Raw genomic sequence first — 61,691 nt, 5'->3', positions numbered from 1 at the left:
AAACGCGTTCTCTGGCTGGCTGGATTGTTCGCTCGGTCTGCCGTACATACATGGCGGCGCAAGATGGCAACCTCTCTAAAGCAAGGCCCTTGCTACATATATATATATATAAAAGCATAATTATAAGGCTACAAAAACCAAATGAATTTTAGTTTATAGCGATTATACACTTATATAAACATATTAATGGGTAGAATATTCAGATTAAGATTCAGATTTGACAATAAACCATGCCAGATAATTGATTTAACAACCTTCCAGAATGTGCTTTGATCATGAGAGGAGCTGGTAAAAAGCGAGTAAAGAGTAGTCTGACTAGTCTGACTCAGCAGCAGTACAACGGGTCTGAAGTTGGTTGAACAAAAGTCAATAGGAGGGCTTTTAAGACCGCCTCGCTTGAGCCCGAGCTTTATTTTTGGATCAGCTACATCTGCAGTAAACCATGGACTTGACATAGCTTTTTTCCTGTATTTCTTAAAAGTAGCATGTTTATCAACAACTGAATGAAAAACACAACTCTGATGCAGGCAACAAGACAATGATCACTTATGCCAGGGTCAAATACACCACTGAAGATGTATTAGTCAGTTTTATTACAGAGAATAACATCAATTAGGCGTGATATCATGTGGGTTCAAAAATGAATTGTGTCAGACTCATACCATTAAAATATCTTTGATCTTGTTTGATACAGATGATAACCAATCAAGGTTGAGGTCACCCAAGATGACTTTCTCAGACTATAAAAAAGGTGACAGCAGATCGGCCAAATAAACCAAGGCCTCAGCTGGGTTTGATGGGTATCTGTAGACACCTACGACTATGAGGGTATTATTGTGACCAAGATCAACTTTCAGAGCAATAAAATCAATTAATAGTGAAATACCCTTTAAAACTGCAACTGGAAGTCACACCACCTCCTCTACCCACACTGTCAATTCAGAAAGTGAGACAAAGAAGAGTAATTAATGACCGGTATTTAGTACGAAGCTGTTGAGGAATGAGTGGCGGTCAGTCAGTGATGTGAGTAGTATTATTATTGGCTTTCACTTTCACTAGCGATACTGTTAACAAATAGAAACAATTCCTTCATAGTATACCTTTAAATCTAAAATCCCACATTGAGACGTGTATGACATCATAACTAGTTTGTAAGCCAATCACAATCCAATATGTGACCTACTGTGATGTAAAAACTTGCTCCATCCTCCAGTGCACATACACTGAGAATGGACTTTTCAGTAAAGTAGGAGACGCTTTTATCAATATTTAAATCTCTGAAATGGAAAGAATATTTGCAAAGATTAGAACATAGAAGGAGAAGATAAAGAAGTCATAACATTTTAATCCATTAAAAAAGTGCGCAACAAAGTGGAGTGACACAGGAAAAAAGTATTGAACATGTCAGCTGAAGTGTATTTAATAATTGGAGAAGCTTTTTTTTTTGGTGCAAAATTAACACAGTGTGTATGTATATGCTACAAGGGTAGATAGGTGATGTTAATAAATGGAGCCCAACATCTGTGACATGAATTAGTTTAGTTGTTTTTTTTAAAGCTATTTGTCTTTCTATTGAAATGTACTGAGAGAGTAGATAATGCCACTGGGATGTTGAAAGGTTGTTTCTGTCTTTCCAATTCAGTAAAATTGTCTTTTTAGCGATTGTTAGGGCAACCAGTACGGGTTGTTAATGTTTCAGTGGCAGTTAAACTGGTAAGAGATCACTTAGCAGACATACAGAGGGAGAGACTGGAATACTGTGGCAGATGGTTGAGGATGTTTTGTGTGTTGTGTTTGTCCAAAATATTTGAATGGGGGGCAAAGCCAGGCAGCATGAAAAGTAATCATCAGCGGTGTTTGATGTGTCACTGTCTGTAAGTCCCATTTTGTGTGGTTTATATTGTGTCAGGTATACTCTGTGTTGTATTGAATAAGTTGCAGTTTAGAGTTTTGGAGTTTCTCTTGTCATGGCACCAGCAGAATCCAAATTACCAATGTAAAGATGAAGCCATGTATCGGAAAATTCTTGCGAAGAATCTGTTGCCATCCACCAGGACAGTGAGGATAAGATGACAAAAGAGACTCTTAACTGGTTCCAGAGGATGCTAATAAAGGTGTTTGAATGACCCAGTCAATCACCAGACTTAAACCTGATGAGACGTTTGTGGAAGAAGCTGAAGATCAAGAATCAGTAGCGGGCCTCCCTAGAATCTTCTAGATTTAAAGACTGTGTGGAAGAAGGGACCAAAATCCCATCAGAACACGGTAAGATATACAGGAAGCATCTTAAAAGCTGGCATTGCAAACAAAAGCTTCTCCTTCAATTACTAAATACATTTTAATTAGAATGTTCAGTACATTTCCTGTCTCATTCCACTTAATTGCACATAACTTTTTAATGGATTAAGGTGTTGTGATTTTTTTTATCAGTGTAGTTTTATTGCACTAGTATCAATGTCTGGTATAAATTTAATGCCAGTAGCTGCATTGGAAATATGTTTACTGAAAGAAAAAAAAAATGTTGACGTGTTGAATACTTATATCCCCATTTGTATGGATCTTTATATGACGATGTATTTTAAATTGATCCTTTATAAACATTGCTTCCTTCCACTACTAATAAAAGTGGCATTTCACTTTGATAGAACATTTAATTTCTCCTTGATCCAATGAATGATAGTACTTTTTAACCAACTTTAAAGACCTACTTCGCAAATTGTGTTCCTACAGCGTCTACCAACAAAATAAATGCAGACTGAAGAAGCTAGTTTGTAAAAAGGCATGGCTCCTATTTGCTTGAGTCTGGCACTTAATGAACTTCACTCTGATAATAAAAAATATTAGGAAATATCACTTTATATCTTAACAAGGACCACATGTTCATTTTGCTTCCAAGTCCCACACAGGGAGCATCAAAATGGCCGATACACTCATATTTTCTTACTGATAATAATGATGAGCAGTGTGACACATTTTAACAAGCAGTACAGGTTCATTCTCTGTGAAATCAAATATTCCACATAAGATTTTCAGTGTCCACCAAGTGTCCAGGAATCATGCTCAGCTGTCAGTCTGGATGTTGTCCCATACTCGGACTACGTCTGGATAGTCATTGAGGGCTTCTATCAGCGTTGAAGCAGCATCTAGCTGATCCTGGTCCAGAGACAAGAGGGTGCGGGGAACATAGTCCAGCCCAGCAGATGTAATCTGCATCCCCAGCTCCTCCAGTGAGGCTCGCACTTTCCTCAAGTCTGTCATGTCACAAATAAACTGAGGACAGAGGAACATATCAAACTATTAGTTAAACTGTGGTGCAGCTACAATTATTATTTTCATGATTGTTTATTTTTAAAGGTGAGAAAATAGTGAAAAATTTGTGGATCCAATCACAAGTCCTAAACTCAAGATAGATATGTAATTTTAAATAAATAAATAAAATTAAATTAAAAAAATATATAAAAAAGAAAGATATAAAAATATTTTAAAAATCTTATTTTATCCGAAAATTTTATTAAAAAAAAATAATGTTTGGCATTTTTTCTGAATAAATGACTGAAACAATTTAACAGACATCTACAGCAGGGACACGTTCCCTCATGCGTCTGCACTGCTCTCCTTCATGTCTGACCTGCAGGACGGGCTGCTCCTCCTCATCCTTGGTCTCTTGGACATCTTCAGCTCCCGCCTCGATGGCCAGCTCCAAAGCTCGCTCCGTCAAGACGTTCTGACCCGGCACCACCACCACCCCCCTCCTGCTGAAGTTGTGATGGGCTCCGTCTGACAGCGCCGCTCTGTGGGTGAGTACAGAATTACGCCTCTGTGAGATCATCATACACTAAAAACCATGATGTGATAATTTCTGTTTGACATAAACCACAATTTTAATTTTAATATGTATTTTCTCATGTCTACAGTATTTTAGCTGTGCTTTTTGCTGCCTTTCATAAATTGTTTGCGTTTGAGCCAGCAGCTTCTTGGTCACAACGTAAGTGTTTGTACAGGGACATCTAGTGGCACCCAACCTCCATTATCAGTTACTACCAATTACTGCATTGTTCCCCAATATTGTCTGGCCTCTTGATCTTCAATGTCAAACAGATACAGTTAAAGGGACAGTTCACCCCCAAATCAAAAATACATATATGTCCTCAGACCTGTAGGGCTATTTATCTAGCTTGTTTTGGTGTGAGTTGCAGAATGTGTATTTTTCATTTTGGGGTGAACTGTCCCTTTAACTCTATGGTTTAACCATCAGTGGTGTGGTGGTGAAAGCACATGAATTATCTGTGTTTGAGTATTTCAGCGACACAGCAGAGTAAGATCATAGAAAGCCAGTCCTGACCTGTTCTTGATAAGCAGGCGTTTGATATCCTGGTGGCTGCGTGGGTGGTTGTCAGTCAGGACCTCAATGAGCAGCAGACATCCACCGGGCCCCCGAGCTCCAAATATGTGCTGGGATGCCGGTTTAGTCTTCTCCTGCAGAGCCGACAGAAAGGACACATTAAACCCATGGTTTCCATTTTTTATTATAACACTGGTAAAGTCATATGGTAATATATAGACCTGCTCCATGTACAGACAGATGACGCATGAGGGAATATTTGAGAGGAATGAGGTTAATCCCTCTATTAGCTTTTCAGAGAATCTATACTAATGAGCAATGACCTGCTGTCATTGTTGCTGTCCTGGGGGATCTCCTCCCAGACCTGGACCAGGGTATTAGTGAGCTCCTGGACGGTCTGCGGCTGTACTTGGCGGTGTCGGATGCACTGGTACACAACATCCCATAGGTGCTCAATTGGATTTGGGTCAAGGGAACAAGAGGGCCAGTCAATGGCATCAGTGCCTTCGTCATCCAGGAACTGCCTACACACTCTGGCCACATGACGCCGCGCACTGTCCTGCACCAGGAGGAACCCAGGGCCCACTGCGCCAGCGTGAGGACTGACAATCCCTCTGAGGATTTCATCCTGGTACCTAACGGCAGTAAGGGTACGGCTGGCTATGACATGGAGGTCTGTGTGACCCTCCAAGGATAGGCCTACCCAGACCACCACTGACCCACCACCAAACCAGTCATGCTGGATGATGTTGCAGGCAGCATAACAGTCACCATGGCGTCTCCAGACTCTTACATGCCTGTCACATAAGCTCAGTGTGAACCTGCTCTCATCTGTGAAGAGAACAGGGTGCCAGTGGTGGACCTGCCAGTTCTGGTGTTCTCTGGTGAATGCCAGTTGAGATACACAGTGCTGGGCTGTGAGCACAGGTCCCACTAGAGGACGTCAGGACCCTCATGCCACTGTTTCTGACAGTTTGGTCAGAAACATGCACACCTGTAGCCTGCTGGAGGTCATTTTGTAGGGCTCCGACAGTGCTCCTCCTGTTCCTGCTCACCCAAAGGAGCAGATACTGGACCTGTTGCTGGGTTGATGCCTTTCTATGGCCCTGTCCAGCTCTCCACATGTAACAGTCAGTCTGATTGGGCTGCAGGTACCGCCTCATGCTACCAGAACACAAAACTAGAGAAGAATCAGTCAGGAAGGATAAGGAGAGAGCAATTGTCTGTGGCCACCACATGCAAAACCATTCCCTTTTTGGGAGTTGTCTTGCTTTTGCCTCTCCAGTGCACCTGTTGTCACTGTCATTTGCACCAAAGCAAATACAATCACAATATCATGTTATCAACCTACCGCACTCTTTATAGCAGCATCTATGGAGGCTTTAGGCATGTTCTTACTCCTGCACTGCTCCAGTACGTGGGCTAAGTTTATATTCAGGTCTGGGTTGGATCCACCCTCTGCAAAAGAAACCACCATTGAAATTATGTGTAGCTGACGTGAAAACACTCCTTCATTTAAATAGTGTTATTGTCTTTCAGCCAGTTGTTTAATCTCACCTTTCACAGCTATTTTTATCATCATCGCAAACTTCATAAAGATCTTGCCCCTCGCCTCATCCTTGGGTCCCTTGATGTGCCTCACCTTTGACCACTTGTTGTGACCGGCACATAAGGCGGAGCACAGCTGCAGCGTCCTGACAGGAGCGGTCCTCCAAGGCGAGTACAACACGCACGAAGCCGGCGGGAGGACGCACTCCACCGGGGCCGGTAACCTGCCTGAGGTCGCGGCCAGTGTCCGGGGGCGCAGGGTCCGGAGAGCTCTAAGCACCGCCGCCCCCGTCATGCCCTTCACACACACACACACACACACACACAACCCGTGTTAATGAATGCAGTGTAACATGCTGTACATGAGGAGGAACGTGTTCAGCAGCCAAACTATGAGCCTCCGTCTGCAGATAAGGCCTTTAACTTTAGAAAACATTCATATTTTTATCGATAAATAAATTAAACAGCCTGAAACTTCCTAACTTACAGTTCTGACAAGTCAGGAGAACACGCAGCTTCAGCTGTCCTTGTTGTGGGACTAGCACTTCCTGATTGCGGCGTCAGAACGTGACGTCAGAAATTAGCCCTTCAAAATAAATGCAAAGCAACAAACGGCAGTTTTGTACATGGTAATGAAAACGTAATATAATCCTAAATGACACTCAATATTACATTATATTATATTATATTATATTATATTATATTATATTATATTATATTATATTATATTATATTATGGAAAAAAACAATTTGGGCTGTATAATAATTTCCATTGGTGTTTGCATATCAGTTTGATTTTATTAATTAATAAATAATATAAATGGATAAATTAAATGATTAAACAATAAATGAAATATATATTCTTCATATTATTATTATTGTTTTGTTGTTGTCTTTGTGATACCATTTAATATTATTTGAACTTTAATAATATACTTATTATTTATGCCTTATATTATTAAGTAATATAGCGGTATCTTGTGTTTGTATGTGCTAAATTAAATTAACAAAAAATTAAAGAATATATTATTATAATAATCATTATTATTATTATCATATTTCTTTATTATGTTGTTGTCTTTGTATTATTTAATGTTATTTGAACTTAATTAATAATATACTTATAAATGACTTAAATTAAAAAGTAATGTATTTAGAAGTAATATTTTAGTATGTGCTAAATTAAATAAACAATAGATAAATGTTTATTGTTATTATATTAGTATTATTATATTTTAGATTTGTATTGTGTTGATGTTATAAGTGTCATCTTTGTAATTTTTATTTAATATTTGAACTTTGATCATTAATGAATAATTATTTATGACTTAATTTAAAAAGTAATATAGTGGTATCTTGTGTTTAGTATGAGCTAACTAATAAAAGAGCTAAATATTTATTTTTCAATAAAAACAAAGTGAAAAAACATAATAAAAAAAACATAAATTACAATCAGTTTGAGCAATGGTTAAAGCATTAACAGACATTTTTAGGCACCAGTCATTCATGTAAACATTTCACAAACTGTGAGCCAGATCCATTAATATATTTCCCATGCAGTTTATAAACTAGCCATTTTTTTTATATGTGTATATTTATTCCGATACATGTCAAACACACCCCGTTCATTCTGAGCTGTACTGAATGAGGAAAATAAGTCATAAATCCTGAACCATGGGAACCTGAAACCTCTTAGAGGACCCCTGGGTGTTTCTGGTTGGGATTTGGAACCACTACACCATATCAGCACAAACGTTCAAGAAGTGATCCCAAAATATAACAGCAACATGAGCCAAAACGTAATTCATCTCTCTCATATGATTTATATATTCATGATATCAGCTAGTGTCAGGGAGGTTATCACTGGAGATTATAGGTTCCATCTAAATGGCACAAACAGCACATATGAGCCTGGTCTGTATCAGTGTCCTCTAAAATGTCCCAGCGTGAGAACTAGAAAAGAAATGTTGGTCTATTGCCATGGGACCAATTTATTAAATCGTACTGCTTCTATTTATGATAATAGGGCATCATAATAATAGGCTATGATCCAGTCCAGGATCTGAAAAACAGGGACATACTGAACTGGATTTCTTAACATGTGATGAATACGTGCGCAATTGGATGGTGAAAGCAAACTGTCTGACACACTAACAGGACGGCAGAGACAGATGGCCACAGCAGAGGAGCACAAAGAGTTAAGTGAGATGGAAAGCTCAGCCAATAAAGGCCAACCCATCTCTGTAGACAACAGTCCAAAGAAGTGTTAAAGGAGGAGATTTCATCCACAGTGCTCCCCTCTTCTCTCCCCTCATGACAGTCTGACTCCTACATGGTCCCTCCAACCTGACCAATGATGTCCACTGAGCCTCGAGGGGAAGCCTGGAGAGAGGAGACAGTTTTCAAGGATCATGTCTGGATGTCAGAATACCTCAAAGCTGAAGAAGATACTAAAAGGCAGTTCTTGAACAAAAGCACAAGGAGCACAGATTGGACACCAGAGAAGAGGAGTCCCTAACTTTGAGTTCCTGTAACGCAACCCGAGGAGGATGAGATGATCTGATATTGAGTAAAGTCCAGTTGAAAAGACGTCATGTTGTCTGCACAGGGAACTGGTGTGTTGGCTCTTTTCCACAGTGTCATAATAGTGACTGCACTGGTGAGTGTATTCTACTTATCCTGAGTGATTGAGTTATTGATTACCTCATTGGTTGAATGGCTTACACAACTCTTGTTTACCTTTCATAGATTTCGTTTCTTTGTGCTTTGCTTTTACTTTTATTCCCTCAAAATAAACACGAATATTAGCAATACTTGAACAATTTTTATTTTTAGAACTTGTGCAAACATAATTTTTAGTGGGCTCGTTCTCAAATTTAAAGGAAAGCACCACCTTAAATAAAATGAACACAGCATTAAGTTTAATTCTGAGTCTCTTTGTCCAGTGTAAACTCATCAACGGGTGGTTTGTACATTCTAAATTTATACTTTTCACACAGTAGCATCATATCTTACACTTTAACACAACGCTGAGTCAGAAATGATTCTCCCATACTGCTGCACTTTGGGCCAAATAAGGAAAATATCATGTATGTGTGACTGTCTTTGATCGTCTGGATTTTGGACATAGATTTATCTCGCACTTCGGGGAAACGTGCCAGCCATTCACCAGCAACACTGACCATACATTGATGAGTGGTTCTCCTTAAAAAAAATAAAAATAATAATGCTGAACAAACCCACCTCAAATGATAATTTAAAATAAAATAAAAAAATATGAATTAATTTTTTTTTTAAATAATTATGTTTAATTAAGAAAATGTGAAATAAAATAATAAAATTTTAAAAAGCAGCAGCTAAATAAAAACTATCAACTAATCATGAACAACAAAACAACTAATTAATTATAGGAGATATTGCAAATTTGCCTGCAAAATATTTTGCCCAAATAGGAAAAATACTACGGGATTGCAAAGGCAACACACACACAAACAAACACACTTACTTGCGCAAGGATTAAGTCCCTTTGGAAATATTAATCAAATCAAACCAAATCAAGTTGACTGTCAGTTTAACATACATTTCTATGGAGGGCAGAATGAGAGTGCGCGTCTCTGGGATCAAACAACAAACATTTAGAAAGCACAACACAGTCCCTTAGTCCACATACCTAAGACCTGTAGAGTGCAAGTTACAACAGCAAACACAATTAAACAAGAGTAGAATAAAATTGTAAAAAATATATTTGTGATTTTGCCTAAGGGACGCCAGTTTTTGGAGAAAGGAGCCACCAGATATCTCCCTGATTGAGACATAACCCTGTCAAAAAAAAAGTCATCAATCAAAACCATCAGTCATCCCAACAGCAGCAGTGAAACCACACAAACCAAGAGCCCTTAATCTCTACCATCACAAATCACCTGTGGTTCTGCTTTACCTCACAAACCCTCCATCAGCGCTGACCCCTTTAACCTTTCACCCACTGAAGCATGACCGGCGTCACCGCTGAGCCCCGTCCTCTTCATCTTCCCCGAGTCGATCCTGAATGTCGACCTCAAGCAGACTTACAACCTCCTGCTCAGTCAGCCCGAAAATCATTTTACATAAAGCACGTGAGGACTGAAATTCAATTATGGCACAAAGGCGAGGAGATGTCTGAGCCTGATTGTTTTGCTAACACTCCCCGTCCGTCAGCAGAAACCCCTCCTGTGCAAAGACAAGTGAATGACCTCTTCGTATTGACTTGCATGTGCTGAATTATTAAGATGTTTTGTTGAGGCACAGGTGGATAAAACTTTATCTAATTGTGTAATCGACATGGGTTTAAATGGGATAGCCAGCGCAGCCCCAGTGTGTCCACAGTCCGCTATACAACAACAACAAGTGGTTTGAGCTGCTCAATATGTCTGTATTGATTTTGGTTCAGAGTCCCCTCCCAAAACAAATGTAGGGAATGATAGCTGTTCAGCATTCTGAGCGCTACAATACTGAAAACACTTCTCACCCACTGGTGGTTTATTTTAATGACCTATGCCAAGAATGTTAGTTATCACATATCCATCAACATGAACAGTTCCAGTTGGGCTTCAGTCTGTTTAACAGGGGTGAGAAGTTTCTGTAGCCTGCCAGTAAATACTCAGATCTTTACTTAAGTAGAAGTACCAATACAGGAAAAAAAATACAAGAAAAGCTCCCATTTTTAAAATCCTTCTTAAGTAAGATGTATTAGTCTTTATATAGTATCAAAAGTTAATTGCACATTCCTCTGAAAAGTGGCCCCTGTCAGGGATCTAAATCACTATATCACCTCTTTACAGACTAGGTTGTTTATTTCTCTTTCTTTGTATCTCCCTCTGCCTAATCATCTCTCTCACCGTCCTCCTCTGTCAGTCAAACCATTCTCTTGTGAGTTCTCTCGTTGCCAGTTTTGCTGCTCTGTTGTGAAATGTACTCAGGAACACAAAGCCGCTTGTGTAGATGAGCTCTCATCAGCACGGCCGAGGTCCTGAGGACATGGCCCCCATATGGCCAGCGGCAGACAGAAAAAAAAAGGGGGTTGGCGAGGGATCATGACATACCGCACCCTCACACAACTATTTCACAACACCCGGAGGCAGCACATCAGATCCTTGGGAGGGTTTGTGTTTGGTAGATCGCCCTGGCTGGAAAGAGACTTCAGAGAGACTTCTGATATGAAACTTTTAACGTTTTTGGGTACCTTAAAAGATGGATAAATGCAAGACTTGTAGCTGCTCCTCAGGCTTGGATAAATACCGGATAACCCAATCAAACCCCTGTAATATATCACAACCAAGTTTTGCTGGAGAGAATGAGATCGTCATGCAAATTAAAGTAGCCTATTTTAGGTTTATTTCAAGTAGCAGTTTTATAACACAGTTTTAAAGGGACAGTTTACCCCCAAATCAAAATGACACATTTCTCTCTTACCTGTAGTGCTGTCAATTATGTGGATTATTTAGGTGTGAGAGTGCTGGAGATATCAGCTGTAGAGATGTCTGCCTTCTCTCCAATATAATGGAACTAGGTGGCACTGAGCTTGAGGTGCTCAAAGCGCCAAAAAATACATTTGAAAAACTCAACAGCAATGTTTCTTTCTAGATTTCATGACCCAGTTACTCAAGATAATCCACAGACTGTGTTGCGAGCAGTTTCATATAGGAACCATTTTCTTTCTACTGAACTACACCCACAAACAGTATCATTGCGCTGGAGGAAGTATGCATCTACTCATAGACGAGAGGCTCATGCTCATGATAGCACGAGATGTTTCCTTAACGGCGTCCTCCTCGGCTGAGCTGTAACATCAGTTAGCTCAGTAGTGCTGGGTCTGGGGAGCTGTGTTGGTTGGGACTAATAGCCCCTGGTAGGGTCTCCCGAGGTAAAGTGGTCCCAGGGGAGAGGCCAGTGAGCGACTGGTGGCTGGGCCTTTGGCGATGGGGCCTGGTTGGGCTCAGCCCGAATGAATGACATGGAGCTACCACCCTGTGGGCCCACCACCCGCAGGTGCATTGTACACTAGGCAGTAGCAGGGACGGGGACCCAGGCGTGCTGAACCTTGGTGTTGGTGTATTGTTCATACTTAACAATTAACAATTTTGTCTCTCTTTTATCTTCCGTCAACAGATAGATTCTGATGACGTCATCACCAGAGATGAGCAGATCTATGTCTTGATTGGTGCTCACGCCAAGTGTGAGAGGAACATCCAGGCACAAGTGTCCCTGCTTAAAGGTTTGTGTGCTGCTTTTAATCATTTTATACATTTTATTCCTTAATTATCCTATCGTCAAAATGTCACAAGTTCGATCCCAGTGGAGGTCACAGGTTTGTGTCAAAAGACTGAACCTCCTGATAATATTTAAAAATCTGTTTCTGTTTGGAAAACGTCAGCTAACCCCTAAAAGTGTGCAAAAAACTGTATAAAAACTATACACATCAGATTCTTTTGAAACTTTGATCACTGAATTGGTTCCGTGAATTGTTTGTTTCAGTCACAACATTTAATCCAGCTGTAAAATCACATTTAAACTGTCACTTCAGGTAAAAAAAACCCTCAACATTAGGAATACGCTGTGTATGCCACCTGGGTAGTAGAGTTATTTTTCCCTTTCAAAATATTCCAAACCTCTCCCTATCAGGAAAGTAAGGTCCTTTCACAAGCATATCCAGTGTTACTATAAAAAACACAAGAGGTCAGTGAGTGCATGTCCAAATATATAATCAGAAACTGTATTTATTACATCAATTATTTATTTAGGATCAGATATAACACCAGTCCAATATCCTGCTGAGCTGTATCGCTGTGATTACAGAGTTGAATTTAGCTGCGGACAATAGCGGGGCATTTTTCATTCATATCATGACGCAAAGGCTGATGATAAACTGCTTCAAAGATCTATTTGGAGAGGGATTATACAGTGGTGTGAAAAAGTGTTTGCCCCCTTCCTGATTTCTTACTTTTTTGCATGTTTTCCNTCATTCATATCATGACGCAAAGGCTGATGATAAACTGCTTCAAAGATCTATTTGGAGAGGGATTATATAAGATGGAGTCCCAGTGTGAGGACTAGTCATATAGAAGGAAGGCATCAGATCTACACTGACACTCAGATATCATACAAAACATTCTAATATAATACTGTATAGAAAAATAAACATCATATAGAATATAGGAAACCAGCAAACCTGGTGCAGGTTCTATTTTATTCAACTATTCAAACAGATTAATTGCTCTGCTGAAGTTAATGTAGGCTTGAGAGGTGGAAATAGCAATCAAGTATGTTTACTCAAGTACTGTACTTTGCTACGCTACTTTACACTTCATCTCTGCCACATGTAACATGCCACAGGGAAATACTGTACTTTTTACCGTGTTTGTCAAGCACAAACTGATGAAGGACTCATAAAGCAGACTCACAGACTCAGATAAAAGTTCGGGGTCTTCAATCAGGCTCAGGTGGGTACACAGGTAGTCAGTAAAACAGGTGAAAGTATCCAATTCAATAGGCAAAAAGGGTAGTCAAAAGGCAAAAACGGTCAAAACACACTCACAAGGAACACTAGGGAAACACTGGAACAATTTCTCAAAGTTGAAGGCGATCTAGCAACAAACAAGGGGAAGACAGGGACTTAAATAAACAAAGACAAGGGAGACAGTGAGACACAGGCAGATGACAAATAAACATGAATTTAGGTACCTTGATGGGTCACAACATGTTGCATTTAACTAGCTCCATGTCTCTCTTCAGATTAAAGTTTTAAAGCAGAATGTATGATGAGTTTATGAGACAATATATATATTTTTTAAGTAAAGGGGGGTGTGAGGAATGTAAAGAAATAGCCCTACCTTGACAATCAATTACTTGACCTGCAGCATTACAATGCTGCTTGCACATTAATGTGTCAGTACACATCAAACCTCATACATGATATAATAATAGGACACTCTGAAAGGGGTCAATACTGGACCGGCTGGGGCTGAACACCTCGCTGTGCAACTGGCTGCTGAACTTCCTGACCGGGAGACCACAGGCAGTCCGGGTCGGCAGCAACACATCCAGCACCATCATACTGAACACGGGGGCCCCCCAAGGATGTGTGCTGAGCCCCCTCCTCTTCACTCTGCTGACCCACAACTGCACACCGTTGCGCAGCTCAAACCTCGTCATCAAGTTTGCAGATGACACGACCATGGGGGGTCTCATCAGCAACAATGATGAGACAAACTACAGGAGTGAGGTGAACCATTTGGCCTTGTGGTGCTGACACAACAATCTCTCTCTGAACGTCGAGAAGACGAGTGCACACCCAACATGCTCCTCTGACCATCAACAGGGCTGCTGTGGAGAGGGTGAGCAGCACCAAGTTCCTGGGTGTGCATGTCACAGAGGACCTCTCCTGGTCCGACAACATCACATCACTGGCCAAGAATGCCCATCAACGCCTCTACTTCTTCCGGAAACTGAGAAGAGCCAGAGCCCCGGCCCCCATCATGCAGACCTTCTACAGAGGCGCCGTTGAGAGCATCCTGACCAGCTCCATCACGCCTCGTGCCTGCCCCACGTCCTGCCGTAAGACCCTCCAGCGCATTGTGAGAGCAGCTGAGAAGGTCGTCGGTGCCTCTCTCCCTTCCCTTCAGGACATATACTGTACCCGCCTCACCCGCAAAGCCCTCTGCATCGCTGGTGACCCCACCCACCTGTCACAAAGCCTCTTCAGTCTGCTGCCATCAGGAAGGAGACTGCGGAGTCTCCGGGCCAGGACCAGCAGACTGAAAGACAGCTTTTTCCACCAGCCAGGACCAGCAGACTGAAAGACAGCTTTTTCCACCAGGCTGTCAGGATGCTTAACTCTCTCCCTGATCTGCCCCCCCTCCCCTCTCTGCACCCTGCCCTCTCAATTGCTGGACGATGAACCCCCTCCCCCCATCAACACTGAACTCTGATCTATACATGCGCACATTCACTTTATCCAGCTCCACTTTCGAATTTGCACTACTGTTACTCGATTTGCACCACTGTCATTGCAACACATTGTTTGTGTCGCTACTACTGTGCCTTTATTTACTTTTAGAGTGTAACTCTTTTTAGCTTAGTTTTTATTTATATATGTTATATTTTGTAGTTTATTAAACGTGTCAAGTGTACCGTCTGCACCGAGGGTCCGAAGAGTAACGTTATTTCGATGCTCTGTATGTCTTGTACATATTGTAGAATTGACAATAAAGCTGACTTTGACTTTGACTTTGATACGTGTAACCAGTGGACTCTAGTGATGTCTGCATTGTGTTGATATTAAGAGGCCCAGACCGTGGATATCTTTGGAGGCGATCTCCTTTTATTTCTGACAATTTTGACAGCAGGGGTTAAAAACAAAATCCTCTGTCAACTAAGACCATATAACTCGAGACCCTCTCCCATTGAGTGCAACAGCAGAAGGGGAGAGGTAAGCATAAGTGTGCAGCATGCAGCTGTATTTCAGGAATATGCACAAAAGTATTATACAATATTAAAAAAATTACACAGGAGTCTATAGGAAAGCTCAAACTATAGCTTCAGTTAGCTAACAGCTCTGTCCCATTTATTTTTTGTGAAGAAGGCGACTGTATCCCAGAGTGGGACGGGATCATCTGCTGGCCGCGGAGCAGAGCGGGTCAGCTGGTGTCAGTGCTGTGTCCAGAGTACATCTACGACTTCAACCACAGAGGTAAGAGAGCTCAAGAGACACACACAGAAATAATACAGCAGCTTTGTCCCGGTGTGTGATCTGAGTGTGTAGTCTTCTAGAGGCTTTCTTTGAATACTGTATGTGAATTACATATTACACTACAGTTGTGCTAAATGTTATGCCTGCACTCCTGTGACCCAGGGCGAGCCTACCGTCACTGTGACGTGTCAGGGAACTGGGTGCAGGTGCCAAGTATCAACCGCACTTGGGCTAACTACACTGAGTGCACCACATACTTGACCTCCAACCACAGGAGCCAAGAGGAGGTGCGTACATTTGCGTGTGAGATATGTTGAGTTTCCGATGTTTGCAGAAAACTGCTGTGTTCAGTTTCCCCACACTGACCTTTTTCTGTTGACTGAAGCCCACTGCATCTGCACACAGGCACACTCTAAGCATGTTTTTGTTTGGCCTCAGAAGGTGTTTGAGAGACTCCACCTCATGTACACTGTGGGCTACTCCATTTCTCTAGCGTCGCTGCTGGTGGCCGTCTCCATCCTCTGCTATTTCAAGTGAGAAACTAAAGAAAATATTCACCTCAAATGCTTTAGTATTCACAGTGTCCATCTTCAGAGATATACAGCTGAAAGTAATTGTTTATAACCCTTCAGGCGTCTCCACTGCACACGCAACTACATCCACATTCACCTCTTCACCTCCTTCATATGTCGAGCAGTCAGCATTTTTGTGAAGGACGCTGTGCTCTACTCCATAACTGATGACAGAGAGGCTGAGCCTGAGTTCACTGCACAGAAGCCGCACATGGTAAACTACATGACTTTCATATTTATTACCATTTATACATAGTTTTATTTATATGTTTTTCCACAGTGTTTTAACATCAAGACAGTGTGGTGTCAACACAGTCATGGTGGTCCACATTAGGATGCAACACCAGCTCGTGTTCTTGTATGTGAAATGACATTTAGTATACATCTAATATGTCTTAGAGATGATACACTATGTGTGTTTGAAAGGAATAGTTTGATATTTTGGGAAATATGTTGACTATAAATGCTTTCTTGACGAGAATTATATGAGAAAATATGATACCGCTGTCATGTCTGTACGGTAAATATGAAACTGGGCTCAGCAGCCTGTTAGCTTAGCTTAGCATAAAGACTGGAAACAGAGGGAAACGGCGAGCCTGGTTCTGTTGAAAAGTAACAGTGGCAACTTAACACGTTATACAGTTAATTTGCTTTTAAAATTGCAAAGATGACAGGAAGCAGTGACTTCCTGGAGTATCTGCTGCAGTTGGAGGATCTTGACTTCACTGACGATCTCACTCTCCTTTCAACCAACCATCCCAATATGCAGGCTAAAACTGACAGGCTCAACAACTTTTCCAGACAGGTTGGACTCAAAATCAACAGCACCTAAACAAAAGTGATGTGTGTAAACACCACCCCCGCAGCACCCATTCTTGTGAATGGGGAACCACTTGAGTGACTACCTAGGCAGCCTCATCAGCAATGCTGGGAAAGGCTCAGGTTGCCTACTCCCAACTCCGGTCCATCTGGAGATCCAAGCAATACAGCCTTAAAATGAAGATGCTCTTGTACAACAGCAATGTCTGTTCTGCTGTGCGGTTCAGAGAGTTGGCAAGTGATCAAAACAGACATGATGAGAGTGGAAGCCTTTCACAATGCATGCCTCAAACAAATATGCTAGATCCTCTGGCCAAACAAAATCTCCAACTTTCAGCTGTACAAGAAAACAGGTAGCTGGAGCATCCATCCATTTTCATCCGCTTATCCGAGGCCGAGTCGCGGGGGCAGCAGGCCAAGCAAAGCACCCCAGACATCCCTCTCCTCAGCAACACTTTCCAGCTCCTCCTGGGGGACCCCAAGGTGTTCCCAGGTCAGATTAGATATGTAATCCCTCCAGTGTGTTCTGGGTCTGCCCCGGGGCCTCCTAGCAGTGGGACGTGCCTGAAACACCTCTAATAGGAGGCGCCCACCTCAACTGACTCCTTTCGACGTGAAAAAGCATAGGCTGTACTCCGAGCTCCCTCCAGATGTCTGTGCTCCTCACCTTACCTCTAAGGCTGAGCCCAGCCACCCCATGGAGGAAACTCATTTCAGTCGCTGGTATTCCGCAATCTCATTCTTTCTGTCACTACCCAGAGCTCATGACCATAGGTGAGGGTTGGAACGTAGATGGATCAGTAAATCGAAAGCTTCACCTCCCGACCCAGCTCCCTCTTCACAAGGATGGTCTGGCACAGCGCCCACATCACTGCAGACACCGCACCAAACCGCCGATCCATGTCACGCTCCATTCTACCCTCACTCGTGAACAAGACCCCGAGATACTTGAACTCCATCGCTTGAGGCAAAAACTCCCAACCTGGAGGGGGCAATCCATCGGTTTCAAGCAGAGAGCAATGGCCTCAGATTTAGAGGTGCTGCCTCTCATCCCAACCACTTCACACTCAGCTGCAAACCACCCCAGTGCCTGCTAGAGGTCACGGTGTGATGGAGTGAAGGATGGATGTAGCCGGAGCATCGCCAACGAAATCACGCACAGACGTTTGAGATGGCTAGACCATGTGCTAAGAATGGAACAGGGCTGGATCACGAGAGTCACCTTAAGATGGACACCACTGGGCAAAAGAAAACCCAGAAGGCCCAAAGCCACCTGATGCAGAACTGTGACACTGGAGTTGGAAAAGATGAGGCGACAAGGCGCAACATGCTGCCAAGGATCGAATGTAATGGAAAGAGCTCAGTGAAGCTTTATGTCCTAAAGGAGATGAAGAGGAGTAAATAAGTAAGTAGCTAATGCTACGCTCAAATGGGTTGTGTTTACCACATTTACAAGTAAAGTCCATGTGAGCGCACCCCTCTTGTGGTATTCACAACCTCATAAAGAAAGATTTTCTGAGAGCTCCGAGTTCACAACTTCGTGTGTATGACTTCCCATATCGTAAACACAAGCTCACAAGTTCCATTTGACTGCAGAATTACAGTTCAGTTTTGTAAACAAACAAGATATAATACGCTGTTGATTTTTAGAGGTGCTGGCAGTTGGATTTTGTTTTCTTTGGGCAGATCCAGGCTAGCTGTTTCCCCCTTGTTCCAGTCTTTATGCTAAGCAAAGCTAACCAGCCCGTGGATGTAGCTTCATATTTACGGCACAGACACGAGTGGTATCAATCTAACTCTCAGCAAGAAAGCAGATAAGCATATTACCCTAATGTCACACTATTGCTAAAAGAAAACAAACAATATGAGACAATGAATGTTTCCTTTCTGTGCTGCGTTGTGTCCTCAGGCCGGCTGTAAAGTTGCTGTTACTCTCTTCTTTTATTTCCTGGCCACCAATCACTACTGGATCCTTGTGGAGGGGTTGTACCTACACAGCCTCATCTTCATGGCCTTCCTCTCTGACAAAAACTACCTGTGGGCCCTCACCATCATCGGCTGGGGTAGGCTGCATCGGACCAGATACTCTGTTGTCACATACAGAGCTAACGATGAATTTAACAGTTAGATAATTTCCCTTTTTTTCCCCCTCTCCGCTCATCGTAGGTGTTCCAGCTGTGTTTGTGTCGGTCTGGGTCAGTGCTCGAGCATCGCTGGCAGACACACAGTGAGTCATGCGATGCGTTCATCTGTCTAATATTTACATAACACCTGTATCACAAATGCTCACTTTGACTCCTCTGTCTCAGGTGTTGGGACCTCAGTGCAGGAAACCTGAAGTGGATCTATCAAGTTCCCATTCTGGCAGCCATTGTTGTAAGATAAATGTACATTTTAACACTATTAATATATCAATGAATAAATACACAACCGTGGCCTTACTGTACCTCTTTGCCCCTGCAGGTGAACTTCCTCCTCTTCGTCAACATAATACGTGTACTGGCCTCCAAACTGTGGGAAACAAACACTGGTAAATTGGACCCTCGGCAGCAGTATCGGTAATATTATGTTCCTCTTACTTACTGTAAAATTCTCCTAAGAATCTTTCAAACAACGATGAGGCTACCATCTTTCAACAGGATAGAGTTTTTATATTAAATCATTACATGCATGTTTACACTTATTACCTGCAGGAAGCTGCTCAAGTCCACATTAGTGCTCATGCCCTTGTTTGGAGTTCACTACATGGTGTTCATGGCTCTTCCCTACACTGAGGTCACAGGGCTGCTGTGGCAGGTGCAAATGCATTATGAGATGTTCTTCAATTCGTCACAGGTCAGAAAACACTCTTATAAACTCTGCAAGGAATAATGTGAAGGAGGCGTTAACTCAAACTACTATGATTATTATTACTAATATTTACTTCTTATTTCATTTTATTATGAGTATATTTATTATGAAGTATATTTGGAGTTATTTATTAGTTTTATCATTATTTATACCAGTGGTTCCCAACCAGTCCAGCCACAGGGTCCAAAATTTCTCCTTAGACATTAGGTCAAAGTTCACACAGTTTAATATATTCAGCATCATACTTGCATTTGGCCATGTCGTTGAGCTAGTTTGTTGTCTCTGTCAAGAAGTCACTCACTCTACAGCAGGAAGTGGCACTTTAGAATAAAAGCTCTGTGCCGGAAAATCGCTGTACTTTAAAATAAATTGTGTTCTGTACAAACTTGACACATTACGAGTCACTTGTGGTCCATTCAGAACGGACTTGCGGCCCACTTTTGGACTACAACCCACCAGTTGGGAACCACTGATTTATACTATGTTTTTTTCCTCTTGTTATTATTTGCTCTGTCCTTCTCTCTCCTGTCTCTTGTTTAACAGCTATAATATACATGCACTCATAAACATACACACAAGTGACTTACGTAACCACTACAGTAACAACAAGCAGTTTGCAAATCTGTAAGAGCAAGAATACTATTATATTATATTGTTGTTTTGTTAAGCTTCGTCCTATTTTGTTCTTGTTTCTACCCCCATAAATGTGTTGTACATGGAGGTAGACTTTTGCAATGACACAAAAAATGCTTACAACAATCACCTGAACCTGAAAAAAAAAAAAAATCAGCTGATGACGATCATCACATCATCAGCTGGTTAGCCTTTCTTAGCATGCAGAATGTGCCACGGTGTGTCATTTTATATGTGTTTTCTTTTACAACAGAAATGAATGGGATATAATATATTAAGTAGTGGACTGTTTTAAAAAAACTTTGGAATGAGCCAGGCTAGCTGTTTCCCTCTGTTTACAGTCTTTATGCTAAGCTACACTAACCAACTACTGGCTGCTTAGATGTATAAAGATAACTAGATACTGGATGCCAGATTATGCCTGTTCAGTTAAAGGAAAGCTCAAGGAAAGTTTTACAAATATTATACCTTCATGGATCAAAAAGCCATCATGGGAGGGACCTTGTTTACAGTTCAGGGTGTCCTGTCAACAGTTTTACAGACGTTTCTTTTATAATAGAGGCCCCTGGGAAAAATGAAAGTGTTCCTGGGGGCCTGGTGAACTCATGTTTAGCATGCTGTAGCTTCATATTTAGCATGCTGTAGCTTTATATTTAGCATGCTGACAGTTTCATATTTAGAGTGCTGCAGCTTTATATTTAGCATGCTGTAGCTTCATGTTTAGCATGCCGTAGCTTCATATTTAGCATGCTGCAGCTTTATATTTAGCATGCTGTAGCTTCATGTTTAGCATGCCATAGCTTCATATTTAGAGGGCTGTAGCTTCATGTTCAGCATGCTGTAGCTTCATGTTTAGCGTGCTGTAGCTTCATATTTAGAGGGCTGCAGCTTTATATTTAGCATGCTGTAGCTTCATGTTTAACATGCTGTAGCTTCATATTTAGAGTGCTGCAGCTTTATATTTAGCATGCTGTAGCTCCATGTTTAGCAGTAGCTTCATGTTTAGCATGCTGTAGCTTCATGTTTAGCATGCTTTAGCTTCATGTTTAGAGTGCTGCAGCTTTATATTTAGCATGCTGTAGCTTCATGTTTAGCGTGCTGTAGCTTCATGTTTAGCATGCTGTAGCTCCAAGTTTAGCATGCTGTAGCTTCATATTTAGAGGGCTGCAGCTTTATATTTAGCATGCTGTAGCTTCACGTTTAGCATGCTGTAGCTTCATGTTTAGCATGCTGTAGCTTCATGTTTAGCGTGCTGTAGCTTCATATTTAGAGGGCTGCAGCTTTATATTTAGCGTGCTGTAGCTTCATGTTTAGCGTGCTGTAGCTTCATGTTTAGCATGCTGTAGCTTCATATTTAGCATGCAGAGATTGTTCAGAGTGTAAAAATGAGCAAATGAGCATATTGTCAGAATTTTTAAAGTATTACTTTAATCATTCTTTTAGGTAACAAAATTGTTACCTTTCCAGTAATACATTTACAAACATGTGGTGTGCTTCTTTTTAAACAAAATCTCAATTTCATGTTTCCAGGGCTTTTTTGTGGCATTTATCTACTGTTTCTGCAATGGAGAGGTAATAATCCTATCATTCAGTTTCAGTTTCTAACTCAGATTTACTCTCTGAATTTAAAAAATGACAAACACATTTCTGTTTCTCTCCCTCTTCTTGTTCTCAGGTGCAGGCAGAGCTAAAGAAGGCGTGGTTAAGACGCAGCCTTGCGCTGGACCTCAAACAAAAAGCCAGGATGACCAGCAGCGGCGGCGGAGGCAGCTGTTACTATGGCGGCATGATGTCACACACCACCACCCACAGCGTCAGCTTGTCTAGTGCCAATTCCAGAGCTCTTTCCCTCACTGGAGGTGTGGTGGGTTCTGGTGGTGCTGCCGGTGGAGGGTCAGGGGTCAGGCTGCCGCGCCACGGTTCTCTTCACTCGCAAACCAACCTGCCTGGATACGTGCCCGGTGACACTGAGACCTCCGGAGTTTTTGTCAGGCACACCAGAGCCAGCAAAGTAAATCATGAGACCAGAAGTCATGGAGCATCTCCAGCCCAAACCCCTGGAGAAGAAGACAGTCGCTTATCGCTGAAAGAGCTGGAGACTATCTTGTGATTGTTTCCGTGAATTGACAGATGAGCATATATGAGGTACTGGACTCAAGGCAGATGACAGTGAAGGATTTTTCCGACTACCCCCTAAATAGAGTGGTCGAGACTGAGGACCTTCAAAAGTAGACATTTCAAGGATTTACTGAGATTATTTTGTCAACTTTTTCCAGGGTCAGGACAAAACTTTAAGTCTCAACCGATGGATTTCTTGTGGATCTATTTAATTTTTAGCTGTGCACGTAAATTGTACATTAATTGTTATATGTTTTCATTCGATGTGAAAGATAGAGTTAAGTTAGATGATCTGTGAAGATGTGATGCTGCAGAGAATTTAGAGGAGTCAACGGACCGACCTGAATGTTTAAACAGTGAGACGTTTTCTGTGATTCATCTCCCTCTCCACATCTTTCCTGTGTTTGATTTTCCAGGCCAGTCTGGCTGACCCCAGTTCAAACTGCACTTACGCATGTGTCTGTGTGTGTCTGAGTGGCTGCTGTCTATGAATATGCTGCAGCAATCCTCCCTTTTCCAAATACTGACCTCCATACACATCAGCCACACCTTTATGATGTAGGATGCAGAAGCTGATAGTTTATCAAGCTAACTGTCCATATATGATTATTTTTAACAGTCAGTATTGTCCAGACAGCGTGTCTAGACAGGTCACGTCTCTTTGCAGCTTTGTCGTCCATGTTGTCTACACAGCCTTATTTATCAGTCTGACAGGACCCTGAGGGCTGATGCACAAACCTTTTGCCCCTCGCAGGCCAAACCCCAACCCCTGCCTCCGTGTAACCTCTGCCCCGATCGCCCTCACAACACCACCCAGAATTTCACACACACCCCTCAGGCCTCAGCTCAGAGCCGGAGGCACCTGAGCTGTTTGTAGACCTCGAGCATAAGTGACAAACCTGCAGCACAAGCCACCAGTATTCACAAGGTAAACAGACAGGAAGTTGTACCTGTAATTATTTTAGGACTGATAAGGTGTCCAGAGATGGAGACAACTGTTCTGTGTTTATAGGACTTGTACAGTGTAAGATAACTCTGATAATTTAATAAGTGTTTGGGAGTTTAAATAAAGGGAATTAAATTAAATTGAATTAAACTTTAAGGTTTTGTTATTTCAGGGCAAAACTAAAGTCGATGCACTCATACTGGTACGACTGGAATAAAAAAAAATCCCTCATTCTATCGAAAATACAAAAGCTATTTCCAAACACAAACGCACACTAACTTCCCAAGCAGTTATCTTCTTTTGTTATTTTTTTTTATTCCTTTATTTGATGTTTGTTTAACCAGGTAAGTCCCACTGACACTGGAAACCTCTTTCGCAGAGAAGACCTGGGTATGATAGTGGAATAAAACTTGCAAAGAGAGAATGGAGTCATTTATTATAGAGTTTACAATGGTCTCGACTTCTGCCAGAGATATCAGATTCATCAGTTTAATTTCCTTTTGCAGATTATTCCAAGTGGGTAGAGCAGAGGACATGACGGCTCTCTGTCCCTACAGTTTGAGCAGACTGACACTGATGGAAGCCAGCAGCAAGGAGCATAAAGTTCATGGTCCAACGTGACAGGTACCATCAAAATCTGAAATATTTTTAGATCATAACTTGAGGTTAGCAGAGTTGGGAAGGAGACGAAGAGATTGTTTTCTCCTGCCTATACAATGTACTGTATATTACCACTGGAAAAAAACACCATGATGTAGACATTATTATTGCACAATTCAAGTGAAGTTGAGAAAGTATTTTCTATTTGCCTCCTCTGCTGCAGTTCTCAAATTCTCTTGTGAGTCCCAAAACTTATGAAGGAGCAATAGTAAATCAGTGGACTGCTCCTGCGAGTGCTTAAAGAAGATACTAGATAAAGCCCTGCCCCCTGTTGCAAAAATGAAAACAGTGCAAGTTAAATTTCCTCACTGGTTTTTGTAACATCAAATGAAACGGAACACAAGATCGAGGAATAGTCTACATGTCTGTGACTTAACTTCCAGACCATAAAGACTAAAAAAAAACACGGAGAGAGAAGTGAGTAGCATTGAAAGAACGCATGCCCCTTTTAGACCCATAACACAATGTAGCCACTGTAAATTAAAATAATGTACAATAATTGTAGAACGCAGTTTGACTGTTACATTAGTTAGTTATCATGAATAAACAAGGTAAATGCCCACATGGACTTATAAGAAACCAATTGTTGCAGTAGTTAAAATTTTCTCAAACTTGAACATAACTTCTATATAACAGCACATTACTACCACTTGTTTGAATGACTGTTATCAGTGGTTATCAACCTCACAGATGTGGGTTAGATACTAGTAGGTGTAGCATGGCTGTGTTTATGGTTAGGCAGTGACATCTAGTAGTAAAGCAAAGAAGGAAGTCAAGGGATGTAAAACGTTTATTAGAAAGAGCAAAAAAGTCCACCTGCTGCGGAGGATGGGGTGGTTGATGGCTCATTGCACATGACATTCACTTAGGAGAGTGGGGTTTGTGTCCTGTGTGAAACCAAAAGTCGTTAGCTGTGTCTCAATTCAGGGGCTGCAGCCTTTGAAGGATGCAGCCTTTGCGGTCTACGTTGGCAGCGACCTTTGAAGATTGCATCAGCGAAACGGTCTCCGAAATGGGGCGGTCTGGTCTGCGGAAAATTTCCTGGTTGCGTCACGTTGTTCCCGCCCTGACCTGCTCCTGTCACCTAGCAACCAGTTGCGCTTGACATTAGTTAGATGTTAGTTAGCCATAAATCATGGATCCAGAGCTTGTAATCCTTTTTTTTAAAATCCTTGAGGAAATGATTCATCGTCTGAGACTCCGCCATCTGATATCTGATGGAGGACTGTTTTCAGGTAAACTTATCATATTAAGATTGTTCAAGCTATGCTGTGTTTTGTAACATTTTGAGTAAGTTAAAACCCAGTACATACATTTAAAAGTGTAATCTTCTGTTGCCACTGCTGCCGGTTGTGTGTCAGACACCATGATGAAGCATGCAGTGCATCTTGGGATAGGCTGGGCCACGAAGGATTCATCCGTTGGATCCTCCAAATTCTGGAGAAGAAGGCTGCATTTCTTGGAAGGAGCCTTTTAAATGGGACAGCCTTGGTTGCACCAATATGTTGCAATCGGTCTTCAAATGGAAGTTTAGCCCATGAATCATCTTATTAAAAGCAATAAAACCAAAATCACATTTTAAATATGAATATTTTCATGAGACACTGTTGTCTTCACATCTTGTTTACTCCTGAATCTCATTTTATATTACAGACTATAGTTGAAGATATTAGAGCTCAGCTTGTCAACATGAAGCATCCACACATATGGAGCACCACACACAGATATGCATGACTGATCGCTCCCCCCACCAGGACAAATAAATCCTACAACCCCCACCCAGCAACGTATGGCGGCAACCAGCTGTCAGTTCATTAGAGAGGAAAGGTTGGGGTTCAAAGCATCACACTTTACACTTGAATCAGTTCAGCCAGCTCCAGATATGTGACATCCACCTCTGTTGGCAGGAGGAGGAAAAAGAAGAGGAGGGAGGAGAGCGAAGGGGAGGCTGATCGGAAATTACAGCAGGAGGAAATGACCCAGCATGATGACTGTGGTGGTGCCGCTGGAGGTGATGATATCACTCTCATTGTACTGTAAACGGCTGTTATCGAGGAAGATATTAAACTTTGAGTCACAATGTGTGATCACAATGCTTACAAGTACAAGACGGTCTCTGACAGATTCACACAATGCTTGTATAATATAGGCGCATTGTCCATGAAAGATAAAGCCTATATTGAAATAGATAATTGTCAAACATAATGACAAGTTTAAAATAGTGCAATAAATGGAAGGTCTCTGCACTTCTTAGACTTCTTATATGAACTCATTGTCATGTTCAAGACACCAGTTGGAGATAGTTTGAGCTTTGTCACATGGTGCGTTATCCTGCTGGTGTTTAAACGATGCTCAGTTGGTACTCAGGGGCCCAAAGTGTGCCAAGAAAAAAATCAAAGTTATTATCAAAGTCACTTAAATCAATTTCTTCCCCATTCTTGGTTTGAACTTCAGCAGGTCCTCTTGACCATGTCTACAAGCCTAAATGCATTGAGTTGCTCCCACGTCATTGGCTGATTGGCTATTTGCTTGAATGAGCAGTTGAACAGGTGTACCTAATAAAGTGGCTGGTGAGTGTATATTTAATTGCATAATACTGGAGTCCTTACATGCACTATTAGAAATGTTAAAGCCGTGTTGTAACGCAGGAAGCTGCTGGGAAAGTGCACTCAGTCAAACCACTGACAGAGGGGATTCGTCATGTGCAGTGTGCATGATGAGAGCTGATCCAGTGACGTCATGATTGGGTCAGAAAAGTAGGCGGAGAGAGAGAAAGAGAGGTAGATAGAGGGAGCAGCTGTAATCCAGTCCTCTGTGTATCAGAGTAATAATAAAAACAACACACTGCATGTTCTCATGTCTTCATCTGTGTGTCCTCCGCTGTGACACCGAGTAGCGCCGCCGGGCTGTCAGCGGCTCTGATGCGGGCAGGCAGCATCTTCTGTGGCGTCCGGAGTGAATGAGGAGGGACGGTGGCCGACAGGGAGGGGTCCTTTGATTTCAGGGCTGCCTCCTCTCTGGATGGAGTCTGGCTGTGTGCAGGCAGCGATGGCCATGGGAGATGCGTCGAAAAAGGCGTCGTTTCGGAACGTGGCGGTGGAGCGAAAAAACCTCATCACCGTCTGCAGGTCAGTGTATTGCCAAAGAGTGTGTGTGTGTGTATATGTGTGTGTGTTTAAGTGCTTATACTCTGATATGAGTGGGGGTTTATTCAGCTGAATGGTGCATCTATTATAAGTGGTTATAATTGTCTGTTTTATATCAACAAATGGATTCTAGTGTATTTTTAATCACCACAGATATATTATGCACACAAGGCATATTTTGACATGCACGCTTACGTCATCCTCATAATAAGTCCTTATAATGAACCCTGTCCCGACAGTGGGCCTGAAGCCTGCCTCTGCTTTAACCTTCTATTACACATATTATTCTTTTAATATACAAAATCTGCCAACCCACAGACAGGCCGGCCTCTCTGTGTGACTTTAGCAGAGTCATCTTTGTCAGTGCGATTTATTATCTCCCCGCTGATGGCGTGGTTGCTATGACGACAACCTTCCTGGGGCAAGGACTAGCTGGCACCCCAGGGAGTCAGGGCAGGGAGGCAGTTAAAGGTCTGTACATTAAGTCCTGATTGGACCATGTCGGGTTTTTTTTTGCATAGAGGATTGCTTTGAAATGGCCTTTGCCAGAGATTAAACACATACAGACATAAACATGCTGCACATGCGCACATGCTGTAACCACACTGTGCAAAGAGCATACATAAACAGACTGTAATTAATGTGTTGACATGCATTTATTCTCTAATTTACAGAGGAGATCTTGAGATAGATTCAGTTTCTGTCTTATCCAGAGATGCTGGACAGTTACAGTTATTAGCAGTAAATTTAAAGCTGCTATAATCAATATTATTATAATAATAAAGCATCAGACAGCTATGTTTTGTTTGAAATGGGCCATTCATAGTGATGAACTGGAGCCAATAACTTCCCGTGACTAATGCAGAGTCATTTGTCCTGGGAGTGAATGCCCATTGTAACCTCTCCCATTAAATACGGAGACCAGATGTTTATTTATTACTGTAAAACTTCAATTGAAAGCCTAGTCCCTTTTACACAGCTACACATTTTGACAAATAAAGGCCTGTCTCAATTAGAGGCCTGGCCTGGTTGCCAGGCAGGAATGTATAGGGATGTATAAAAGCGGGTTGTTGGCTACCTCAAATAATCCTCGATTCCATACGTACCCTGGGTATAGACAATAAAAGTTAGTGGGCTTTTCGTCCAGTGGGAAAGGAGCCATAGTGTCATGGTAGCAGGAAGCTGTTTTCAGCAGACAGAGTTGTCGACAAGCTAGTGAATGTAGTGTAGCATTAGCAGCTAAAGAGCCAGATATTTCCCTCAGGTGTTGGTGAAAGCCAAAATAAATAAATGTTAAGGTATGTCACACTATTGGGGGCGCCATCTTGTGAGGTACACGCCCTGCTTCCTCCTAGATAGTTTACAATGTCCTACAATCCTACTTTGGGCTGCCGAATCATATGGAGCTATGTTGTTTATCAGGATTAGTTTGTCTAAATACGGTCAACTTTGACCATTGTAACGAGCACAGGTAACACAGTGCGTTCCTAACAAGATGGCACCCCTGTCCAAAACTTTCAACATCAGCTTGACATCAACTTCACATTGTTTTTTATTGCGCTTAATTTGTCAGTTGGCCCGAAACACGACTTGTAATTCATGATAATATTTTGTATCTGCTGGATGTGGAAATAGGCAACACAGCTTGTTTTTGCTGCCCCCAAGTGGCCAAAAATGTCAGTTATTGCAGGTTTAAATAAATGTAAATTGTGAATGTCTTATACATTTGTGGTTATTACTTTTCCAAATGATATTTAAAATACATTTACAATATATGCAGGTTTTAATTCATATAAAATAATGTATTGTCTTAGAAAGATTATCAATGTTAGCACTGAAACAATCCGTCTCTTTTCCCTCTCTTTACAAATATACACCAGACACGACAATAACTAATTAAAAAGCACAGTTAACGTCTAAACTCTGTCTCTGAATATACTGCTCGTTCTGCCAAGATTCAAGTCACTGATGTCAAAGTCAAAGTAAAGCTGCAGGATTAGTCATCAACTCATCTGTTTCATGGGTCTGTTCTCAGCCCAAGTCATGTGACCAGAGTGGACACCCTGGACATGTGGACTCCAGTCACATGTCCAGTCATACATCATGTTCTTGTATGTAGATGTATAAACACACACACTTTAACATCAGGTGCAGGTGAACGAGGCTGCACCTCTGCTGAGCCTCTGACAGGCGTATCTGGGTCATGTCACGTCCCGCTGTGTGTAATACAGTGAAAACACGAGGGATTGTGCTCGTTTGGAGGATAGTCAGCCAATTATTGTCCAGTATCTGGCCACAGTCAGAGCCGCTCAATGAGACATTGTTACCCCTGGAACAATGGAGAGTGAAATCACTTGCCTCAGTGGCTCGTGTTAGGATATGCATTGTCTTACACACACACACACACACACACACACACACACACACACACACAATGCAAAGTGATAGTGTGTGTACTGTAAAATGCTCAGCAAAATTAGACATTTCGACTGTGGAGGTCATGTCTGCCAGGGTTTCCTTGGTCCATATGGCACCTGTCACCCCACAGCATATCTTTTTGTCACTGAACAAATAACATTTGGCAGGTGTTCTTGCAGAAAAATAGACCTGCTGAATTATTTAGTGTCCAGGAAAATATTTGTGGTCATCTCAGCAGAAGGATACTGCTGCCTAAAATAAACAGCAAGGTGGTTTATAGGCCCTGTGGGCGTATATTATGGCAGGAGGTCACGGCAGTTGACTTTTAGTGATTTATTATGGAGACACAGGCGTAGATTTAGGTGGGGACACAGAGGACTCGTCCCCCTTAGTATTTAGAATAGTGGTTCCCAGCTGGTCCAGCCACAGGGTCCAGATTTCGCCTTAGTCATTAGTTCAGGGTCCACACAGCTCAGTACATTCAGCGTCATACTTGTGTTTTGCCATGTCCTCAAGCTAGTTTGCTGTCTCTGTTGAGTAGCTGTCTGTTAGTCACTCAGTCTACAGCAGGAAATGGCGCTTCAAAATAAAAGCTTGGTGCCAGAAATTCACTGTACTTCGAAATAAAGTGTGTTTCTTTTACAAACTTGACTCATTCACAAGTCATTTGCGGTCCATTCAGAATGGACTCACGACCCACTTTTGGACCGTGACCCACCAGTTGGGACCCACTGATTTAGAACACATGCATTTGTCACTGCCAATGAAAATATGAAAGGACTTTTATATGATGAACTGCTAAAACTTTGAGTCATAAGGCCAAACCAACATTAAAGAACTAGTGCCGATGAAGACAGACTGTTGTGTTGCCCCATGTTGCCTGTGTCTTGGCCAAAAAGTTGCCCTCGAATACACCAAAGACTACAGTCAACAGCCAACAAGCATGTACATTCTGTGCCTGCGTAAGAGGAAATAACTCTCCATACCAGCAGGTAGCGGTAGTCTGTATTCACCATTTAAAAGGAAAACCAAAGACCAACAGGATGGATTCGAGACATTAGTTAGCCAGTTGGCACATTAACAACACATCCTGATGTTGGAAGAACAAAGGATATTTACTGCACTAGTGGACAATAACACAAATAATTACGAACTGTTTCTGTTAAAGACCTCAGTGGCTACAAGAAATAATCTTACCTTATATAACAAGTTTGTTGTTTCCTCTTGACTTAAGCTGTTTGTTTGCTTTCCTTACTTCCATTTCTCTTCTGTGCACAGAGCTGAACAGAGTAATGTCATTGACCAACAGGCTCTGCCATCTCTGACACCAATTCAACAAGCTGAATTGGCCTGAAAAATAGCCAGTAAGGGCCAATAAGGGCCAATTGTGCCAAAGGTGTAGAACACTGTCTCAAACCTAGGGCGACATGCTCACTGACAGCCCGACATTGACCAATGGCTAACCACCAATTTAGTGTGTTAGGACCCATATACCAACGGTAACAATGTCTCGGGGTAAAGTAGGTGGTGGCAGCATGCAACCTCAAAAGCAATGGTTGCTATCTGCCATAAAAGTAGAGAAGAAGAAACCATTCACTAATCACAAATTAAAGTAGGAAGGGTGGCACAGTGGTTAGCATTGCTGCAAGAGGGTTCCTGGTTCAAACCCTAGGACAGGGAAGCTCCTCTGTGTGGAGTTTGCATGTTCTCCCCGTGTCAGCGTGGGTTTTGTCCAGGTACCTACTACCCGTAGGTGTGAATGTGAGTGTGAATGGTTGTCTGTCTCTATGTGTCAGCCCTGTGATAGTCTGGTGACCTGTCCAGGGTGTACCCTGCCTCTCGCCCAGTGTCAGCTGGGATAGGCTCCAGCCCCCCGCAACCCCTAACAGGATAAGTGGCTACAGAAAATGAATGAATGAATTAAGTAAATTTCCATCATAAATTGATGCATTAAGGGCACAAACTGGTGCATACAACTTCACCAGTATTCAGAAAATGAAGTGTTTGATGCTCAAAATTTCTTGGGGGAGGACCCATAGCTTAATTTATGTCCCTCCAAATATTGAAACAAAACCTTCACCCTTGTTACACTAGATTAGTTATTTTAAAATATTCAGCCATGCTAGCCATCTAGGGATGGCAATGTGGGTCGCTCATTCCACCACTTTGGTCCAGACTGGAATATCTCAGCAAATATAGACCTTCAGGGTGCTCAAAATTCACACTTATCCAGTTTGTGACCAAACATCTGCCAGACATTTCCACCAGCCTCAGCTGTACTTTGTTTGGAGCTAATTAGCAAATGCAGTAGCCTAAAAAAAACAGCATGTTAATACACTAAAGCAAGATGAACATGGTTTACATTATACCTGTTAAACATCAGCTTGTTAGCATTGCAGCTATGAGCATGTTTGCATTTAGCTCCAGCTGTGGCTAAGTACAGCCTCACACAGAGCTGTTAGCTAGCTGCTGTAGACTCTCATTGTTAGGAGTTTAACTAGTTTAGCCGACTGTATTTTAGGTTTTTACTTTTACAGTGCCAATGAAATTAGAATGAGGTACATCACACAAGATGAATTGAAAACCAGTTATTAAAAAACAAACAACAAAAAACAAAATGTAGCTCACCCTGTTGTGTTAGCATTGCTACAAGGATGACGAGATGAACTTGGACTAGTGAGCAGGATCTGATTTATCAGCCTAAATTCACTTACTTTCCACCACAGTTACCTTTATTTTATTAAAATTAGATTAAGATGGTGACTTTATGAACATGTGTGAGACTGGGGCCTCAACAGTTTGTGTCTTTGTGTCTCAAATGACATTGAAAGACTGCTATAATTTGTCTCCCGGCAGCAGCTATGCTTCAAACTGTTTATCTTGGTTCTTTGGAAGAATTTGTTTTCCAAATTTATTCATAGCCTCGAAATGTAGCAGGGAAGTACACACATCACAAGCAGGTACCCTTACAACCGTGTTAGTATTTCATCAGGCTAGAGACATAAATCCAGGCTGTCCAGTAACAAGTAAATTGTGTTGGAGCTTCCTGAAAGCTCTCCATTTAATGTCTTCCTCAGTTAATGGGTGAGTCAGCCGGAAATGGGTAGCACAGTGTGACTGGGCAGAAATCCACATTAACAAACAAACATATGGGGTGAACATAATGAGTATTTAACAACCATGCTTTGATTTTATCCATCTTTATTATCAGTGACTGTAAATTCATTACGTTATTGAAACACCAGGCCTTATATAAGCTACAGTCATAATTACATCCTTACATGATTTCTTTTGATCAAGCAGAGATTCCAAAAAGTTTAATTATAGTTTGATCTATGAGGTGTTCCTCCTACAATGAACTAAAACAAAGAAAGCAATATCCTGTTCATCTGTTCCCCGATGAATATGTACCCATGATGACTTTATCTTCTCTTTGTCTGTCTCCAGGTTTTCAGTAAAGACACTGTTAGAGAAATACACAGCCGAGCCCATAGATGATTCATCCGAGGAGTTCATCAATTTCGCAGCCATACTCGAGCACATCCTCAGCCATCGTTTCAAAAGTAATGAACCCACGGGCAATTGTCTGCTATAAGCTGCATGTTCAATGGACTAGAAAACAAGAAACAATAAATGTAGTTTGGCATCAACGCAAAAGAGGCATACTGAAAATGTTCAAATGTTGTTATTGATAATAGAGTTTTAAAAGAATGGATTTTTTTTTAAAATATTTTGTCAATATTAAAAATTAAGAACAAGAAATGAAGATGTTATTTGCCACTAAACATTGAGTAGAATCACTAATTCTCTTTCTCTGCATTAACATTAATTCCAAAACAAAATATCTAAGTATCAAAAAGAAAAAAAACTCAGATGCACATAACAAATAATCTAGTTTAAATGGCTACAGATGCTGTAGCTGCCCAAGACTCCACCCTCTGTTCACTGAAATAAACACACATTAAACTATATATGCTGACAGTGGAGTTAACATTATTGGTGTAACACTCTCTCTTAGGCTCCGGCAGCTGGTTTGATGGTCAGAGGAGTTACTGGGACTACATACGTTTGGCCTGTGCTAAACTCCCCAACAGCTGCATCAGCAGCATTGAGAGCATGGAGAACATCAGCACCTCACGAGCCAAGGCAAGTCCCATATACACTCATAGTCATAATCATAGTAGAAAACTGAGGGAAAATGCACATTACAAAATGGTGGAAGACCAAAAAAAGTGACATTCAATTATACTGTATTTTGATTTTATCCTATATTTTTATAGTTTGTGCTTGTTGGTTTTTTGGCATGTGGACAGGTTTTTGTTTAACTCCTGTTTTTGTTTGGGTAGTTTTTTTAAATCAGTTGTCCTGATTTGTAAAACCTGTTTTTGTTAGCATAAATGCTAGTCAGGTGACTGTTATGCTGCATTCATGTGCTGCTAGGTGCCATTTCCCATTTTGGGAACTTATCCTCCCGATTTCAAAGTGTTCATTAGCTTTTAAGTCATAATGTGGAAACATCATGGATGCCTTATAGAAAGAGGGTTGTCTTTATTATGTTTTTATCTTCGTAAACTAAAACGTTTGAAGCGTTTCATTACAAAGTGATAATGTCCCAGCTAAAAATTCACTAAAACCACTAAAATATTGCTCCACTTAACATATCTTGGTTAATTCTAGTAAATAACTTTTCTTAGTAGGTTACTCTACATGGACAGCAACTAACAGTTACAGCCTAATGCTACATTACAAATTACATGTGAGTACTTTGGTCTGCCATGTTTCTGTGCATATGTCAAAGTCAACAAGTCATGAATCGAATTTTTTGCCAACTCAGCGAGTTGTTGTTGCTCCAAATTAGGGAAGCGTTCGTGTAAATTTTCCCTGCCGGAAACTTATATTTCCCATTATTCCAACACCACATGAATACGCTGTAATCCTGAAGAGGGCAGTTTGCTGAAAGGTTGAGCTTTTGGAATAAATACCAGCAACAGAGTTATAAGTATGGAGCTTTGTTTTTGTAAAGATTGCAATGAGAAAGTGTTTATTTAAAAGGAGATTTGCAGTACAAATATATGATGGTATAATTGAGTGTATGTTCTATTATATAGTAAGAAGAGTGAAGAATTTTTAATGACTGTTAAACTAACTATTTAAGATAATTTCTTAACCCTTGGTGACTGCTTCAGGGGCGAGCTTGGATACGAGTTGCCCTGATGGAGAAGAGGCTGTCTGAATACATCGCTACTGCTCTGAGGGACAGCAGAACGACCAGGTCAGAGGACCCACACACTGAACTGTACAATAGTATCTCACTCTGTCACTAGAACCATGTTCCTACCTGCCTGTATGTGTCTCTGTGCTTTAGGAGGTTCTATGCAGAAGGAGCCATCGTGTTAAGAGAGGAAGCCACGGTCCTAACAGGGATGCTCATAGGTCTCGGAGCCATAGATTTTAGGTGAGGAGACTCGATCTTTAAAGTGCAACAGTTTTACACATGAAACTGATCATTTTACCTGGGTATGTGAAGTGTTTTGTCTTATTTCTGTGGTTTCTCTTTCATAGTTTCTGTCTGAAAGGGGAGGCTTTGGATGGGAAATCTGCTGCTGTGATCGACTACACACCGTACTTGAAATTCACACAAAAGTATGTTCACTGACACTGTAAAAAGCTTTGTCACTCTCCTCATACCTTTGATACTTGAAATGACTAGACATTTTCTTTCTGTTGTAGCTATGATTACCTGAGTGATGATGACGATCGACAGAGTGTTGACAGCAGCACGAGCGACGACAGCATCCCCGACCATCCCTACATTCCTCTGGTCACTGACGAGGAGAGCTGGAGCACAAAGTGTCGCAAGATGGAGCAGAGGTTCAAGATCGTCAATGCTCAAAAGGTGTGCAGCCATCAATACAGAGAATAGTACTGCCTTATATTTTAAATATGGCATGTGAATCTTGATGGGCACACCCTAAACTACAACATCACACAGTAACTTCTAGAACACACTGAGTATCTCAGATGTCTTATTTGAGTATCCGAGGGTGGATATTCCCTTTCACTCACTGTAGATATGCGTTGCTAGGGTTACCTGGAGGAGCTCGTGCGCCTCCGTGAGTCCCAGCTGAAGAACACGGAGACAGAGAACAAGAGGCTAAAGGCCCGACTGGAGGAGCTACAGAGCCACAGCACACAGGAGAAGAAGGAACTGGAGGCCATCGTCCTGGAGCTTCAGGAGCAGCTGTGAGTGATGTAGACTGATGTAGTGTCCAGGTTTCACCCACATATTCTTTCATTCATTCATTCATTCATTCATTCACCAACAATGTACTGTATCCTTGTGTTTATCAGGACAAGCTTGATTCCATGTGACTCCAACCACCTGGCCAAAAACCTGTCAATCCCTCTGGTCAACCAGTGGCCGACACTCCAGCCATACAACAACCAAGATGGCGTCAAGCTGTACCGCAGGTTAGTGTTATAGATGATACATGTTTGTGTCTTCATGGTGATAAATACAAAGAGAAACAGACTTACACACACACACACACACACACACACACAAACTGTGCTACAGTATATCGTCAACAAGCGTTTTTTATATAGAGAACATTTTGTCATATGGACAGGGATGTTGTGTAGTGGTTATTATTTGAAATTTATTTACACATATAATACACACATGTAGCATGATAACTAACTAAGTGCATGTGCTTCACATGCATAATATATTACGTTGCACTTATCACATGTGTATATTGTATATATATTCTTATATACCACCCATTATTGAGAATTGGGACATGTATATGTACATTAAATAAGTATAATTTACAAAATATTTTGACCTGCTTTAATTTTTTTTAACTTCTAAACTTTATTTATTTATTTAACGTTTATTTAACCAGGCAAGTCATTAAGAACAAATTCTTATTTACAATGGCGGCCTGGCTTACTTACCCTGTGCCACAAAACACCCTTGTCCCAGACATGAATTCACAAATTCAGACGATTAAAAAGTGTTTCAAAAGCCTTCAGAATCTTAAACTAACTGTATGCAATAATAACGTCGGGGTAAAAATGTACTGCTATGATCACCTTTGTGTCAAAATACATTTTTTATGAAAATGTTGGCTCTGTAGAGATGTGTCCCAGATTCTTGTCAGCTCCACTGGATTTCTACAAAAACATCAATTAATAATGCACCAACTTCCTGGTTTCCAAAATGGTGGGAGTGCTGCTTGGGTACTGATAAGCTTTGTACTTTTTGATATTTTCATTAAATAATATTGCTACAGGGTGTGTATTAATCATGTCAACTCCGTAGCCCCTCTGAATCAAAACTAAATAAGAATTATGTTTTAAAAAATTGTATTTTGATCAGCATTAAGAGAACTCTCAGCAACTTTGAAAAATATAATGGCTGCTCACTACGACTGCTGTGAAATTAATAAAAATATAACTTTTGTAAACTAGGCGTACACCCATGATGTATGCTATGCTATAAGGTATTTTTTCAGTTGACAAGAATACAATTTGTTTGTGTATTTTAATATAATTTTTGACAGTCAAGATATGAAGCCTAGAGTATGCCTAGACTTTTGCCGTGTTTAATTCATTTTAAAAAACCTATCATGCATCCATGTGTTTGCAGGAGTCTGGCCAATCAGAACTACTACTAACTGCGATCTGGACCAGATTTCATTCCATTTTTAGGCAGCAAACTGCTTATCAGCACATCTTTAAACTGACGCCATCACAAAGCAGAAACTATTTCAAAGTTATTAATGGATAGCCCCTTGAGATAAGCCATCTCGTATTCTAGGGGGTCAAAATAATTCAGCAGGAAACAAACAAATTGTGAGGTGACTCATTATGAAAACTGAATACTGAAGTGAAACTTAAAGTAGTTTTTAAATGAATCTTGTGATTCCTTTTAAAATTTTGAGTACGAATTCCATTTTTAAATATATAATTTGAAGTTAGAAGATATTACTATTTCTATACTACTTTCGAAATTCATCATTTAAATTCAGTTGTAATTAATGTATTAATTATAGTTATATTTAAACATAGCAGCCACAGATGCAAACAACAATAATTTTCATTATCAATTAAACTGCTGATTAGTTTTTTAATTAATCAATTAAAGATTTTGTCCATAAAATATTAGAAAACAGCAAAAAATGCCCATTATAATTTCCCATAGAGCCCAAGGTGTTGACGTCAAATTGCTTGTTTTATGCCATAAATAGTCCAAAACCCAAAGATATTAAATTGATTATAGTACATGACAAAAAAAACATTGCATCCTGACATTTGGGAACTGAAACAAACAAATGTCTGGCGTACTTGCTTAAAAAAATGACATTTAATTGATCATCAAAGTTGTTGTCCACACACATCTCTGCTGCATCGTTAACTCCGATGTATTGGTAAGTTTTTAATTTGTCTGTTGTCCTGCAGGAGGAGTTTCCCGAGCACAGAGCTGCTGTCAGTGGAAATCAGCCTGGACTCAGATTCCCAGAGGACTGATGGGAAACAGAACGGAGGAGCCTGGTGCACAGGTGACAGTTTGCACAGTCACACACTGTGTTCTCCTAAGATAATAAGTGCGTAAACACACACACACATGCACACACTTGAACTGACCCTCCCTTTCTACGTCTGTCCTACCCCTCCAGAAAAGGACTACACCCCCTCCATGATGGGACTGTGTGGCTCCTTGGCCTCCCTCCCCAGCTGCAAGTCTCTGGCGAGCCTCAAGTCCAGCGAGTGCCTGGTGAACATCAGCACAGAGAACAGTCCTGCCCTCTCTCCCAGCTAGGGGGCGCCAAAGAAACACTGCCCACCCCTGAACTGACTGAGACAATTCAACACAAACACAAAAAGACTCCTTTCAGTAGGCGAACAGACTCTCTTTCGTGGCCCTTACGTGAGTCCCTTTACCTTTACGCTCTGAGTCCAGCACTGTCTCAACTTACACCTTTTAGGCGTTTATGAAAGAGTAGCCTCCCTGTGCGGGACTGTCCGACAAGGATGCAGGGATGGCTGCTGTACTGCCTGACAGCCTCCTGCAGTTTCACCGTCTTTAATTGTCTCGACATGATTAAGCCTCCTGGAATGCAAACAGCTGGTTCAAGTTTGACCTCTCTTACGTCTTGATGCTTGATTTTGTGCAATTACAGTCACGTCTGTACTGGTCACACTTATCAAAACTCACTGTAGGGTTGTCCTGTATGTACTTGTCCATTCGTCTGTGTCTTATCAGTCTGTCAGTGTATCTTATTCTGCCTCTCGCATAATGGTGGCGGTGCAGGGTGGATGAGCTGTTATAACAGAAACAATGTTTTGCCATATTATATTATAAGAGAGATAAAAGAGAGGCTTGTAATGTGCTGTGTTAAAGTGGCCAGAGGGTTTTATGATGAAGATTATTTGGAAATTAACAGAAGCGGCTTTATGATATTATGACAGGCCTTATTCAGTCATACAGTAGGTTAGATACAGATTTTAGGATGTGACACAAAAGACTTGTCAGGCTATGCAGGTTTGCAGAGGCACTACAATGTGGACATTAAGAAACAAACATTATATCTGTTGCATACAAATGCAGAGTGCATTGTGACTATGCAGAATGATTGTTTTCATTGTCTTTTTCTACAAACTTGGCTTGATAGAGTAGTTTGAGCAGAAGAGAAATAGTGAATGTGCAACAGGTGTGTGTGTGTGTGTGTGTGTCTGTCATTAGATTTTTTGGCTTCATTTTTTTCTGTTCTTTTTATATTTTGATTAATTTAATGACATACTTACTTGTATCATTTACCATCATGTAAATTGCAATCTCATGCAGTGTTGTTGAGAGTTGGGATACATTGTGTTATTTAAAACTGCAATAAAACTGCCTTTTTTTGAAACAATGTTGGTATGCAATGGACGTGTATTTTTGTTTTGTTTTTTTCCTAGCAGCAACGTCTGGATCTGAAAAATGAAGCCAAAATGAAAGTCAGTACGTTTACATGACATTAGAGAAAATCAATTTATTGTGTAAGTCTGACTAATCCGGACTTTAAACAATACACGTGAACATGTTAGTTCAACTAAAATCATACTAAACTGTATTTCGCAAAGGCGGACGTACACACCCAGATAACGCCATTGGTGAGAAAAAGTGCAGTTCCTCAAATGGCCACTTGAGGCTGGCTCCAGAAGCGAGTCAATCCCTACACACCTCAGTGTTAAAATGCTCAAATTAAGAGCAGAATTAAACATGTTTACAGCCTGATACAAAAAACGGTTTTGGTCTCTAAAGCTAATTTCCCCATTTATACATTTGTACAGGGGATGAATTTTAATGTAGGCTAACTCACACATTTAAATGTCATTAAGTGCTAAAATTATGCATGATTAAGGACAGGGACACTTTGAGTAAAGGGCTGTCTGTGGACAGTGGCCTGAGTTTCTCATCTACAGCTCCAACCTCTTGTCTAAATATGGTCACTTCTGGCTCCAAATAACCAAGATAGCGACGGCTGAAATGCCGAACTTGGACCTCCAAACAGGAGTCCCCAAACAAATGGGTGGTGTCGTAGTAGCTACACCCATTATTTTATAAGTCTATGTTGTTGTTGTTTTTTGCTCTAGGGATGGATTGCCAAGCAATTTGGTGCAGATATTAATGTTACCCAGATGATATAGGCTTTTATTAATATTCTATTGCTTTTGGTGATACCTGACTTCCAATAGCGCAACTTTCAGTTTGCTCAATAACTTGATTTAACCTTATGTACATATACCTGCAAAGCTAATGACATTCATGGTCCCCAGAGAATGAATCCAAATGACTTTGGTGATTGCCTGACTTTTCTGCTGCTAGCAGTTGAATATTTTCACTTTACCAGTGAAATATTACATCTACAAGATGAATTCATGTACAATTTCGTACAAATATCCATGGTTCCCAGACAATATATCCTACTGACTTTAATGATCCCAGAACTTCTTCTATGGCACTACCACAAGGTTGACATTTTCAGTTTGTCCAGGACTTTGGTTTATGTCAAATATCACCATATAACTAAAAACTTTTCCATCAAACTCAGCTGTAGGCTCTTTGTGTGTCATGTTAATCAGCAAATGTTTGCATGCTAACATGCTAAAGTAAGATGTAAACATTGGGATCATACCTGCAAACCATCTGCATGTTAGCATTGTCATTGTGAGCATGCTAGCATGATGACATTAGCATGTAGCTAAAAGCACTGCTGTATATGTACAGCCCTGTAGAGCTGTCAAGTTCATGCACATTTTCATGGCCTAAGCACCGAACAGTGCGAGGCAATTTGTGGTAAATTGGCTCGATAGTGCCCCCTAAGCAATTCAATAGATGACACTGACACGCTATCCTCTAGCGGACCGGTGGCTCTACTGTACTTTGCCATGTACTGGATTGCCCTAAATTTAAACCCACAGCTTAAAATTTGACATACGGGAATGGAATTTGGTAGTGCATACCCAAAACCCAACATGAAGTCAGCCATTTTGAGTTTACAGTTCATTTTTTGCCATTTACAGGCACTACTTTAATGAACTCCTCCTACAGATTTAATCAGATGGACCTCAAATTTGGTCAGTACAATCTTAAAACCTTGTGAGTTTTCATGGAATGATGGCATGGCAACGATTTTGCATGTTTAGCATGTGAAAAGTTGTTGTAACTAAATAAAATGTCCAAACGTACATTGTCTAATATGACCCAAATTTCTTACATGTGATAAGGGTCCAGGCCTGAGGACATCTACATGCCAAAGTTGACCAGGCCCTGAGAAAAGCAGCTCAGCCTTGCTGCCCATTTTTCCCAGTGCCCACTTGCGGTATCCCCTGTGGCCCAAAATGCAATTTCCCCATAGGCCACAATTGCAAAAGAGATGCTGTTAAACTGTTGACAGGACACCTTGAGGTCAGAACAAGGTCAGTTTTACTCTTTCTAATATAAATGTTTGATCCATGGAAGGTTTATATTTGTTAAAATTTCCTGAAGCCAAGGAGAACGATTTAAAATTCCGCAACGTCACAATGTAAAGTCTATGAGCTGAGCAGGAACTCACGGATGTGGCCATCGGGAGAAACTCTACTGCGCATATTCAGTGGGTAAACCCGGAAGCTAAAAAATTTTTTTGGCATATGCGGCAGGCAAGCACCTCCATTGGACTGAATAGCCGTCATCTTGGCATTCGGTATCTACTAGGACGTTATAGGTTCTGCACTTTTATGACCTTATCCTAGCAGGTTAATCATATCCATCTCAGATTTGGTCAGGGAATTCTGAAGGCCGTTGTGATGCTATATTGTTGAGATCTTGAGTTATTGTGGAACAGCGTTGCCATGGCGAGCCCGACTATTTGCATGTGCCACCAAGAAACAGGAAGTTGCTGTAACTGGACTGGACTTTGTTCAATCTACCCCAAATTTCTCATGCTTGATAGGAGTTCAGGCTGAAAACATCTATGTGACATTAATGACTCATAGTGATAGTATCACCCACTAACAACAGGAAGTCAGCTTTACATAACATCTTTAAATTCACATGAAATCTACATTGTGTGGTCTGCACCTGTTTAGTGTATGTTCCCTAGTGCCACATTGAACACAGGAAGTGGTGCAAAATTTGAAACATGTCATTCCCAGTGCCCACACTCCATGCAGGAAATAACATCTAACTTATGGGTGCAGTTTATAGCGGTCATGGAAATGCCCAGCCATGTCACCTAGCACCCCCGACCAGTGGTAAGGTGTGAGGGCCCATTCAACGCTGCTGCAGCTTTTATGTTGTTAATGAATTGCCTCCACATTTACAGTCAACAGTATTGTTTTCCTGCAAGTCTTATTGGTTGCCATTTGGCCACTTAGAAATTTTACTAACCTGATCAGACACAAAAACAACAGACTTGGAAACAAAATAAAATTTGCTTTAAATGAAGAGCTGACATCCCAGCAATTTCATTTACTGTAGGCCCAAGAAACCAAACACATGCTCTCTCCCCCGCTGCTGAGGTCACTTTTTGTCTCCACGTCTTCCCTTTTAGCTTAACATTGTGAAGCATGACATCGTCCCTCCTCACATGGGTTTGAAACAGCTTCCGTGAGGTCATAGGTTAGGATCATTCATTCATTAAGACAGACAAATACACAGAGTTAAACAAACAGCAGCTGAAGGTCCTTTGGTAAACGCTGGAAATGCATTATGTAGGAGACACATTCCTGATCGACATACTGTCCAATTAACTGCCTGGCTGTAAAATGAATGGACGCCGCAGGGGTTGTGAAAAGTTGGGTTTAGTTATCTGGCTTTGTCTTTGGCTGCATTGTCAAAGTGACATCAATTGTTGGGTGCAGCCGCACTAGATAGATGAGCAGGCTGCTGGACACATGGTTGAACACTTCACCCCTCTGTGATAAAGTACATTCACTCCCACTGTGGCGTGCCAAACACACGAGTGTGTTATCTAAGCGTGGGTTGAGGTCTCACGTAATAAGTGCACATTTAGGGCCAGTGTGGTTTGGCTGTGGGGACACTGGTCTAGGGCTTGCCCCTACAAATGCATGCCATGTTATCTCTGCCTCCTTCTCTTGTCCCACCATTGGCACTCCCTTTTAGACAGAGTCTGGACATTTATCTCCCAAAATGCACACTGTCTCACACATGCACACACACCACCCAAAACCACTTCACACAGTCCACCCAGATGGTGAACACACACCCAGCTGGGGTGATTTAAAAGGCCTCAGGATAGTATGATGAAATAATTAGCCAACAACGAATGGAGGTGATGATTGTATGAAAATGTTATATTTAGGGAACTCCTGAAACTTGCTTTGGTGGTGTAATCATCCCATCAAGTCTGCATGATTTTCTGTCAAGTCACATTAGTGGTACGATGTTACACAGTGCAGACCTCTGAAATTAATCCGCACTTATATTGCAACAGCATGCAATAATAATGTAGCACTAACAAAAAAATGAATGGGAGCTTGTTGCTCACTGGGATGATTTCATAGATCAAGAATGGTGGAAGTTGTACTCAGATCTTTTACTTAGGAAAAATGAGCAATACCGCAGTATAAAAATAGTCTGTTGCAAGTAAACTTGTATCCAATTGTACCTCAGTTAAAGTACATAGTGTTGGTATATGAGTTTTCCATTTCAGAAAAATATAATATCAATAGATTATAATGATGCATTAATCGCTTCTAGCATCATTAACTGTTATCATTAATTTGCACTTGGTAAAGGGGTGGGAGTAATTTAAACTACTTCTCAGGTAGATTAAACCATAATAATACATCAGAATTTATTAGTTGATATATATTTGTATTAATAATTTGAATCTGCAAAGTAACTAATGTCAAATAAATATAGGGGAGAGTGGGGTAAGTTGCAACATAGACTTTTTAAGAGGTTACACAGGGTTGATCTTTTCATGCTTCCACCCAGTTGACCACAATACCACCAAACAGTGACCTGCAAAATTCCACAGAGACTGGTTGTGTTTCAGCGGAGGTCAGTAACAAAGAGTGTTTTCAGACGATTTAAGTAAATTTCTTTGTCATACTTGTTTTTCGATTACTGAGCTGTTTGTGTAAGACACTGAATCCAACCATATATCATCTTAATAACTGTCTTGTTGCCTAAAACATGGCACCATTTTGAACTATGTGGCCAGCTTCCAGCAAGTGTTAGTGAGGCACTTGATGGAGAAGTCAGTTTAACACAATTAATTCAATACAATTTTATCTATCTATATACAATAGGTTGACACTGTATGGATCTATGACAGATACCCAAACATCTGTGCAACAGATACCCTAACCCTAACCACCAATGCCTCATGAATGGAAAGATCAACACATAGATTCATAGTATGTATGGATATGATATATTCTTCTCTTTTCATCTGTGATAGATCGATGGATAGATGTATGTAGATACCTATCTCTTTATCTACACCAGGGAAAAGATAGGTATCCATCCATCTGTTAGCCTATCATCCATATTCAATGGTAGGACCGATAGATGTACATGGATTGGGTAACCTAGATCCACATGTCACATTATGAGTATTGAATGTATGAATTTTGACAAGACTGTGAAACTGTGTGTCAATAAGATACCTGACAAATTAAAAACACAAAGTATATCTCATTTAATTCAGGACATTAGTTCAAACTGAACAAGTTTAAAGTGCAAAAATAGAGAAATGTGCTATGGGCAGCTTAGTTACAACCCTGTGACTGTTACATTTAACCCCACCCATGGGGTACATTTAAACATTTCACTTCTGCCACTTCTCGGTGCATTTGTAGAAGAAATGTAAGTTGTAGGAAAAAAAACAACTGTTTATTTGTAGCAGAGATGTGCATGTTGTTAGAATAAAACAAAAACATAATTAATCTCAAACGGTTTTAATAACATTTAGCCAAAACTAACATGTGTTAGGTTGTGCCCAGCTCTCCTCTAGTAGGCCAATAGTAAAAAGTAGAAGACTTCTTTCCAAAATAAAGCAGAGAAGTATGAACTAGTGTGAAATGGAAATTCTCAACTAAAGTACAAGTACCTCAGAAATGTACTTATTACACTTCACTACTGCATATCAATCAAGTTACATGAGTTTTTAGTTTTTGTACTAAAATGAATGGAAGTCAATGGTTACCATAGAATGTAGGAGCAATATATTAGAAAATATCTGAAATTGGGCAGCAGGAATGTGAAAATAGTCAAAAAAATAAAGACTGTATGATTTGTAGTTTAAAAAACACACAGCAAACTAACAAGAACTTCAATAAATCACTTTGGGATGGCCCTTTAAACACATAGTCCAGCAGAGTACACTTAAAATGGTTAAAAACTGATTCAAAATAAGTTTATGGGTTTTCTGGGTCACAGTTTATAGTTGTAACTGTCTGTTAACAGGCGTAAAAACCTTAAATATGGTGTTTCATCATGAATTTAACGACTAAAATCAGTTAACATGAGATATGAATTGGGGGCGGTGACAGCAAATTACAACGTCCGAGGTTTGACGGATTGATGGCGTGTCATCCAATAGGGTTGAAGTCTCAGTCCTCACCACCCAATCAGAAGTGACACACAGCACCAGGCCCCGCCCCCCAATATAATTAAACCCACACCAGCGTGGTGGTGGAGGTGTTTGGAAGTTGAGAGAAGAACGCGGAGGGATAAGATAACTGTGGCCACCTCGCAACTTTCCGGGCCACTAAAACCCACTCCAGCCCGAAATATTATAATGAAATACACCTCCATCTTTGCTCAGAAGACGTCGGAGTTGACGTTAAAGTGACTTTTTGAAAGTAGAGCTGCTTCCTTGTTCGACAACGGGGTGAAGTATCTCAACATCCTCACAAAGAAACTTTGCTTGCTAGGCTGCTAACTCGCACACAAACCTGAAAAAAAAGTAGGATGACTGCTGTAGACGTGATCACACGGTGTTAGTAACGTCTCATCTGTCGAGCTAAGTGTTCCTGGCTGCTGTTTTAACTTGGAAATGATATCTATATTACTCAAGACTGACTTTTCTAACGGTTTTGAGTAGTCATCATCACCAGTGGAGGAAGGGCTGCAGCTGGTTAACCTAGCCAGCCACCACCAGTGTTTCCACATAGCGCCCCCCAAATCTCCACCAGGCAGGACACACACTGGTGTTTTCTCATAGTTAGGAGCTCAGTGGGTGTTTCTGGAAACATGTCTGGCCGAAGTGGAGTCGGACAGATCCGGGGAGCTACCTCAGGTCCTCAGCCCCTCAAGGCTACTGTTCCCTATCAGCTGGCCAGCAAGCCTCGACCCAACCGGAGAGATGGGAAGTCAGGTATGAGCTCAACACCTGTCACAGTGTACATAGAGATATGTCCCCTGTATCAATGTGTGCAGGCCTGAATGTGATGCCATGATGGAAAATATTTAAAACTAGGTAATGTGGCCTACTTAATAACATTAATTCACACCAGCTGTACCACCTTTAACTACTTATTAACTTCTAATTTGTTGCAAATTTGAGATCTATGACTCTAGTAAAGCCCCATGACTGTGAAACATCTGTAGCAACATCAATATAACAATCAATAATGTCAACAAGGAAGTCTCTGCAGTATCTGCAGCTGTAATACAGCTTCCAGAAGAAAACTTTTAACTTTCAAACACTTATTCATTCATTTTTAAAGGGTGTATTGTAGATTTCTGCCAACAAAGTTAGCTGTGGGTTTATTAAATATATGAATATGTTTGCCTTGGGCTGAGCAATATATTGAGTTATCGATATCCTGTTAAAAGACTAGATATCATCTTAGATTTTTTGGATGTGGCATCGTCATTAGTGTTATATTCTGGTTTTAAAGGCTATATTACCAGACTGTTCTAGCTGCTTTTATTTGCCTTTACCCACTCAGTCATTATATCTGCATTACTGGAGATTATTAATAAAAAATGTCATTGTGTAAATATTTTGTGAAAGCACCAACAATCAACTCTACAAAACCCTCGGTATTTGGTCAAAAATATTGTTATATATATGATTTCCTCCACATTGCCCAGCTCAATTTTGCCGATCATGTTGTTAGAACTGAATAATAAAGCAATAAAAATATTTTTTACACAGAAATGTACGTGCATTTGTATATAAATAATATGTTTGTAGCTGCATACGTTGTTTATTTTATTATTGATTAATCTATGAAATACTGTATTGATTCATTTTTTTGTCCTTTTAATATCAGAAAATTGTAGAATAGCAAGATAGAAAAGAGTAGAATAGAAGTTTCCAGAGCTCAAATTTAAACCTGCGTATTCTGCTACGATCATGTCAGACAGATAAAGCAGTGCGTTTTATATCAAGGAAGTTAAAACCAGCAAGTTCTTTCTTTTAAGAAATTACTTAAATGATTGATAATGAATACCATATTATCCAAATTGTTGCCAGTGACAGTGACTTACTTAACATTTTCTAATGATTAATAGACTCATAATTTCAGCCCTAGATGTTGTGAATGATGACATAAAGTAGCTCAAAGCTTACTTAGTGTAACCACATTACACTTTTTTTTAGACTAATTTAAGATTTTGATGCACAAGTTGTGTACTTAAGCACTTCTAACTTCTGATAAACGTAAATAATACTGTTGTTATATAAGTGAAATATTATGGTTTGCTAAGGCTTATTTAACTTGCTCAAAATTCATCACTAACTGATGCAAACTTGAGAAATAACGGGATAATTGAATCCAGTGCTGCATGACTAATAAAAAGTTGTCTCCTTCTTGACAGCTGGAAAACCCAAACCGCACCAGCTGAGCTCTGGCATGAGGCGGACGATGTCTCTTGACGCCATCATCGGGCCGTACCTGCAGGGACACTGGCCCAAAGAACCAGAGGGCCAGAGCAGCTTGTCTCGGAAGGACAAGTCCACCCAGGTCAGCTCCAGTTAAGGAATGCTCCATAATGATGGTGAAATGAGTGGAATGCATGACTTTCCCACAGATGTTTCCACATTTAGAGATTTGTTTTTAAGTCGTTAGTGACTTTGGGGGGTCGAGTCATGTTAAAAGATTAGTTTGCAGTTTTAGCAGAGAAGGAAGTTGCTAGGAGATGCATGGAGGGAGGGAGGGAGGGAGTGAGTGTCCGGTGCTTACACAGCTTTTACAAAATGAGAACCACAGCCATGAGAACAGTCCCTGGTGTCAGCTGATGAGGCCGTTTCGGCTGCACCCATCCTTTCTGCTCTGTGTGCAGGCACTCGCCACTGCTCTTCGGTTGCCCACATCCTCCTCCCCCCCCTCTCTTTGTTTTTCAGTTTCTCCTGCTCTTTCGCTCTTGTACAAGTGTGAAGAGAGAGACTGTGGGTGTGGATGATGTGATGTGGCTGCAGATCAGTCTTTGAGCATGAAAAGCTTTGCTAAGTGTGCAACTTTTGGTGAAAGACGCATGAAGTCCTTGTGTCATTTACATAAGTTTTTTTTTTTTTACATTTTAATATGATCACAGGGCAGCTTCAGGCTAAAACTTTAATATATATGTTTATTCATAGTTGCATGGGATTTTATTTGAAGAGTATTAGTTCTTATGGTTGCCTTCTTCCTCCCCAGACCCCAGACTCATGGTCAGATAAATCTCAGAGCCGGAGAGGCAGCAGCAGCCACAAACGATCGGCATCATGGGGCAGCGCTGAGCATCTGCGAGAGGTGAATCTCTGCCTGTGCTACTTAATGTGTGTAACAAGGTTTGCTTAACTGGATGTCAAAGAGAGAGGGCTTTTAAAAAAAGACTCGATTGCTTTGACAGCATTGAGCAACAGGAGACCAGATGATCTCATCTGCACAGAAACTTCCCTTTTCGACAGCTTTCAGGAGCCTCTCTCCTCATTTCATCTTTTATCTGAACCACCACATGATCAGATTATCTCCACTAAAATGTTGACAGTCTTCAGAAGGTACCCTTGCGTGTTATATCTGTGCCCTGTAAAGGACTTCCCCTGTGTGTGTGTGTGTGTGTGTGTGTGTGTGTGTGTGTGTGTGTGTTTGTGTTTGTGTGTGTGCAAGCTGACTGACAATAACCTCTGTTCATTACAGATTGCTAAACTAAAACAACAGCTGCAGCAGCGCAGCAAACCTGCAGTCTCAGGGGGGCATGACAAAGACCGCCAGCGTGGATACCCTCAGGGGAGCTGTAGCCTAGGAGCTACTCAGGTACCTTAGCATCATCACCACTACATAAACACTGCACCACTTACTGTATGCAGGCATGTGTGAGCACACTTTCTACAGGCAAAGCTGCCACCAATAGTTCTTCATCAGTGCAGCCGGTCTATTTCCACACACATATAGCTGAGATTACCTTCATCACACTGAACTAGACAGTGCAGTTCATCACAGGAAGTGAATGAAATAAAACACTGAAGCAACAGGAAGACCACTACATCACGTCGCTTCTGCTTTCGGTGCAGAATATGTAGTTCTGCTTTTCAGCACAGCTGGTCTGCGCTGTCGTGTCGCATGGTGCCACACTCCGCTGGGCTGTGTTGGTTTCAACCCAAAGTGTGGTGACATGACGCACCAGTGAGAACGGTTACAAACCTGATGTGTACCTAAAGGTGTTAATGACAATTTAATAAGGACTCGCACACAGTAATATCTTTAGCACATGTGGCTTTGATACTTACCACATGAAGTATGTGCTTTGGGAACTGCATGAGAATGCTTTTGAATTTGTTAGCAACTATAAACTAATTTATACAGCACTCCTTGTACAAAGAACGCAGCTCAAAGTGCTTCACAATAAGAGCAAACAAGTAAAACTGACTAGAGAACTGTAAAAGTGTCTGATCTGTGAAGTTGCCTCTGAAGACTAATGCAGCCTAAATTCCATCTGACTTGTTACTGTGTCCTCAGACTCAACCCATTCCCATCCCCCTCGCTCCCCTGTCTACACTGGTCCCTCGGCTGCGCTGCAGTGTGGAGGGCCTCAACCAGGAGCTGGAAGGCATGTTCATCTGTCAGCCGCCACATCCTCAGCACAGGGTAACTGTCACCTCCCTTCCACACAGCATCACATGTGAAAAGATTTTATAAATGTATTTTATTTATTTACAAGAAAGACCTGACCAAGGTAGCAGCCAATCAAAATTAGGGATCTTCCTGGCAACTAATTTCCCCGTCGATTAAACGAAGATTTTAATTAAGACTAGTCTAAAAAAAGGTCTTGGCACGTTTTTTTTAGGCTCAACATATTGCTTTAACTTCCTGAAGCTTTTACCTTCAACGAAGCATATCTTGTGAGGTCATTGTCGTGATGAGCTGCGTTATCTTCTCAGATCACAGCGTCTCCGGGTGAACGATGTCAAATTGGTCTGAGCGTGGCTAGCAGCAGCAGCCGTCGTTCTGTGCAGGTTAACATCCACATGCGTGAGTTGAATGTGGTTGGCATATAATGGAGTGATTATATGCCAGTTTTTTCCGACACAGCCTACATGCTACCTTGTTTTCATTTTCTAGATCAAAGTGCAGCCAAACAGCGCTGGTTTTGCGAGAGGACATCGTTCTTATTTCCCACCATGCTGTTTTCAAACTCCAGTTTACTCGAGCATTACCGCGGCAAGGGGGACTGCTGTCTGACGGCCTTGTACATATATAAAACGCTAATTGGTTTAACTGAATAATATTTCTGGTGCCAACTAGCGAGGGGAAGAACGATCGTTTAAACGGCTAATCGTGTGTATCCCTAATCAAAACACATTTAAAATGCAACAATACAACATATAATACAAAAATCCACAATAAAACAACAGCTATTCAAACATAGTGGCCTCAAGAGAAAAACAAGCACACGTCTCTGTCACCACATTCTTTATGTTGCCCTTAAATTCATTGATGGACTTTTTGGAGATTGTTCCATGTCCAAGGTGCAGAATGCAGTTTTCCCCAGATCTGTTAAAACTCGGGGTGCATTAAAATGCAACCACTTTGAGGAGCGTAGCTGGTAACCACCAGAGCTGCAACCCTTGTAGCGGGCTAACTTCCCTATAAACAAACCAACTTGCGGCGAGTTGCAAACTCACCAAGTTGAGGTTTAGCAGTAACAACCAAATGAGTAGTAAAGTAGTGCAGTACATGATGTACCGTGAGGGTAAACGTGCAGAGCCAGTATATTTTTTACATCTAACTCGGAGAAATGAGGATTTATGTCAAAGGAACCAGAGCTGGGGATTGTAGGAACAGTGGACTAATTAGATGACTAAACATACTGACAAAGGGCTCATTCATGCTCATTGATAGATCTGTATACGCACACAGATGGAGCCTTCTGTCCGTACTTGTGCGCGTTCTCTGAAAGCTTAGGGTTATGGACAAAATGCAGCAGTACCACCAGAGATTGTGGGGGCAGTGTGGCATAGTTCAAGCGAGATACGACCATAGGAGGTGACAAAGACATTTAAAAAATACCAGAACGGAACAAATCAGTTGAATGTCCATTCTACTTCCATTCTATTTCTATACCAGGACATAATATTATGGTGGCTGATGTTATTTAAACACGGACGTTTCCTGTCTTTTCAGCTCCTTGATGTTCCAGATGGTCACCGGGCTCCGGTCCCTACACAGAGCTGCAGCAGTGGATCTCAGAGTGACCCCCCCACCACACCCCTGTCCTCATCTTCTCCTTCCTCCTCCTCTTCCTCCTCACCCAGCTCCTCTCCTACAAACATCTGCACTCTGTCACACAACTCTGAAGATGCACCTCTGGATCAACAAGGTTAGTTTTTTAGGTGTTATGTGTCAGGTCACTGGATCGAAAGTTCACAGTGGTTAAAGTGTGTAAATGTAATTGTGTCACTAAGTCAAAAAGTACTGCATGTGCAAAATGAGCTCAGGGTTTTGTCCACGGTGACCTTTTACGGTGCATTTGTACTGTCCACTGTTTGGAAAGCTGCTTTATAATTGAGCATTGAACTGGAGGTCTCAGTGAATCATGTGCCTTTAATGATGTACCTGAAAGTTACTGTTATACATAACTTAAAAAGAAAGAATTTTCAGAAAACAAAAGGGAAAGGGAAATACCGTCACACCTGTTGTAGCCACACAGACTCAACCTACATCAGAAAACCACTCTCTGCATGCACAATCACTCAGGCAACTTTTATAGACAACCACAAACATACATATTTGCATTCAACATAGGGGTGGTAAGCTCAGCATCATGATACTATCTCAGCTAAACAGGAGACACCACAGATGCTTTATCAGTTGTGGCAGTGTCTCATCTTCCACACATTTACAGTGACGTTTTTTCTAAGGTTTGTTTTGCTCTTCTTATTTAGCTTTAATCAGGCAAAGATCACTTCCTGTTCACACTTTTTTCACAAAAGATAAAAGCACAGAAACAAAAGTTACATAAACAGTTACAAACTCTCATCATGCTTTTGTGTGCTAATATTTGATTATGAAGCGACGCATTTAAAAACTATAAGGATTACATTTTTATTGTTTTACCATTTAAATGTTGACTGTAGTACATGACTAAATGTGTAAAAAGTTTTATTGTTACAGCGCAAATTTGACACTTTGTTCTTCTAGCTTTTAAATTGATGGAGTCGTGTTTAAATGTTCTGTATGCGACATCCGGGGCATTAATATAGCAGCACACCACAATTTAATAATGATAATAATACTAATAATAATAATAGTAAAGGGCTGAAATATGACTTTTTAACTAAGATGATTTTTTTGTGTGAACCATCTTCTGATTTTTGAGGATAAAATTACATAGTTTATAATACTGGTTGACTCACCATGGCAATAATACAGTCGTTACACTGGAACCTTGGCTTATCCAGACACTTTCTGCTGTAGCTTCGGAAAAACACACACTTTTTTTTTTGCAGCACTTGCTCACCCAGATCTGGTACTTTTCTTTACACACACATTCAACATTCAAGACAGTCTCACTTCTCATCTTCTCGTAACGAGCCCTGCTAGACTATGTCATATACTCATGTAACCCTGTCTGAAAGGGGAAGGCTCGGCGGGTAACATTAGTGATGGAAAATGAGAGCTGTGCAGGTTTTCCTTTTGTATCAAGCAGCAACAACCGTATAGCATGACGTGTTTGAGACATTTTACAGCCTGTGACATTGAGATGTCAGCGCTGAAACAATATAGCTTGCAGCCCTGCTGTATGTGTAAGTGCATGTGAGTCCTTTTGTGTGTATCCATCTGGCTAGCGCAATAACGCTGCTCTGCACTGTGCTCATGCGGAGGTTACTGCTGATAAAGTCATCCTGTACCTTGGTGTTGTCGTGGAAGTGTAGTGCTCACCCTCCAGTCCCCTCCACGCTAATACCATTCGCTCTTTCGGCACTGTTGCCATTGTTGGCTCTGTTAATTGAGTTAGCACTGCTCGCAGCTAGCTCTCTGCTAAGCCACCTCCATGTTGAGAACCGTGTGCAAACAATCCTGCCCCAGACTCTAAATCATAGATATGCTCTGAATGTTGCAGCTCGTTTCAAGACTTTAAGACTCTTTAACCTCGGTCCAGATTGAACAAAACTCAAAATCCTTGGTTACAAAATCAATGATTTTAATGCTCAGAAACTCCAGTGTATTATATTAATGCTATAATTGATTTATGTCTCAATAAATAATGTGTGCACACTGCCTCAAATATTGTAACCGTAGTCCTCAGAAGTTTTGCTCACAGAATCTTTGACATTGACTTGTTTTTCCCTGTTGTTTCAGGTTTGACAGACAGTGCCGAGATGTGCCTCCTGTCTCCGTTCTCCTCCCAGAACGAGGCCGACCTCTCGCTGCCTCTGCTGATGTCGTCCTCCCCAGGGCCCAACAAAAGCTGCTGCTTCCAGAGAGAGCCTCCCGAGGGCTGCGAAAAGGTCAGAGTCTGGGAGGAAACCAGGTACGTTTGTTCTGCATCTCAACAGAATTGACAGACTTCTCTCTCATGTTTGCTCTGAACCACACCTACAGCTTGATGGAGCTGTTAAGAGCACTCCACCATTTTAGTTGTGTATTATTACACCATTTCTGGACTCATGATGCACAGGTTCATAATACATTACCAACAAGGCAGACAGCTGTCAGTTCAGTTGGAGATACATGGGTGTTATGATAGTAGTGGGGAGGTGTGAGCCACAGAGGTGTTGTAAGCTTCTGTCTGATTCCACACCCCCAGATTTTTTTTATTTTTTATTTATTTATTTTTTTAACCTTGTCGTCTTCTGACTCAACAGAGACTTGTCAGAGAGGCAATTTATCAGACTTCACACAGCTCCCTCTGGAGCCACAAAAAGCCTCCTACAACACACATGTAGTAGAATCTCCAGCCTTTGAACAGACTTTCAACTGTGAAATGGGTCTATTATTTTTCTAGATGTTTTGTTTGTACTTCTATACGAAGAAATATCTAAAGGAGTACTCACTTGAGTGAAATGAGTGTACCAGATTATAGATCAGTTGCACCTAAATCAGTGTGTGGGTGCCCTCTAGTGGTGATGTAGTGAATCCTCATATGATGCATTTGGCCCCGATTTATAAGACATCTAGACATGACCAGACATTTAATCAGTGTGCAGAAACCAGTTTTGTTAAGGTTAGGCATTTAAGACCTCCTCCTTCCACCTTTTAACTTTGTATATGTTAAAAACTAAAACAACTTCCCAAAGAAATTCAGTAGGGTGTGGCCCCCACCCTTTCTCTTGCGACACAACTGTACTGTTATTGCCAAAGTACTGCCTGTTTAAGTCCTGTATTTGTTTCTTTTCAACCTTTATATTGTCATATGGAATTTGGGTGCAGTAGTTCTTGCTACAGTTGTAATTAATTACTTATTATCATGATTTTTACTTTTTATGTTTTATGCCTCTGTGACGATAGCTGTGGTTGGAGGCATTATGTTTTCGGGTGTCCATCTGTACGTCAGATTCTCGTGAACGCCATATCTCATGAACACATTGAGGGACTTTCTTCAAATTTGGCATCAACATTCATTTGGAATTAAAAATGAGCTGACTAGTATTTGGTGGTAGGAGGTCAAAGGTCAAGGTCACTGTGAGATCACAAAACATGTTTTTGGCTATAACTCAAGAATTCATACACTAATTATGACAAAATTTCACACGATTGTCTAATAGGATAAAATGGGGTGACATTTATTTCCAAAAGGTCAACTTTACTGTGACATCATAATGCTCTGCAAAAACAGTTTTCTGGCCACTATCTCAGGAACAAAAGGGAAGAATACTATTGAAGACTATATTTTCAATCAGTATCATTGGTTAACTTTTATATAATGAGTTGTTGCCATGTTTTGTAGCATAATGTGTGATGTTCATAAAGCACAGTGCAAAGTCCCACACATTTCAGTGGCTTGTTTTTTAACCTTTGTTTTAGGATTTTCAATATAAAACAATTGCTTAGTCACAGAGTCGCAGGACTTCAACATTATAGCATAATGAAATACACATACACAGCGATAGACGGTTTACTGCTACTCAGACCATTACAAGTTACTACCCCTGAGATACTCGAGTACAAGGCTCCAAATTCTGACAAATATTTGAGTCTTAATCTTATCAGAGAACCTTAACGTTTCTTAATACAATATATTCATCCGCTCTGTTATCTACATATCCCATGTTGGTGCACAGTCTGACTTCCACATAGGCAGAATAAGTTTCCTTGCCACAACCATATCAAATGAAAAGGCCTGAGTTTCATATTGGGACAGAAACTAGTGGGTTAGGTCCCCAGTGCTTCTCAAAGGAATTAGAGAAACATTCAAATATACTCGTATTATATGTGCAGTATGTTTTTGGACAATGTTAACCCTCCTAAATTAAATTGTGCTCAGTTTTGACTGTTTTCTGAGTGTTTGTTACATTTAAACATCAGGGAATTTAGTTGTTCATGACAATGTCTACTGTCCTGAATGTGTCTGCACACTTTGACACTTTGACTTTGAGGTTAGTTTTGTCTTTTGGTTCTGACCGCCCCTCTCCTCTCATCCTGTAGCACTCCACGCCAACCTAAGCCAGCCCTCATCTCCTCCTGCCCAGACCCCAACAAGGTAAACTTCACCCCCCATGGGGGCTCAGCCTTCTGCCCCGTCAGCCTCCTCAAGCCCCTCCTCCCCTCCATGGACCTGTTGTTCCGCAGCCTCGCCGTCTCTCCATCCGGCAGTTGCACGAGCCAGGGAACGAGCTCCTGCCAGGCAACGTCTTCTGGCAACCGGGCCGCTCCTCCAGATCCTCCAGCAACCACTGCTGTCATGGGAGAAGGCTCTGGGGAGGGCCTCGCTTTCTGATCACTACTGCGGATCCTTTTCTTTTGGAAACGATTTTGCATGATGCAAATACGTCAGTGGTCTGGGACAGATGTGTTGATGTTGCTTTATTTTAGGAAATGACCAGTAATTTTCCACACAGGTTTGAAATAATCTTATGTTGAAAAATAATAATATTGAAAAAAAAAAAAAATACTAGTACGCAATCCAGTGGATATGCTTTATGAGCTACTTGTTTTCGGAGTCTGGGCATTGTGATGTTTCTAAACTAAAGGCTTTTCTGACAGGTCATAATCCAAAGATATATTTTGGCCAAACACTTGTGTAATAGACGGGGCTGTCTTACTCTGCTCTTAACTGCCCTCTCACCTGCTTCACATTATTTTTGTTTCTCCAAAGAAGCCATGACAAACACTTACACTGGTTTTTAAACTCTGACTGCAGTGCGTCATCTCTGTCCAAAGTGTTGGAGTCTGGGTGAAGGATGAAAAACCCTTCTTGGTTGAGTTTGTTTTTAAGTACCTGCATCTCTTTTTACCTAACTTGACCTTGCACCTGTTGGTGGTGTACAAAGCACGACAAATCAGTGGGGTACTTTTTATTTACCTGATCCAAAAAAATAAAAAAAAAACCCTGACACAATGAAATCACATTTTGATTGTTGACCGAAGGGAATTTCCCAGTTGTTGAACTTGGGTAGCGTCGATACCTAAATGCTTCAGCTCACGCATTCCTGCTTTAAAAGATGTAAAGATTTTATTTTTTTTTTTCATCATTGTCATATTGTTTACTTGCAAAAAAGTAACTCGTGCACGTGTTGTCTATGAACCAGTTATTCCTCGATGTTCTTGATGTTATGTTTATAGTTTTGGGGTTTCACAGCCTAGTTGACTACCTAACCAGTTTTAGTGGTGTAGATCTGTCGTCCTTAATGTTCTCCGAAGATGTTCCTCTTCCTCTGCCAAGCTGACAAGTTGATGTTCAAATAGTTTTATTTCTGGTAGACATGTTTGCACAAATTGAATTGAGTCGCAATTCTTATTTTTATATTCACTTTTGTACTTTAAGAGTAGTAATGTGTATTTTCTACATCTTTTTTTCAATTACCTGCAACATAAGCTAAAAAAAAAGCCCTGTTACTTTTAGTTTTGTTCTGTCAGTATAATTGAGGCAGGTGTTACATGAGATACTGTATCCGGTGGATTTTTATGCACTTCCAGGAGAGGGTTTTAATGTGGAGGAGTGTCTCCGCGCGTTGGTCCTGGGTTTATTGTCTCTGACAGGAGTTTTGTTTGTTTGTGTGTGTGTGTGTGTGTGTGTGTGTGTGTGTGTGCACGNTGTGTGTGTGTGTGTGTGTGTGTGTGTGTGTGTGCACGTGGATGAAAAGTTAACTAGTCTGATTGTTTGACTAACTTGTAGTTTTAGTATCCTGGTGAAATGCTGATGGATTGAAACATTGTCTTTTTCCAAATAAGCCTCGATGTTTTATGAGTTGGTGTGGATGCTGGGGACGTGCTGTTATCTCAGGTTCTGTGTTCTGTCCACATAAATATATGATTGATAATATGTTGTCTTTGTGATTTATTAAACTAGTTGTAAGTCATAACTCTTAACGTTCTCATGTGAATTTCCAGTGTCCACGGAAGGGTGTCGCTCTAGTCTGAAATTGGTCATCGAGAAATGAGAACATGAACTGTTAACCTACAGCTACTGGTAAAAGGAAATTACAACACTTTTTTCGATATCCTCCTTCAGGCAGGTTCATCAAATCCACCTCAAATCTGCTCATAAAAGTTCTAAGACCTTGTTGATGCCCAGAAATTAAGCTTTTGACTTTGTCGCAATATTTGCCATAAAACAGGAAGTTGTTTTTAAGAGGCAAGGGATGCTTGAAAACTCTAGAAACTTGGCACACATCATCAGATTTCAGTGAATCAGCCCCTGCAGTATGATTCACCTAGAGGTGTGAAAATTGGTAGGCATATGTAACATCCCAAGACGTACAAAAAAGCCTCTTGGAGCTATGTTCTAAACCCAACAGGAAGTCAGCCATTTTGAATTAATGTTTCACTTTGGTGCATTTTTGGCAATTTCCAGGGGTCGTACTTACACGAACACCTCCTACAGATTAGATGCCATTGACTTCAAATTTTGTCTGTACCATCTTAAGACCTTTGACATCCAAAGTTGCTTAAAGCTTGTGTTTTCATCATAACGTGCAACCACAGCGAGGTGTCAAACTTCTGTGTTTCGCCACCAAACAGAAGTGGTATGTAATGCCAGCATACATGGACCAATCTGCCCCAAACTTCACGTTTTATGTGGCTCCAGGCCTGAAGCCAACTACATGCAGAATAGATATGTTGATTGTGCCACCAATTGCCAACAGGGTTTATGTTTTGTCAGACACTTATCTTTTGATTTAAATGACATTTACACAGTGGGGTCTACACTTGATGTGCAGCAACATGATGTATAATTAGTGTCCTTGCCAGCACCACATAGTGAAAACAGGAAGTAGTACAAAATGTAAAATAGGTCACTTCAGCACCCATGTTAAGTGGAGGATACGCCATCTCACTCCTGCGTGCAGTGTCTGACTTTCTTAGAAATGAACTGCCCTGTCAGCAAGTTGAGAGTTGTACACTGTTTAAAAACAAAAACAGAATGACTTCCATGTGCCATCATGAGAATATGTCTTTTGATTTTCAGTTTTCTCTCCACTTGTCCTGGATCAGATTTTTTTGTAATGTCCTTAGATTTGTCTTCTGTACATATGATGTCTGTTTATAAGTTTTCGGTTAAAGTGGGGGAAGGGTGCAAACTTAAAGGTGCTGTATGTAACTCTGGGGAAAGACAGTTGATTGCTGAGTCTCATTCGCAGGTTGTCAAATACACACGCTTAAGGTTGGTTGTCGGACCGAACCAACAATCCAGTATCTGACAACCTGGGAATGAGACTCGACAATCAACTATCTTTCTTCAGAGTTAACATACAACATTCAACTGTAAAACTGTAAGCGTATAATCCATCCATCTACCTATCTTGAATTAAATTGCTAGCATATAGTGCAAAAATAGTCTAATATACAATTGTCAATTGATAGTGAACATTGACTGTCCCCATTTTTTTTTCTTCAACAACTAACACATGGTTGGGTTTAGGCGACAAAAATACGTGGTTTGGTTTACAGAAAAAGAGGGTTTGGCTTTAGTATCTTATGGGAGGCGAATATTTCTATCCTGGGTGAAAGTCCGTGTTTGTTGGACCCATCCACCACCCATCCCGTCAGCCCAACTTCGACTTTCACCGCCTTAACTTTCGTGCTTGTCCCGCTGCATTTCCCCCTGATGCTGCTGGCGAGGTTAAACTATAATGGCAACTGGCCGTGTATCGTGCCGACGTTAAGGGACACCTTTTTTTGTTGGTTTCTGACGCCGCAAATTACTGGAGCGCTGGATTTCGACGACTTCAGAGTGAGGCTGGACTCGATTAGACCCTTTGGCTGGGCCATATGTTTGACAGCCCTGCTCTAAATCTTCTTCGTATATATAGAATTACCAAATTATCACGGAAAGAAGCCTTTAAGCCAAAATGGACGACAAAAAAATCCTCAAAGTGCTCAGAAACCCTCCCCGGAAACTTAATAGACTAACTACATGCTGGTGAAGACCATGTGCTACGACAGAAAGCTCTAGAGTTGCTACTAAATGGTCGCTGTGGTGACATTGGCAAGACCTTCTTTCTAATTATTATGTAAGATTGTAATCTTGAATCAAAGTATGTGAGCTTAATGTGGTTTTTCTTTCATAGCTTGAGTATTTATGTGAACTTCTGTTTCCTTACCATACAATGACAATACAGGAGAACAGGTCTCGTGGTATTTTCCACGCGCTCATACCTGGTGTTAAAGAAGATATATGACACAGGAAGAAGCTCAGTGAGGAGTTTTCTTTAAGACCCGCACACACATGATACTCAATACAGCAGGGCACACATATCTACAGTACATACAGCTGTTGCATTGTGGGATTGGCAGACAGTAGAGGGGCTGGTGTGCCGTTCAGTGTACAGTCAGACCAGTAGGAAGTCGCACGAGCTTCTCCGCAGCAGCAGCAGCAGCAGCAGCAGCGCACATTTTTCCCGGCAGATCTTGAGGTTAACGGACCCTGACAGAAAAATGTCCACCATGTTGGGGACGGTCGCCAAACAGCTGAAGAGCCACCCTGCTGTGAGTACTGAACACTGTGTGTCTTTATAACATGCCAACGACCCGGTGACATTGAAAACGCTCGTGAGGACGCGGTGTGTCTGTCCGCGCGCCCGTTACCCCAAACCTCAGCTTAATTATCAGACGCGTTATATCCAGTGATATGATAATGCGGCTTTTCTTAATTAAGGCGCCGTTTAGGGTGTTTTTCTTAATGTATAGTGTGTGGGAGATTAATATAATGATAAATGTGTATGATGTAGAAATGTAATTCCGCATTTTTAATGATAAAATGGCCGATTTGGTCAATTTAACGCCAATAAATCCGCATTATAATCCATATTTTACATCATTTCTCATCACTATATATCCTGTTATTATCCTCCCTGCTGTAAAGGCTTATTATATGTTTGCTCTCCCGCCCTTTGAGCTTCATGACGGGATTATATTTTCTCTAAAAATGAAGACACCTGCTCTAATGAGGCGCTAACACATTTATACAGGAGCCGCAATTAAAATTAGCTTTCTTAAATGTGGGACATATGTATGTAAGGCAAACATATATATGTATACTGTTTCCCTTTAAGAGACATACCGGTACTGTATGTCACAGCCATAAATGTGGGGCGCTGCAGCACGTACACAAGAACATATGACTCAAGGCCAGAGCAATGCACGCAAAGAGACTGATAATTCAAGGACGACGGGGTTGAACAATCGGCTTTACGGCACCATCTCCATGAATAGACCACTGGGTGGGATTGTGTCAATCTCAGCTTTCTATTAAGTGAAAATGTCTGTTGTTATAAAGGAAGGAACCAGTTATGATGTATACTAGTATGACAAGTGA

General features: G+C 41.1%; 5 protein-coding genes across 7 annotated transcripts in view; 4 read left to right on the top strand and 1 right to left on the bottom strand.

Annotated features, from left to right (window-relative positions):
- Positions 1–2,840: 2,840 nt before the first annotated feature.
- Positions 2,841–6,469, bottom strand: LOC126399686 (translational activator of cytochrome c oxidase 1). Its single transcript, XM_050059843.1, has 6 exons — positions 6,378–6,469; positions 5,900–6,188; positions 5,694–5,800; positions 4,343–4,476; positions 3,629–3,791; positions 2,841–3,270 (listed from the first exon to the last, which is right to left on the bottom strand). Exons 2-6 carry the CDS (start codon positions 6,183–6,185, stop codon positions 3,061–3,063), a joined length of 900 nt encoding a protein of 299 aa, XP_049915800.1. The 5' UTR covers positions 6,186–6,188; positions 6,378–6,469; the 3' UTR covers positions 2,841–3,060.
- Positions 6,470–7,446: 977 nt separating this feature from the next.
- Positions 7,447–26,857, top strand: pth3r (parathyroid hormone 3 receptor). Of its 2 annotated transcripts, none has more exons than XM_050059838.1 (14): positions 7,447–8,549; positions 12,035–12,140; positions 15,504–15,614; positions 15,777–15,901; positions 16,053–16,147; positions 16,247–16,400; positions 18,915–19,068; positions 19,172–19,232; positions 19,315–19,381; positions 19,469–19,563; positions 19,699–19,840; positions 22,019–22,060; positions 22,164–24,176; positions 25,866–26,857. In XM_050059838.1, exons 1-13 carry the CDS (start codon positions 8,484–8,486, stop codon positions 22,596–22,598), a joined length of 1,653 nt encoding a protein of 550 aa, XP_049915795.1. In that variant the 5' UTR covers positions 7,447–8,483; the 3' UTR covers positions 22,599–24,176; positions 25,866–26,857. The 2 variants fall into 2 exon arrangements, with proteins under 2 accessions (XP_049915795.1, XP_049915796.1); XM_050059839.1 differs by having other exon boundaries at positions 7,448–8,549; positions 16,056–16,147.
- A 138-nt stretch (positions 26,858–26,995) lies between these two features.
- Positions 26,996–39,688, top strand: rundc3ab (RUN domain containing 3Ab). 2 transcript variants are annotated; one of them, XM_050059841.1, is made up of 11 exons: positions 26,998–27,340; positions 33,224–33,339; positions 33,795–33,922; positions 34,963–35,048; positions 35,142–35,231; positions 35,339–35,419; positions 35,507–35,672; positions 35,862–36,019; positions 36,128–36,247; positions 38,243–38,343; positions 38,461–39,688. In XM_050059841.1, the coding sequence occupies exons 1-11, from the start codon at positions 27,234–27,236 to the stop codon at positions 38,601–38,603; spliced, it is 1,296 nt and encodes a 431-aa protein (XP_049915798.1). In that variant the 5' UTR covers positions 26,998–27,233; the 3' UTR covers positions 38,604–39,688. The 2 variants fall into 2 exon arrangements, with proteins under 2 accessions (XP_049915799.1, XP_049915798.1); XM_050059842.1 differs by lacking the exon at positions 33,224–33,339 and having other exon boundaries at positions 26,996–27,340.
- Positions 39,689–45,982: 6,294 nt separating this feature from the next.
- On the top strand, positions 45,983–58,195 carry LOC126400188 (protein FAM117A-like). Its single transcript, XM_050060748.1, has 8 exons — positions 45,983–46,659; positions 48,111–48,256; positions 48,929–49,024; positions 49,412–49,528; positions 50,231–50,359; positions 51,896–52,091; positions 54,074–54,245; positions 56,360–58,195. The coding sequence occupies exons 1-8, from the start codon at positions 46,536–46,538 to the stop codon at positions 56,649–56,651; spliced, it is 1,272 nt and encodes a 423-aa protein (XP_049916705.1). The 5' UTR covers positions 45,983–46,535; the 3' UTR covers positions 56,652–58,195.
- Positions 58,196–60,641: 2,446 nt separating this feature from the next.
- Positions 60,642–61,691, top strand: part of ndufa4b (NDUFA4 mitochondrial complex associated b) — a 3,498-nt gene continuing 2,448 nt past the window's right edge. The window contains exon 1 of the mRNA XM_050060046.1: positions 60,642–60,862. Coding sequence (XP_049916003.1) covers positions 60,812–60,862 — 51 coding nt within the window. The 5' untranslated portion in view covers positions 60,642–60,811. The remainder of the gene's footprint in view (positions 60,863–61,691) is intronic.

This window comes from Epinephelus moara, chromosome 13 (assembly GCF_006386435.1).
Source record: "Epinephelus moara isolate mb chromosome 13, YSFRI_EMoa_1.0, whole genome shotgun sequence".
Lineage (NCBI taxonomy): Eukaryota > Metazoa > Chordata > Actinopteri > Perciformes > Serranidae > Epinephelus > Epinephelus moara.
Note: the sequence above shows the minus strand (reverse complement) of the source record. Positions and strands in the feature narration are given on the sequence as shown.

Coding starts and splice junctions, on each gene's coding strand:
- LOC126399686 (XM_050059843.1), bottom strand. CDS start 6,185: ATGACGGGGGCGGCGGTGCTTAGAGCTCTCCGGACCCTGCGCCCCCGG. Junction 3,792..4,342: donor CGCCTGCTTATCAAGAACAG/GTCAGGACTGGC, acceptor ACTCACCCACAG/AGCGGCGCTGTCAGACGGAG. Junction 3,271..3,628: donor AGGAGCAGCCCGTCCTGCAG/GTCAGACATGAA, acceptor CTCTGTCCTCAG/TTTATTTGTGACATGACAGA.
- pth3r (XM_050059838.1), top strand. CDS start 8,484: ATGTTGTCTGCACAGGGAACTGGTGTGTTGGCTCTTTTCCACAGTGTC. Junction 15,902..16,052: donor ACCACAGGAGCCAAGAGGAG/GTGCGTACATTT, acceptor GTTTGGCCTCAG/AAGGTGTTTGAGAGACTCCA. Junction 16,148..16,246: donor TCCATCCTCTGCTATTTCAA/GTGAGAAACTAA, acceptor ATAACCCTTCAG/GCGTCTCCACTGCACACGCA.
- rundc3ab (XM_050059841.1), top strand. CDS start 27,234: ATGGAGTCTGGCTGTGTGCAGGCAGCGATGGCCATGGGAGATGCGTCG. Junction 35,420..35,506: donor TACTTGAAATTCACACAAAA/GTATGTTCACTG, acceptor TTTCTGTTGTAG/CTATGATTACCTGAGTGATG. Junction 36,248..38,242: donor GGCGTCAAGCTGTACCGCAG/GTTAGTGTTATA, acceptor GTTGTCCTGCAG/GAGGAGTTTCCCGAGCACAG.
- LOC126400188 (XM_050060748.1), top strand. CDS start 46,536: ATGTCTGGCCGAAGTGGAGTCGGACAGATCCGGGGAGCTACCTCAGGT. Junction 46,660..48,110: donor CCGGAGAGATGGGAAGTCAG/GTATGAGCTCAA, acceptor CCTTCTTGACAG/CTGGAAAACCCAAACCGCAC. Junction 54,246..56,359: donor AGAGTCTGGGAGGAAACCAG/GTACGTTTGTTC, acceptor CTCATCCTGTAG/CACTCCACGCCAACCTAAGC.